The sequence below is a fragment of the Marmota marmota genome, unplaced genomic scaffold, assembly GCF_001458135.2.
Source record: "Marmota marmota marmota unplaced genomic scaffold, marMar, whole genome shotgun sequence".
NCBI classification, from domain to species: domain Eukaryota; kingdom Metazoa; phylum Chordata; class Mammalia; order Rodentia; family Sciuridae; genus Marmota; species Marmota marmota.
The window spans coordinates 45,289,416-45,361,504 of record NW_026000229.1 but is presented as its reverse complement, the minus strand read 5'-3'; the positions used below and the strand labels follow the sequence as shown (position 1 = coordinate 45,361,504).

Below are 72,089 nucleotides of genomic sequence, written 5' to 3'. Positions count from 1 at the left end.
TAAGACCAAAACAGAAGTAAGTATAATATGGCAGTGCTAATGGATTTATTTTTTCTGAATGGTTAGAAAATTTGAATGATTAATTTGTTTCTTTTATCTTTACTTTTGAAATGTTAAATTTCCCTATGTTGATATAAACTGTCTTAATTTCATACAGTTCAATAAGAACATAAAAATAATATTATCAGAGTATTATGACTGATAGAAGGATCAATGTGTTAACACCACAGGAAGAGAGGGTTAAATTTAAAAACCACATAGGGAAGCAGAAGTAACTGGAACAGGAGCACACAAGGATGGATAATAAGTAGACTGATTGACATTAAATTCATCAGCCATTACTAGTTTCATTGTTTTTGTTTAAACAATCAACAAGAAAAGAAAAAGAATCAGGGGTTGGGAGAACACAGAGGAGAAAAATAGAATTCCCAGGATGTTCAGGTTTCAAAATAAAAGGCACTCTTTCACACTGTTGAATTGCATATTGATAATATTTACAAAAATGTAACATCCGTTTCTAGACACACTAGCAAATGAACAAATATATATCTAGGTACATCTATATGACATATATTTACATGTGGATACATGTGCATATAGTAAAATATAGAAGTGTGTAAATCAATATTGAAGGTATTAAGCATGTTATAGAACATATCTGAAATAACATATTTGAAGCTATTAAAATCAGTTGCATCATTTTACACACATGAATCTGGAAATATTTCATATTTAAGTGAAAAACAAGAACTCATAATGAATTTAATACTATGGAAATGAGGGTATGTATTTGAATAAAACAATGTCCTGGAATGCACACCAAATACCACCAGTGGCAAATCCTGAGAAGTAGGATAAAATGTGGTTTTCACTTCCAAAGGTCTATATTTTTGTGTTATGTCATACAACCCTAAAAAAAACATGTATTGCTTTGGATATAAAAGTTGATTTTTTAAATACAAAATAAGAGATTAAAGACAAATTGCCCTGCAAATTCAATGTAGGGATATCATAAACATTCAAGTAGCATTTACAAATTATAACAAAGTTTTATAAATGTTTAGAAAACAACTATTTTCTGATTTCAATAAAAATAATTTTTCTTTTTTTTAATAAAAAAGAAAAATCCTCAGAGTTGCTTCCCAGAGCCTGTTCTTGGCAAAGGATTTATCACCAAGACAAAACCTCACGTTCCTGTGAAGTCTGTTGCTGGCTTCTTGTGAATATGTCTGTCATTCCAGGGAGGAGATGAAAGGCAAAGGGAGAAGAGAGTAGAGAGAGGGAACTGGACAAGGAAAGGGAAGAAATAGAGAACAGAGGCAAGAAAGAGCAGCACAAAGGTGAAAGGGAAGCAGTTGAACCAGCTTACCAGTGGAGGAACATTGCCTGCGTCTTCCCTGCCTGCTCCTTGCTTAAATTCCCTACTGACCTCTACCTTGGGAACATCCGAGTATAGTGATAAAACTCTTGGAATCTGTCTACTGCCCAGGTTCAGACAAACATATGTATACATATGAAATAAAGGGACCCCTTACATTTTTATTGTAAAAATTCTATCCCATGTGTCAATTCATCAAGGACAACTTCCCCACTTGGCCAATGTGAATGTATAAATAGGTAACAATGAATCCCAATGATAATGCACCAATACAAATATGGATAACATTTAAAAATAAATAGGTACAACAACAATAACAACAACAAAAGGTCTTCTCCCTCTCTATCCAGTCTGTATTAGGTATTCCTCCTCTTTGCTCTTGCACCATACTGGCAAATTTCCTATATTGCCTGTCCCATGGTATAATTTACACTGAGTGTTCTCCTTGTCTGCCATGCTAAATCCATGCCTTCTTGATAGCAGGGACTGTATCTTTTTCATAAATCCTCCTTCACCATAAGTACTGTCATGTTGAGAGAGAAGTGTGTGGTTAGATGGGTACAAGCATGCATGTGTATATAAATGCACGAATGATTGATGATGATAGCTCTTTGGTAAAGAAGTTTTTTGGTAAAGACTACATCCTGATCCTATTGAAAAGTGATGCCAGTCCTATTGAAAAGTGATGCTAGTGAAATTGTTAAACAATAATTCAATTATTAAACTCTAGAAATTATCATAAACCTATGGCAGTTCTGAGAAAATTCACCGTGATACCAATTTCCAGGATCTTTGCTAGTTTCTGTAGAAAAATAATATGGTCTAAACCCAGAAATTTCCTTGCAAATCAAAGCAGAATCTAGGCATATAGAGCAATGAAAACTCTAACTTCCCCTTTGTAAACACAAAATAAGTATATGCTCAATGGGTGCTTTTGAAACGAAGAATAGAATTGGAGAAAAAGTTTTAATGTTTTGGCATAGGTACCAGACATTATCTATATAAGAAAAATAACTGATAATTTTAGTAAGCTGTTAACTTTAATTACATCATCCCCACTCACCTGGCTAATGACAAAAGAAAGATGCCAGAAATCAATATTTCTGCCCTAACAGGATTTTTTTTAAAATGTTTTCTTCTCATGCTGTGTGTTTAGTGCCTCTCACAAGTGCTCCAGCTCTAACAAGGACCTAGCAGCAGCATTTGGTGACCACCTGATGGCTGGTGATCTGAGTCCCCAAGCCATTTATCATGGGAATTCTACTTTTGAATCCTCATGGTGTTAAAGAGGAAAAAACAAAACAAAACTGAAAGTTTCATTAAGAATGTAAGCAGAAGGCAAAGGAAACTTCAATAAAATATGATAGGAAAATATTTTCAAAGAAAATTAACATCTTATATTTGTCTATTAATAAATTAACTACATTGTAGACCAATATCAGTGAAAAGGGTATAGGTATTAATGAACTTACTAAAGAGACGGTTTTAGAATTCTGTTGGAGACATTTCATGGAATTTAGGGGCACATGGTTTCCCAGTTGTTCCAGCAGTGTTAGTTGAATACATGATCCTTTCTCCCCTGAACAGTCATGGCACTCTGTTCAAGAATCAATTAACATAATGCATAGATTTATTTATGGGATCCCCATTCTCCTCTGTTGGTCTTTTTGTCTATCCTGATATTAGTACTGAAGCAGATGATAGAAATGGGAACCAGAGAGAAAGAGGGTCCCACAACCCCGGATTAAAACCCTAGCCTAAAGCTTGTGTTTTGGTTTTGGCTGCCTGACTGGATGACTCCACTCACACTTGGACACCCCTACATTCTGTTGTTGCCCCAGGCTTCTTCAAATACCTATCATTAATCATCTTCAAAGGGTTGTTTTGAACCCAAGAAATTCTTTTGTTTTAATGATCAAGTACAGGACAAACTCAGGTTTAAAAACACATTAAACCATCCCATTATGGAAAATGTACAATTAGCATTGTACGTTTTCAATTGAGTCAGTAAAGGAGAACAATCAAGAGAAACTTTCCAATGAAAGTCTAGTTCCTCATCAAAACCCTATAAAACCCCTCAGACAGAAAGCTACCCATTGTACCCTCTTTGGGAGCTTTCCTTGCTTACTTGTGAATGCATCTGCTACTGAATTCTCACCCTCTGACATCTGGTACTTCATTCTTCAGGTGTGGGAAACAAGAACTGTTCAGCACTCACACCCCTTGTGTTATGCTACCACACAATTTATACGGATGTAGCTGTGTAGTAAGTTTTGAAATTAAGAAATGTGATTTCTCCAACTTTGTTCTTTGCTTTCCATTATGTGAAGTAAAAATTATTCCTGATGAATGATTTCAAAAGTGTAACAAAATGAAAATTAAAAATCTTTTATGAACCATCAAGTAATCACTGTTAAATTTTTTAAAAGTATTTTTTGTATTTATACTGTCTTTTTATTTTTATTTTTTTATTAATAGTTTATTTTTAGAAGTTTTGATTTGGATAAAAACTCAGCAGCTAGTATAAAGAGTTCACACACATAACACACACACACACACAATTTCTTCTGCTACTAATATCTTACATTAGTATGGTATATCTGTATAATTAATGAACCAATATTAACACATTATTACCAATTAGATTCCATGACTTATTTAGATTTCCTTAATTTTACCTAATGTCTACTTAGGTTTCTCTTGCATGGTAGTTTCCTAGACTTTCCTTGTTTTTCCTGACCTTTACAGCTTTGAAGAAACATGACCAATTTATTGTAGGTTTCCCCTTTATTAGGATTTATTTGATAGTTTTCTGATAGACTATTAGGCAAGCATATGAATGTAATGGAGAAAGACCACAGGTAAAGAGGAATTAATTTTTAATAATTAATTTGTGATTAATAATTAATTTGATCCACTGATTAATTAAGTCAATCATTTGTGACAGTGTGAATTTATGAATATTTATTTTATAACTTGGGTTCTTCCTGGAGCTAGTAAGTAACTAATAATCAAAGTCATTGAGTATATAATTAATTTAAAATGGATTATAAACCTAAATATCATTTTAAGACTAGGGAAAACGTACAGTTTTTCCTCATTATTAAATGTGATTTTAATATTGGTTTTTCACATGTTCTTTATCAAATATAGGAAATTCTCCTCTATCTCTAGTTTGCTGAGAAGTTTTATCATGACTGGGGGAGTGTATTTTGCCACAAAATATACAATGTCTTTTCCTGCATCGATTGATGTAATCATCTGACTTTTCTTTTTTAGTCTGTTGTGATGGTTTTACTGACTGATTTTACTGAGCCTTGCATGGCTACAATAAACATACTATGGCTATAATTTTTAATACATTATAATGTGTGATTGGTTAATATTTTGTTTAAACTTTTTTGCATTTATGTTCAGAAGAGATGTTGGTCTTTTTTTTTTTCATTTCTTGTAGTGTTTACATAAATGCTTTGACATAAGGATAATACAGCCTTCATAAAATGAATTAAAAGGTTTCTAGTCTAGCTTCTATGTGGGGACAAGTGCATAGAGTACTGCATACATGGCATACATGAAGGGCATCTGAGTGGCAGGCCACCCCTCTCATGCTAGACACGTGATTGGCAAACCATTTACCCAGTAGGCACAGCCCTGGGCGTGAGGCCAAGTGTTGCAGTCCCTGTGCTTGCTCCACTGACAGCTCCAGCTTCTCGATTTGTCGCTGCAGGGACAGTTGGCCAGAAATTGCATTGGTGGCTCCCTGTAATCTGCTTAGCTACTGCCTGAGTATATATACATGGTAAGTACACAATAAAATCAGAACTGCTTCCTTTGGTCTCCAGATGTCTTCATTAGGGACTCCATAGCCACACTCTCCTCTACCCTGTTCCGAGGACCGCCTCCCTGAATGAGAGAGAGCCCACACAATTCTATTTTTTAAAATAAATTTTAGAAAAATGGTATCATTTTTCCATAATATTTGGTAGAACTCACCAATGAAACCCATTGGACCAACTGTATTTCTTTGAAAAATTATTGTTTATATAATCTCTTTATTATTTGTAGGTCAATTCATATTATTTATTTTTTCAAATTTTGTTTTTATAATTCTCACCTTTCAAGGAATTGATCCATTTTATCTAAAGAATTAAAGATGTGATTTTAAAGTTGTCCATAATACTTCTTCATTATCCTTTAAATAATTCCATGATAATTTGTGTTTCTCTCTCTCTCTCTCTCTCTCTCTCTCTCTCTCTCTCTCTCTCTCTCTCCCTCCCTCCCTCCATTTTCTTTTATTGTTATCAAAGGTTTATTAATTTTCTTGATCTTTCAAAATAAGCTACCTTTTTTGCTGTTGTTGAGTTTTTCTGTTTTCAACTTTGTTGATTTCTATAATATTTATTTAAATATCTATTTTCCTCTGTTCTATGTTTATTTTGCTTGTCACTTTTTTAGGTTTCTAAACTGTAATGTGCCCTTCCTCCTACAATTTACTATCATACTGAGAGAAATTCAGTACATAACAACAGATTGAAGGTCACAGATTCTAAGGAGAAATGCTTAAGGAAGCCCAAGACATGAGAGAAAAATAACATAAAAATATTAGAGAAATTTGGTTTTGATACAGTCATGGAAAGAAGCCATGAATTTGAAGTTTCTCAAACACAAATGCAAAGAGAAAAAGAATGAAAAAAAGTTAGAAAAAACAGCTAGAAATTGGTGAGACAATATGAAATGATATAAGTTATACCAAAGAGAGAAGAAAAAGAGAAAAAAAAGTCTAGGAAATAACTGAAGAAAAAATGGGAGAGAAGTATCTGAATGCGATGAAAGCACCCAAAAAAAGTTCCAGTGATTCTAGAGAACACCAAGTATGTTAAATATATAATAAGAGAAACAAACAAACAAACAAAAAACTACATGTAGACACAAGACATACAAACTGGAGACATCCAAAGACAGAAAGTCTTGAAAGAAATCAGAATGAGGAAGAAGAAATACTTATAAAAGAACAGAATAAAAATTGCACTGGGTTTCTTTATAGAAAGCATGCAAGCAAGGAAAGAATAGATTGAAATATTTAATGGATTCAAACAGAAAAATTAATCAATCTAGAATTTTATATCCAGGTATATTAAAAGTGTAGATAAATCAAGGTGTAGATAAAATATTTTCCACAAACAAAAACCAGAGGAACTCCACCACCAGCAAAACCCACCCTGAAACAAATGGTAGAAGTTCTTCAGGCAGAAAGAAAATTTTATATATATATATATATATATATACATATATATATATATATAATGCATATTATATACATATATAGAGAGAGAGATGGAGGGAGGGGGAGAGAGAGAGAGAAAAAAAGAATGGTAAATCAAACCCCATGAAATAATAATGACAGAAATAATAGAATATAAGAAATAATAAAATAAGCTACAATCATACATTAGATAAAAATCATCAGAATTAAAAGTTTCTTTGAATTTCTTAAAAAAGATGATTTTGACTGATAGGTTTGTTGCTCAGTGGTAGAGCACTTGCCTAGCATGTGTGAGGCACTGGGTTAGATTCTCAGCACTGCATATAAATAAATGAAAGATCCATCAACATCTAAAAAATTATTTTTTAAAAATGGTCATTACCCTAAGTACATGTATGAAGACCCGAATGGTGTGAATATACTTTATATACAACCAGAGATACAAAAAATTTTCCTCTATATGTGTAAAATGAACTGTAATGCATTCTGCTGTCATATATAACAAATTAGAATAAACAATGTTAAAAAGATGATTTTAAATCTTAGCAAGACTGATTAAGAAAAGAAAAATGGCACACATTATTCATATAAAAAATTTAAATAGGGCTGGGGATAAGACCCTAGGTTTAATCCCCAGAACCACACACATATTACACATACACACAAAAAAAAATTAAATAAAGAAAAAATAGAATTCTGAAAATGCTGATTTAATAGAAAGTAAAAACATTAAAGACCCTATCATGTTATTTTACCAAAAAAATTGAAAGTATACATTTGATACATGAAGTGAACAAATTCCTAGAAAAATACAATTTGACATACTGAAACATGAAAAAATAGAAAAACTGCATGTATTTGAAGATTAATTTAAATTTCAATGTGATAACCAGAATAATGGTTCCCCAAAGATGTCCATAACCTAATACCTTGAACCTGTGGATATTGTCACCTTATAAGGCAAAAGACCTTGCAGAGGTGACTAGGGACCTCAAGATGGGAGATCATCTTGGATTATCCAGGCAGGTCCACTGTATTCACATAGGTCCTTAAAAGTGGAGAACCTTCCCCACTCTGTACTCAGAAGATGTGACTAGAGAAGAATGGTCAGGGAGATGCAAAGCTGCTGAGGAAGGGAACCATGAGTCAAACGCCTTTAGAAGCCAAGAAAGACAAAGAAAAGGACTTTCCAAAAAGAAACATATTGTTGCCAATACCTTGGTTTTAGCCTAGCGAGATCTGTGGGGGATTTTCAACCTACCCAATAGTCCGATAATGAAATTGGGTTGTTTTAAACCACTCTAGTTGTGGTGATTTGTTGCAGCCACCCCTGAAAACTAAAACTAATACAAATGATTAAAGAAATTGAATCCCTACTTTAAAAATCTTTCCACACAGAATCTCTAATTCCAGATTGGCTTCCCTACTAAAGTTATGCAAATTCCTCCAGAAAACAAAGAAATATGTCTCAACTCTCTTGATAAAGCCCGAACACCCTGACACCAAAGTCTGAAAAAGACATTTTAAGAACAGAAAATTATAGATCAACCTGTATCCTGAATCTATATACAGAAATCCTTAATCAAGAACACACAAGCAAAATTCAAGATACACATCAAAGGATACTACAACACAACCAACAAGACTTTGTTCCAGGAATGTAAAATTTCCAACATTAGAAAATGAATCCTTATAATGTGTTACTTTAACAGATTAAGAAAAAATGCATACAATTTTTCAATGATGCAAAGAAACTGATAATATTCAACACACATTTTCAACTAAAAACAAAGGAAATCTTAAGAAATTAGGAAGAAAAGGGAATTTCCTTAATCTGATAAAATGTTGTCCAAAGAGCATAAAGCTCACATCATTTTTTGTTTGTTTGTTTTTGTTTATTGGTACCACGGGCACTTAACCACTGAGCCACATCCTCAGCCATTTTTATTTTTATTTTTATTTTTGAGACAAGGTCTCACTAAGTTCCTTAGGGCCTTGCTAAATTCCAAAGGCTGGCTTTGAATCTGCTATCCTCCTGCCTCGCCTCCCAAGCCACTGGGATTACTGCACCACCACACCTGGCTCACATATTTAATGGGAAAATATTGAAAGTGTTTCCACTGAGATCAAGAGAGGAACAGAGATACCTGCTATGCCCACTTCCATTTGTCACTGTATTGAAATCCTAGCCCATGCAAAAATAAAAGATTTGAAAGGAAGAAACTTGTAAGCATAGTTATATATTGGGGTGGGNAAATTCTATGATTTTGTCATTTTTTAATGCAGAGTAATACTCCATTGTGTATAAATGCCACATTTTTTTTATCCATTTGTCTATTGAAGGACATCTATGTTGGTTCCACAGTCTTGCTATTGTGAATTGTGCCGCTATGAACATTGTTGTAGCAGTGTCCCTATAGCATGCTCTTTTAAGTTCTTTAGGGAATAGTCCAAGAAGGGGAATAGCTGGGTCAAATGGTGGTTCCATTCCCAGCTTTCCAAGAAATCTCCATACTGCTTTCCAAAGTGGCTGCACCAATTTGCAGTCCCACCAGCATTGTACAAGAGTACCCTTTTCCCCACATCCTCGCCAGCACTTGTTGTTTGACTTCCTAATGGCTGCCAATCTTACTGGAGTGAGATGGTATCTTAGGGTGGTTTTGATTTGCATTTCTCTGACTGCTAGAGATGGTGAGCATTTTTTCATGTACTTATGGATTGACTGTATGTCCTTCTCTGAGAAGTGTCTGTTCAGGTCCTTGGCCCATTTGTTGATTAGGTTGTTTGTTATCTTATTTTCTAATTTTTTGAGTTCTTTGTATACTCTGGATATTAGGGCTCTATCTGAAGTGTGAGGAGTAAAGATTTGTTCCCAGGATGTAGGCTCCCTATTTACCTCTCTTACTGTTTCTTTTGCTGAGGGAATGCCTTTAATTTTCAATGATGCTAGCCTGAGGCTTAGCATAGATAGCTTTTACAATATTGAGGTATGTTCCTGTTATCCCTAGTTTTTCTAGAGTTTTGAACATAAAGGTATTCTGTACTTTGTCGAATGCTTTTTCTGCATCTATCGACCACTACTTCTTAATATTCTACTATCCTAAGAATCCATTGATGGATTTGTCCATCCATTATTTTAGAGTTTTCATGATCTGATCCCTTTTCAAAATCCTACCTCTGAACATTAATGCATGGGGAAGGAACCAAGCCTTCAACACATGGACCTTTGGGGGAGCTTCTAGATTGAAACCACAACAGATATTTAGAAATATTTTAAAGTAACATTTCCATCTTAGTTTAGCAATTTGTGCATAAGAGCATACAAAAGACACTTTTTTCATTTTTTATTTATTTCTTACTTACATGACAATAGAGGAGTACATTACATTCATAATTATCCATTCACAGCACAATTTTTCGTAACTCTGTATATAAAGTATGTTCACGCCAAATTATGCCATTATACATGAGCTCTCTCTCTCTCTTTATTGCATAAAACTCTTAATACACTTTTGTACCACCATTTATTATATCTCTGTATATAATGTATGTTGACACCAAATTCACATCTTCATACATGTATTTTGTATAATGATGACCGTCTTCTTCACCATCCTAGCTATTCCCCTTCTCCCTCTTCTTTCCCTCCCACCCCTATTCCCTATCTAGAGGTAATTTTCCTCCCATGCTCTCCCTCCCTACCCCACTTTGAGTCACCCCACTTATATCAGAGAAAACATTCGCCATTTGTTTTTTTGGGAGATTGGCTAACTTCACTTAACATAATCTTCTCTAATGCCATCCATTTCCCTGCAAATGCCATAATCTTATTCTACAAAAGCCACTTTTATGACACAAATTTCAGACATCATTTTTCAGTTTGATAGGCAACAGAATTTGGAACAGGCAAAACTGTGAAGACCTCAAATCATGAATCATAGTTTTGTTCTCCATAGAGAGTAAACTTCTAAAACCAATAATTCAAAACATTTTTACTTGTCAAGTTACAAACACAAGTTAGTCAATAACCAATTAATGACTAAAAGTATACAATTGTACTGTACACTTTCACACAGAACTGGTTATCAATCACTTTGGTTGTAATCATCCTTTGGATATTTTCCATATGAAAATGCACAGCATGCATTGACTATTATGGTTAAGGTTGCTTGTGCAATATAATTCCAAGTAATTGTTTCAACCCAAAATTTTGTTTAATGATATGGAAATGGAAGAATTGGTTTATTGACTAGGTTTTCACTTCTTTCATGTTTCTTTTCTCAGTAAATTGGTGGATTATAAAACTGCTAAATAAGCTTAATTTTACAATTAAAATAATAGATATTATTTGCAATTTGTATTAAATGATAATTTTATAATTAAAATGATACTTGAATCAATGTTAAAATGTACTTTGTAGCTCAAAACTGATGGATAATGGGTACATTTTTTTTCTGATCACTATTTTACCATGTAATGTATATTCCAGATTAGATTTCAAAAGTAGAAGATATATTAATGAGTAAAAACTCTTTCCTATGAAATGCCTTTGGAAATTCTCTGTACTATGCCAGTTCTATCAGTGGTTATATATTGTTGTTTCAATTTTTTCCAATGACAGAAAACTTACTCTTTTACCATGATAATTATTTCTTCAAAGTTAATATATGTACACATTTTATCATTTGTCACAATTTACTTACTTGTTTATTTTTAGACAGATGTAAATCATTTTAAGGCACTAATTTCTATTGTAATTTTTACATTTGTTCATTAATTTTGGATAAGCAAGATTTTTAAAACTTTATATTTTCTGTCTGATGGATTTCTAAAATTAACCCCCAAAACTTCTCAACCACTTTTCAACTTATTATATTAGTCTTTATGAAAGTTTTGGCCTAATATTTTATAAACAGGAAATTAATTATCGAAATTACTTTAACAATATTCAGGGTAGAATTTTATTTCAGCTAACCAATCCATGCCTAAAAAGAACTATGATCAAGCTTTGAATGCCCATAATAAGGTATGTGGGACTAGATTTTTGTATTCATTTAGGCCTGTTTTCTGAGCAGCATTATAGGCTTTCAGCAGGTCTGGCATCAGGGCAGAATTCCAGGTTCATGTGAGTTCTAGTGACTGTCCTGATACCAACCTTAAATGAACAATGTGTTACAATTTCCCATTGTGATGAATTAGGTCAAAAGAATGTTGTTCTATTACCTCAGAGCCTTGTTAAATGACATATTCCTCATATTGATTATGAAATTTAAAAGCTACATGAACTTGTGAATACCTATTTATATGCTAAAACAATGACATAAACTGTGCTTATTTAATGTACTAATAATGGCTACTACCTACCCATTGATATTAGCTTTAAAGCTATGTAACTTATAGACATTCTAGTACTTAGGAATATAGACTCTTCCTGAAGGAATTTCTCAGTTATGATTCATTCCATGTTTTTTTTTCATTATTCTTTATTATTATCATGTATCGAACTTATAATATTCCTTCTTGCTTCAGGCCATAGGGATTCCAAGGCAGAATTCCCAAGATGAATGGACCAAGGGCTATTAGGTAACCGAGAGTCAAGTGGTCGCTGAGAGCTAGTGTTAGTGTTGTAGAGGTTTAATTTACTCTTGTTACGTCCCAATAATAAGTACTAGATATCACAAGGAAAGAATTTTTTAACCTCTACACAATATCTGAAGATAGTGCTTCTTTATAACCTTCATTTTTCTGTTCAGGTAAGTGAGTAAAATAAAATTAGAGTTGGTATTTTGCTAAAATGCCAGAATTAAAAGAATTTATCTTTCTTCCAATTCAGCAAACATTTGTTGATCAGTTCTTGAGAGCTAACTTTTCACAAGAGTAGGTTAGAACTTTTCAGTCTTCCTGGGCTATTCCATAAGTCTACAATACCCCTGATCCATGGAAATATTTTTTGTTTCTGGATCATAACATCTTATAAAAGGGACTAAAAAGATTTGGATAGTTGTTTACCAAGCCTTCCTTTAGACAGTTCTTTTAAGTTTTTCAAAGCTCATTAAGTTTAGAGCTGTTTTTTTTTTTGTTTGTTTGTTTGTTTGTTTGTTTTCCCCTTTCATTGTCCATACTGTTTGGTCAGGTGAGTTGGTCACTCATGTTTGTTTAAGGGATTTCATGAAGCACTTTAGCCTTTACTCCAGGTTTCATATATGTTGTCCATAAAACTGCAGGAAAAACTAAGCGTGACTACTGCAGAGAATCCAGGTCTCATGCTTGCTGGATGAGCAGGTATAGGAGTAGGAAAGGAATAGTATTCTATCAGCCTCATCAAATTAGCAATACTACTTTTGGAAATAAAAATGTAAAAGGGTAGAATCTCATTTGATATGAATATATTTTTTAGATGTGTTAATTATACTTCAGTGCTTCAGAAGCTTCATTATTCAATGTAGAGAAAGTCATTTGAAGTTCATGGATCAGAGGGTACAAAATTATTACAAAAATACATATGCTTTTACAGAGAAGTTGGTTTGTAGAAGGTGTACAACCTTGTCTGGTGGATCTCAAAATCTTTATAGACAAGATTAAGTATTTTAAAGAAAAATATAAGGCAACATATAAATTTATTGTCTTTTCACAGACTGATTATTTTCTTTGGGCATACATTTAAGATACTGACAAACATTTGCTTATTTCATACTTCCAACATTTCTGCAAGGGTATGAACAGTATCTTTGTGTATTACTTGGTAGATCATCAACTTCATAATGACAGGAAATGTATTTGAAAGGAGTCTTATAAGGAATTCTAAAATATACAAAATATTTGTCAGATAAAATTTCTAAGAACACATTCTATAATGTTTAATTTGGGGAAAGGGAGGAACATAAGGAGAGGATTTTTAAAAACAACACTAAAGAAACCCACAATTTTCCAAAAGACTGATTCAAATGGAAAGCTGTCATGAACACTAATTAATATAGTACGCTAAAGGTACTTTTATAAATTCAAAGGGGAGTACAGAGTTGGAAAATGTTTTTCTTTCAATAATTTCTGACTTTTTATTGAAAAATAAGTGAGCAATATTAAAGGTAGGACACATCTAAGGAACTAGAGCAAGACAAAAGTTTGTATATACCTTCATAAGCATTTTTATCATTTTGAATTATCCAAGATTAGTAGAAAAAGTTGATGAATGGTATAAAATATCTGGATACTGACAATTTTATGTATACTTTCTGTTTCATTTTGAAATTGGGAAAGCAATTTTTGCATGGAGAAACCCTCAATAATATAAATAAATTATAAGAGAAGTTCTCACTGAGATAATTGCAAGTATCAATAGGAGGACATGAAATATAAACCCATGGTTCAGGATATAGAAATGTTAAAAATTAATGAAAATAGGGGCTGGGGTTGTGGCTCAGTGGTAGAGTGCTCACCTCGCACATGTGAGACCCTGGGTTCGATCCTCAGCACCACATACAAAAATAAACAAGTGAAGTAAAGGTTTTGTGTCCAACTACAACTAAAAAATAAGTAATAAAATTTTTTTTAAATTAATGAAAATAGTTTGTTGATAATGACTGGGTGACTACTCACCCATTGTGAACCACATTCATAGCACTTCTGCTCCTGATTTAGCTTCCACTTTCATTTAATGGGATTCAAAGCTCATTGGAAGTCAAGTAGCTTTGAGCTGCAGTGAAAGATGCCTTAGGATGTGAGATCTGGGAACTTCTATGAACTGATTAAATTCAAAGATGAATGGAAAAATAGAAATAAAGGAGCAATCTGAAATATAAGGGAATCCATTTTCTAAAGAAAAATTGAGTGCATAACAATTTTGTGAAAGAAATATTTAGTCAATAAAGAATAGGAAGGATTTCACTTGAACACAGAGGTGCCTAGAGGATATGACAGCATCCGTGTTCAGACGTGCAGCCACTACTATGCATCCCAACCTTTCAATCACAGAGAACAGAGTTCCCCAAGGACAGCCTTTTCAGAAGAGTGGGTTTCTACAGAACTGCATAGACTTCCACTCTTGTCAAGTCTATCGCTACTGCATATTGTTCTGTGGAATATGATTGGTGTCAGCTGAAATCTCCCTTATTGATTTTTTTCCAATAGAAATTATTTTTTTAAAAAATAAACCTATCTGTATTTCAAATGTCAATTTTGGGTTTAGATTATCCTTTGAATGAATCTCCCTTAAATTTACTGCATTCAATTTCTTGACTTAGGACACAGTGACAAGCAGATTATAGGAAATTAATTCATCCTGCCAGATTTTTAAAACAGCTTTTTGGTTGAAATTGTACTTTGCCATTCTATGGAGACTATCCAAGCATAGAGGAAAACGTTATGTGCCAAGAAATGATTATATCTATCTGATATTATTATAAGATCAGTCATCCACTCATCCATGTGCCTGTGTACCAATGAATATTTATGGAGCACATATTATGGGTGTAATTTGTGAATAAAATGCTGTCTCTGTCCTTAGAGATGTGGCAAGACCAACAAATAGGACAAAGCAAATGCTAATCATGAAGTGTCAACACCTTAAGATGGATACTTGCACAGAGTGGCCTGAGAGCATGATGGAATAGGTATATTCAAGCTGTGAAGAGAGAGGAAACTGTCATTGCAAAGGTGATGAATGAATTTATAGATGAGAAACAGTCTGCAAAACCAAAGCATGTTGTGCAGGTGGCACACACCTGTAAATCCTAGCCACTTAGGGCTGGAGGCAGGAGGACTGCAAATTCAAGGGCAGCTTGAGCAATAGAGAGAGGCCCTAAGAAACCTAGCAGGACTTTGTCTCAAAATAAAAAAAAAATGGGTTGGGGATGTGACTCAGTGGTTAAGTTCCCCTAGTTTCAATTCTAGTACAAAAAAAAAAATGTGAGCTTCTGTGAAAGAGTAAGCCCTGGAAGAAGACTCAGCCGGATGGTAATTGATCAGGTGACTCAGAGAGACTGCCTTCTCCCATTTTCATTCCTCAAGTGCTTATGCTGCTTCTATTGACTCTTTTTCCAAAAACATTTTTTTGCCATTTCCCTCCTTTATCTTCATTTTAATCACCTCCATCATTCTTGAAAACATTTTGTTTTTTAACTGATACATAAAATTATACATATTAGCCAGACGCAGTGGTGTATGCCTGCAATCTCAGCGGTTCAGGAAGATGACATAGGAGGGTGACGAGTTCAAAGTCAGCCTCAGCAATGGTGAGGCACTAAACAACTCAAGTGAAATACTGTCTCTAAATAAAATACAAAATAGGGCTAGGGATGTGGCTCAGTGGTCAAGAACCCCTGAGTTCCATCCCCATACCCCACACACAAATTATACGTATTAATGAGTACCATGTAATGTTTTAATACATGCATATGTTGTGACATGTTTAAGTTGGACATAACTATCTCCTCATTCACGATGTTTTATGGTAAATGCATTGAAAATCTTTAATTTCCAGTTTTGAAATGTACATATGTTCTTGTCTATAGCCACCTTCCTGTGCATAGCACGGTAGGACCTCTAGCACTTTCTCTTCCCAGTACCCCTCTGACTTTTGATAACCACCATTCCATTCTATCTGTGAAAGCAACATCTTTAGATCCCATGTATAAGTGAGATAATGCAGTCCCATTGTCATTCTCTGCCTGCTTTATTTCACTAGAAAAAAATGATTTCCAGTTTTATATGTATTATTGCTAATGATGTGATTTTATACTTTTCTATGGCTCAATGGTAGGTAGGTAGTGCATTTTTTTCACATTTTCTTTATCCATTCATGAGTTGATCTTATCAGCTCCACCTTAATCCATCAAGAAATGTGTAAATCAATGTATGTATCTCCAGAAAAGATACTACTAAAATATAATGATGAGATCCCAGGTAGACTCCTCCCTGATAACTTTTGCTTTACTGCTAATATTAATTTTTAAAGAAAGAATAATTGTTCACCTCAATATGCTTTATTTAATTTTTTAAATGTCTGTGTTTTATTTCTTTATTTAACATGCTATGTAATTTGAATCTCCACTTCTGTATTTTGAAAAATCCGTGTTTTATTAACAAGTTAATTCATTTTAAAGGTCACCTAAAATACAAAATTAAGGCTTTTAGGAAATTGAAGTCATGTATTATCACTTTTTGCTACATTAGTCATTCTTACAAATTACGCATTTGTTCTTTTTAGATATTTTTATGTGTACACAATACTGAATCATGCCATTGAATCTGTGCTGCAGATTTTTTTAATTTTAATTCTGTTATGTTGATCTATAACCATAGTTTTTAATAAAAGTGCTATATTCAGTGCAAACATGAATTCTAATTTGATTTTAAAATCTAATTGATTTGTTTTGTTTCTTTATAATTATTTCTTATTACTAGTGAAATGGCAGTTCAATGAATATGTGAACATATATATCAGCCCTATGCAAGTAAGCTATGGCATTTCCTTTGCTTATGATATATCCTCCACAAGTTTAACCTTTGTTCAGTATTAGGAACATTATATATTTTTGTTATGACTTAATTTAAATATTTTAAATTCTATCAAATTTAATTCCCACTCCCACTTATTATACATAAGAATTTCAATTATAAGGACTCTTTCAAACTCACTGAATTTAATATCTCTCTGTCTGTCTCTCTCTCTCTCTCTCTGCAAATCTGTTGGGGAAAGCAAATCAAAACTTTAAAGAAGTTGTATTTTCATAACAATTGGTAGAGTTCAATATATTTAAGTAAATTCAGTTGTTCTTATATTTTTATAATTATGGGTTACTTGTGGTCTTTATTTTTTAATTTTTCTGTGTAATTAGAACTCCCCAATTTGTAGTTAATACATTTACATATATTCTGCATAAGTGACTCATATTCCTACTTGATGAAGACATTGCTTATTTTTCTCTAATTGAATTATATTGATTGATAACAATTGATATTAAATTTAAAAATTCTGAATTTTAGAAAGTAATGAAAAGTAGAAGTATGCAATAACATCATGCATTTTCCATTACTCACAAAAATATTGATAATTTCTTTTTACTGTTTTCTTTGTTTTTTAAAAAAGAATGCTTTTTAGAGCATGATGATATGAATTATACAGAATAGTTCTACTGTCCTAAATATTATCTATACACCTGTGTGCCCCTCCCTCTCTCTGAACCCTGGAAACTACTGGTCCTTTTACTATCATTGTAGTTGTTTTCTTTTCCATAATGTCATATACATGGAACATAAAATTTGCTCCTTTTAAAATTGTTCTTTCTTTCAATTAGTAATATTCACTTAAGATTCTTCCATGTTTCTTCCTGGCTTGATAGCTCAATTCTTTCTGGTTGCAGAATAATATTTCATTGTCTGGATGTACCATAGTTTATCTATTCACATACTACAGGATGCATGGATCACCTCCAAGTTATGACAGTTACAAAAGCCTGTTATAAATATTTATTGCTTATTCAGTTCATTTGGGTGCATGATTGCTATATCCTATAGTAAATATATATTTAATTTTGTAATAGCCAAATCATTTTCAAGGTGGTTGTAGCATTTTTTTCTATTCCCATAAGCAATGAATGAGAGTTTCTGTTTCTGTGTCTCCTTACCAGCATTTGGCATTATTACTGCTCTGAATTTTGCCTGTTCTATTATATGAGTACCAGTAGTGTGTCATTGTTTCAATTTGCATTTCTCTGATGATATATGATGCAAAACATCTTTTCATTAGCATATTGCCATCTTTATATCTGTACATCTTTATGTCTGTTAAGGTCTTTGGCCCCTTTTTAAATTGAGATGTTTGCAGAATATTTATTTCATCATCTTCCATGGTTCTGATGATACTAATTGTACATGTCGCTTTTTAGAATATGCATCTTTTAAAACACATACATACCATGGTCAAAAAGTAAAAGCAACTGGAGCTTTTTGCAAATTACACCTGTTGCCATTATCCTTGGTGATAATTCCATCCTCTCTCATTCATTCCTGCTCTTTTTTTAATCCAAGTATTTTCCATAAAAATTTCCACCTAGTTCCCTTGTATCAAGGCTTCCTGGCATCATACTTTTGGCTACAGTACTTGCTCCATGTTCATAACATTCAGGATGTACAGTCCTGTGTGACCTGGCTGCCCCCAAGTCATTCTTGACTCTAATGTGCTCATGGTCTCCCACCAGCTCATGCTCCCCTCTTGCTGAGAAGATGTCACAGGAAGGAATGACACCATGATATTACCAGCAGTTTGGGGCCTGGAGTAGAGCAGGTAGTGGTTAGACAAAGGAGAACCCAGAATATTCAGTTTAGGTGTGGAATAGGGATTCACGATTCTCCACTTCTTAGAAATTAGAAACTCATTAAAGCTAGAATGGAACCAAATAGAGTCTTTTACTTTAAGCAGAATGAGTACAAGAAAAATTTGAATTCCCTTGTAGTGATTCAACCTATATAATACTGTACCCACTGTTAGGCACCCCCATGGAGCACACCCATGTTGAAACACTTGGTCTTCCAGCAGCAATATCCTATACTTTCATTGACGGTAAATCTAAAGTCAAGTGCAAAAATGGACCTGGACATTGCCTTTTGAATATATAAACTTGTTAAATAACCAGTGTGTTCATTATTTCTAGACAACTCAGCTTTTAATCAGCTATGGTACTTAGGCATTCTATCTATCATCACACAAAAAGTACATGGAAAATATTGTTTTTTGTATATCTGTTTACATATTTTATTTTCTATTTGTTATCAAGTGATTTCTTCAGCAGTATCATAAAAACCAATAGATAGTCCTGTGTCCACTTTGCTGAGAAAAGGGGAGAGTGACTTTTACTTTTTACTTTTAAAAGGGAAAGTAACTTAGAATACTCAGAAACAAATCTTATAAGCAAATGTTGCAAGAGAAAACCAAATCAATAATTTAAATGGAACCCTTGGAAACTGATATTTGGAAATATAGATATATTTTTTTCACAATTTCATATAGTTCAAACTAATTAATATAACTCCAGATATGGTTGCTTATGATTTTTTCAATGTCCTAGAGTTAATTTTTAAATGTTTTTATTCTCTTGTGTAAGTTGATTATTTTTAAAAATTGGAACACATTATTTTTATCCATCATATTCTACATCATAGAGTTCAGTGTTTTCTTTCTAACCAGTCCCCAGTGCTTCATCTTTTCCTCCCTGCCTTGCTCCTCCTGTTCCCCCTTCTTTACTGGTCTTTCTTTTATTTTTATTTGTGCTTTACAGATATACATAAAGATGGAACTCACTGTGGTGTATTCATATACATACATAGCACAATTTGGTCAATTTCATTCTACTGTTCTTCTCCTCCTTCCTGTCCCTCCTCCCTCCCCATCAATCCCCTTCATTTGTTCCACTGATTCCTTTCATTTTATGGGATTTCCCCCCACACACATTTTTTTTAATATGAAAGTGTCACTTTTTTCTCTATAAATTATGTGAGTCTATGCTTAGAAAGATCTTTCCTGACACAATTTTCTCATACAAATATCTTAAAATCTATATATTCTTATGTTTTTAAAAAATTGATTGAAATATCATTCAAACACATTTCAGTTATTCTTTTAAAGTAAGTCATGTTTTTTGTCTTCCAAGTGTGGTAAGTTCCATCAGCAACACTTACTGACAAATCATCCTTTCTAGACCTATTTAATGTGGTTCATTAATAGGATTCTACTTCTATCAGATCCTTACTAGTTATTATTTATTCCAAATTGTTCTGTTTCTTTAGGCTTCACAGTATTTCCCATGTTATTTTCCCTGGATAGATCATCTTTTTTCCTCTCCCTCTCTTATTTAACCCTACCAATCCTTAGATCTTAGTACAAACACTTCCAAAGCAGATGCCACTGCTATGAGCTTTAAAAGTTCTCTAACCCTGACTTATTTTCTCCAAATAATATATAGCATTAAATGTACCCAAGTACTTTGTTACTTATTTAATGCCTTGCTTCACAACTAGACCAAACATTATAAAAAGTCAGGGTCTGGTTTATTTCAGAATGTGATGTAGAGCCTGATATATACCCTGGAATGTATAGTTTTTCATAGAAGAGCTATTTTCTTTGTTCTTTTCAGATAACATAAAGGAAACCAATGAATAAAACAAATTATTCTCCAGTGTCTGAATTTATATTCCTGGGACTTTCTAACTACAGACCAGTACAGCATTTCTTCCTCACCTTCTCTACAGTGTTGTATCTCACCATTGTTCTGGGAAACACCCTCGTTGTGATTACAGTGACCTGTGATACTCATTTACATTCCCCCATGTACTTCCTTTTAGGAAACCTCTCATTTATTGATTTATGTCTTTCTACCTTAACGGTTCCCAAAATGATTTTTGACCTCTACTCTGGACACAATACCATATCATTCCAGGGGTGTGTCATCCAGATTTTTGTCCTTCATATCCTGGGTGGATCTGAGATGGTGCTCCTGGTAGCCATGGCCTTGGACAGATATGTGGCCATCTGCAAGCCCCTCCACTACCTGACCATCATGAGTCCACGGATGTGCTGTTTGCTTCTGTCTGGTGCTTGGCTTATTGGTATAATTCACTCAGTGGCTCAGTTAGCCTTTGTTGTCCATTTGCCTTTCTGTGGTCCTAATGAGATAGATAGTTTTTACTGTGATCTTCCCTGGTTTATCAAACTGGCCTGCTCAGACACCTACAGAATGGAGTTCATGGTGACTGCCAACAGTGGGTTCATTTCCACAGGCACCTTCTTCTTGCTGATTATCTCCTATATCCTCATCCTGTTCACTGTATGGAAACGCCCTTCAGGTGGTTTGTCCAAGGCCCTCTCTACCCTTTCAGCTCACATCTCTGTGGTGGTTTTGTTTTTCGGACCATGTATCTTTGTTTATATGTGGCCATTTCCCACAGTGCCAGTGGATAAGTTTCTTGCCATTTTGGACTTTCTAATCACACCCATCCTGAATCCTGCCATTTACACAATGAGGAACAAAGACATGAAGCAGGCAATGAAGAGACTGATTAGTCAGCTCCGGGATATGAGGAAAATCTCCTAAAAAACTCATGTGAACACAAGTTACTATATCTTCAAACCACTGTAATATGAACACTTATGCAGTTATACATAATTTGAGGATATCTAACAGATATTCAGAGTGTTATACATACCTACATACCATCCTACTAGGCTAAATATGTCAATTATTCTAAATTCAGAAGTCAGAAAATCTTGGATTGTTTTTTCCAAAGTAAATAGTGATTTGTGTGATAAAATATTTAATTTCTCATTTGTGGAGTAGTTTTTTAATAATTTAAGATTTTCTAATATACACAGTCCACATTTTTGGGTGCCTTTCTGTTTCTAGTAGTCCATAAAAGAACTTGAAAACTTTACAAAACTCAGACCAGAGTATTCTAGTTGTAGAATCACAATAGATATTGATGTAGTCTTCTATTTATAGATTGAAAGACTTTATTATAAAAAGATACATTACATTTATTTTTTAAAACACTCCATGTTTAATTTTCTGTTCATTACCTTATGGTTTTTACTGAAAAATTCTTCATATCCTTCATGGCAAAAGACGTATTTTTTAGAATTAAATATTTTCCTAAGTTTGCTACTTTAGAATATTCAGAATAGATTGTTGATTATGAGGTTTCGTTGATGTAGCTCATCAAATCTCCATTTAACATGTTATTTGAAACTAAGTTATATTCCTAAGATTCTTTTATAGAAAACTGATGAAAAAAAGTCTATGAAAAATTGCAGACTATAGCCTTAGAATCTGCTGAAAATATGGCCTCAAAAATCAGTCTACCTACACTCTAATTTATTAACTTAGAGGTAATGGACTCTGATGGTTGAAGAAATTATGAAATATACAACTCTACTTTGATTTAAACCCAGGATATGAATTATTAAGTTTAAACGTTGAAAGTCAAAAAATACATGAAATGTAAGTGTTTAAAACTTGGAGGGGTAAAGAACAGTGTGGATCAGGTAAAAAAGGAAATGAGGGATGGGGTGTGTACTAGGGGGAACTGACAGATGAAGGAGAAGTGAGAGGGAGAGCTCACAGACCCAGTGTTTCATGGATTAGGCCTATGGCCTCTCCTCTCATTCTTGCTTCTTTCATTTAGAATTAACTCAAGTCTCCTGCTCTTGGCCTATGCTAGTGAAATTTACTTGTAAGTCACTTATAATTTTCAAAATTGTGACTTAATATCTATGAATCAATCAACAAATAGTCTTTAAATATCACATGGATGTTGATCCAATGATTTTTGTGCCAGTAAATAAAATATTACTTTTATTTTATATTTTCAACCTTCAAGTTTTATTTAATTTGAATTTTTAACATAGCTTTTGCAGTTTTAAGAATTTTTATATTCTTTTTTAATTTATATTTTTAATATTAATTTGTTATATATATCAGCAGAATGTATTACAATTCATATTACACATATAGAGCACAATTTGTCATATCTCTGGTTTTACACAAAGTAGAGTCGCACCATTCATGTCTTCATACATGTACTTAGGGTAATGATGTCCATCTCATTCCACATTCTTTCCTACCTTCCTGTCCCCCCTTCCCCTCCATCTCCTTTGCCCTATCTAAAGTTCATCTAATCCTCCCATGACCCACACCCAACTCCATTATGAATCAGCATCCTTAAATCAGAGAAAACATTTACATTTGGTTTTTTCAGATTGGCTAACTTCACTTACCATTATATTCTAAAGCTCCATCCTTTTACCTGCAAATGCCATGATTTTATTCTCATTTTTTGCTGAATCATATTTCATATGATTTTATTTCATATATATATATATATATATATATATATATATATATATATATGANAAGAGATTTCATTGTTCTTCTTTATTCAAACTCTCACTTCCATCTGATTCTATTGTTTATTTCTTTTACTCTTTAGTTTTATTTAATTCACTGTCTTTTTAAGATTTGTTATATATTTCACTTGTAAAAATTTTTTTCTCTTTTTTACATATTGCCTTAAACTTTTTAAAATTGTTTTTCTAACTTCTAGTTTATTTTGCTTCTTTATTAATTTAATTTATTCATTTATTTAAATTTTGACCAAAGGGTACAAATTCTCAATTATGATATGAACAAGTACTTGAAACCTAATGTACACTCTGATGACTGCAGTTAATAATAATGTATTATACACTTAAATTTGCTAGAGTGTAGAAACCAAGTATTAACACACATGCACACAAATTAGCTACACTAGCTAATGGAATATGTTAGCTCAAGTGTGATAATTCCACAGTGTACACCTATATCAACATATCACATTTACCACTTAATAAATATAATTTTTATTCATAAATCATACTTCAGTAGAGCTAGAAAAAGTTAGCTTTTATATTTCAATATGCCACACAACTTTTTTTCTTTTTTGTCAAAATTAATATGGATGTTTTACTCAGATCTTTAAATTGCTTTTACTTAATACAAATGTTCTTTCACTAGTGATGAGACTACATCCTAATAAACCTATTGTATATTTAAAACATATTGAGTAAAAATTGTATTTTATATATCTAATTTGCTGAACGTCATGATTTAGCACTGTAATACCTGTACAGTACCCTTTGTTTACCCTCATGATTGCTTGGTTTACTGGAAGTCAAGTATGCTGTCACTGGGAGAGTATCATATTGCATATTGCTAGCCTAGGAAAAGATAAAAATTCAAATTTCAAAGTATAGTGACATTGAAAAAAAATCAAAATCCCTAATGCCATAATTGAGTAGTCATTAAATTAAACCTTCTTAAGTTGGGGAATTCTCTGTATGTGTATTCCAACATGGATACTTCAAAATGTAACTGAGAACTCTGTTCTCCTTTCTATGTTACAGTGCAAAGACTGGGTTTTATGAGTTGCATGTCCACTTCTTAACCCCTAGTATTTAAGAATGTGACTACCTTCAGCCTTAAGCCTTTAAAGAAGTTATCAAGTTTAAATAAGGTCAAAAGGGTGGGCCTAGGCCTGGGTTTGTGGCTCAGTGGTGGAGTGTTCACCTAGCATGTGTGAGACACGAGATTCTATCCTCAATACCACATATAAATAGATAAAATAAAGGTATTGTGTCCATCTACAACTAATATGTGTGTGAGTGTGTGTGTGTGTGTGTGTGTTTAGGGTGGGACCTAGCCCACTATCCCTATAAGATCACTAATCATATTGGATTATTCATATTGGATTAATCATATTGGATTATTAATTATTGGATATATATAAAGGGTGGGACTTAATCCAATATGATTAGTGATCTTATAGGAATAGTGGGTAGGATACAAGCGTACACACAAGGAAGACAATGTGATGGGCAAAGACAAGACTGGCCAAGGAGAGGGACTCCAGAAGAAACACTACTAACACCTTGAACTTGGATTTCTAGCATCCAAAATTGAGAAAAAAACATTTATTTTTTGGTTAAGCTACCAGTCTATGGTATTTCATTCTAGCATTTCCAGGAAAGAAATACAAATGTTTTCTACCTCTTCTTTTGAGATTATTGAATATACTGTGTATTGTTAACCCAACCATACTGGTTGTGTTATCTTCCCATGAATGTGTACAGTCTTGTGATTTACAAATTTACCTCAATTCACCAAGAAAAAAGAAAAAGTGTCTTTTTTCTGGCTCTGTTAAAATGCTCATATCCTGTCATAGAAACATCTGGTACCAAATATTTTTTAAAATCTTTCTGGCCTGCCAACTTTTCCATTTTTGTGTGCTTATGCTCATTTATTTCAAAACCGTTTGTTTTTAATTTTCAGAGATTTGTGATTAAATATTTTTGCCTAATGTGGTTCTTTTCAGAGTGAGTGTGAAGCTAGCCAAGAATTTTCTATTTTTTTTTTATAATTTTAAATTGAAATGAGTTCATTACTTTTTTTGGTACTTTTAAAGTTTTCTTTGATTTAATTATTACATATTGTATTATTATCCTCATTTTAAATAGTAGAAGCAGAGAACATACAGTAAGATTTAAATACAAATAAATTGCGCATGCCATGCACAGTAAAATTTCATTATACCACTATCTTTACATAAAATTATTATTTTTGCTAAATTTAATAGCAAATATTGGTTAATGTACCTTTTTACTAATATCTTATGAAAAGCATATTTTGAAACATCTGCTTTTTCAAATATCTCCAAAGAGAGTGAACTCATTTTTCTTTTCCTCTCCAGTAAACAGAGATGTTCAAAATCATTTGTCTGACCTTAGAATTACACTTACACTAGTAGATTTAATAAATGTTTTTCTCTTGTCAGTACTGATGACAATGTTTCTCCCAGTCAAAATCATTTTTTACAGTAAGGGCTGACCCAAGATCTTTCTCCTTTTGCTCCTTCTACCTTCACAACTTATTCAAAGTTACAGGCACCATTTCTCACTTGCAGACCAGAGCAGCTCTGTGAGGGAAGAGTATATCCTGTTCAGTTTATTTCAGTCATTGTATTTTTAGGTTTCCTGCTCTCCAAGTGTTTGCAATTTAACCAAAATGGTATGTCAATCTGGGTGTGAGATTAGCACAGAGTCTTTATAAAAAGAATCATCAACTACATTCACAGGCTCAACCAATAAAAGGGCAATATCCTTATTACACATGCAGCTTCAGATGGTGTTCAGATGTTGGAGAAACACTCTTGGAATTCCTGAGTTACATGAAAGCAGTGAGTTGGCCTTTTTTGTGTGAGTAGATGTTGTCCTCTTTATTATTATTTAAAGACATAGTATTTAGAAACATTTTGGTCAATAAAGCAAGTCTAGAATAGCTGAGAAAAATTGTCCACACTTTTAATATATATATATATATATATATATATATATATATATATATATATATATGAAATGTATATATATATATATTTTATCGATCCATTCATCTACTGAAAGACATCTAGGTTGCTTCCACAGTTTAGCTATTGTGAATTGTGCTGCTATAAACATTGATATGGCTGTGTCCCTGTAGTATGCTGTTTTTTTAAGTCTTTGGGTACTGACCAAGATATAGCAGGGTCAAATGGTGGTTCCATTCCCACTTTTCCAAGGATTCTCCATACTGCTTTCCAGATTGGCTACACCAATTTTTGCACCAGAAATGTATGAGTGCGTCTTTTCCCCAACATCCTCACCAAACACTTATTGTTGTTTGTATTCTTAATAGCTGCCATTCTAGATGGAGTGAAATGAAATATTAGAGTATTTTGATTTGCATTTCTCTAATTGCTAGAAATGATAAACTTTTTTTTCATATATTTGTTAGTCAATTGTAAATCCTATTCTGAGAAGTATCTGTTCAGTTCCTTGGCCCATTTATTGACTGGGTTATTTGTTTCTTTAGTGTTAAGATTTTTGAGTTATTTATATCCTAGAGATTAGTGCTGTATCTGATGTGCATGTGCTAAAAATTTGCTCCCAAAATGTAGGCTCTCTTTTCACCTCACTGATTGTTTCTTCTGCTGAGAAGAAGCTTTTCAGTTTGAACCCATCCCATTTATTGATTTTTTAATTTTTATTTCTTGTGTTATTGGAGTCTTATTAAGGAAACCAGGGCCTAATCTGACATAGTAGAGATTTGGGCCTACTTTTTCTTCAATTAGGCACAGGATCTCTGGTTTAATTCCTAGGTCCTTGATCCACTTTGAGTTGTCTTTTGTGCATTGTGAGAGATAGGGGTTTTATTTCATTTTGTTGCATGTGAACTTCCAGTTTTCCCAGCACCATTTGTTGAAGAAGCTATATTTTCTCCAGTGTATGTTTTTGGCACCTTTGTCTAATATAAGATAACGATAGTTGTGTGGATTTTTCTCTGTGTCCTCTATTCTGTACCATTGGTCTATCAGTCTATTTTATTGCCAATACTATGCTGTTTTTGTTACTATTTCTCTGTAGTATATTTTAAGATCTGATATAGTAATACCATCTGCTTCACTCTTCTTTCTAAGGATTGCTTTAGCTAGTCTGGGTGTCATTTTTTCCAGATGAATTTCATGGCTGCTTTTTCTATTCCTATGAGGAATATCATTGGGATTTTGATTGGAATTGCATTAAACCTGTATAGTGCTTTTGGTAGTATGGTCATTTTGATAATATTAGTTTTGCCTATCGAAGAGCAAAGTAGATCTTTCCATCTTTTAAGGTCTTCTTTAATGTCTTTCTTTAGTGTTCTATAGTTTTCGTTGTAGAGGTCTCTCACCTCTTTCATTAAGTTGATTCCCAAGTATTTTATTTTTGTTTTTTTGTTGCTACTGTAAATGAGATAGTTTTCCTTATTTCCCTTTCAGAGGATTTGTCACTGATATACAGAAATGTCTTTGATTTGTGGGTGTTGATTTTATATTCTGCTTCTTTGCTACATTCACTTACTAGTTCTAGAAGTTTTCTGGTGAAATTTTTGGGAATCTAGGTATAGAATCCTATCATCAGCAAATAGTGCTAATTTGATTTCTACTTCTCCTATCCCTATCCCTTTAATTTCTTTTTTTTTTTTTTAAGCAGAAACGAACTTTATTTTTAGAACACACACACTGGCACCACAGGAGCTCTTCAGGAATTCCCTCAGAGCCCAACTGCCTCCACCATCTTCTGGCGAGCTTCTCAACCCCCAATCCTCCCGCTTTTGAGCCTGATTGGCTGGGTCGTGTGGGCGGAGCCAAAAGAGTCCCCCAATGAGCAGCTCCTTGGTCTGAAAGGGCAGAGAAACAGCCCAATGAGCATCACCACAAAGGAGCCAATCAGCTGGCAGCTGGAAGTTTGCTGGGGCCATGGTGAGCCAATCAGCTGGAAGTTTGTTGGGGCTGCTGTGAGCCAATCAGTTGGAAGTTTGCTGGGGCCCCTTCGGCTGTGGCTCTCAACAGAAATGAATCCTTTTCTCAAACAGTTCCATGAAAAATGGAACTCATTTCATAAGAGAGGAAAACGATGAAGCTACCCTGGCTTGAGTTTTCTTATTCTTTTTGTTTTCTTTCCTTATGAGTCCTGTCCAAGAGAGGTTGTTATAGACAATCCAAAGAGAGCAACATAGGTATTACATCTATTAGTATTTCGTATGGGGTGTTTTAGAGGCCAATTAAAAGTCATTTAATTGGACTTTTTTTTNAGACATCCTACATGGATGCAATTTTAATTTCTTTCATCTGTCTAATTGCTCTGGCCAGTGTTTCAAGAACTGTTAAATAGATGTGGTGAATACAGGCATCCCTGTCTTGTTCCAGTTTTTAGAGGGAATGCCTTCAATATTTCTCCATTTAGAATGATGTTGGCCTGGGGCTTAGCATAGATATCTTTTATGAATTTGCAATATGTTCCTGTTATCCCTACTTTTCCTAGTGTTTTGAACATGAAGTAGTGCTGTATTTTGTAGAATGCTTTTTCTTCATCTATTGAGATGATCATATGATTCTTATCTTTAAGTCTATTGATGTGATGAATTACATTTATTGTAAATTAAACCTACCTTGCATCCCTGGGATGAACCCTACTTGATTGTGGGACACTATCTTTTTTGATAACTTTTTGTATTTGATTTGAACTTTTAAGCATCTATGTTCCTTAGAGATATTGGTCTGAAGTTTTCTTTTCTTTATGTGACTTTGCCTGGTTTTGAAATCAGGGTGATATTGGCCCTTAAAATGAATTTGGAAGTGCTCCTTCTTTTTCTATTTCCTGAAATAAATTGAAGATTATTGGTATTAGTTCTTCTTTAAAGGTCTTGTAGAACTTGGCTGTGTATCCATCTGGCCCTGGGCTTTTCTTGGTTGGTAGGCTTCTGATGGTGTCTTCTATTTCATTGCTCAAAATGGATCTGTTTAAATTGTGTATATCATCCTGATTCAATTTGGGCAAATTATATGACTCTAGAAATTTGTTGATGCCTTCAATATTTTTTATTTTATTGGAGTACAAGTTTTCAAAATAATTTCTAATTATCTTCTGTATTTCTGTAGTGTCTGTCATGATATTTCCTTTTTTATCATATATGTGAGTAATTTGAGTTTTCTTGCTCCTTCTCTTCATTAGCATGGCTAAGGGTTTATCAATTGTTATTATTTTTTAAAAGAACCAACCCTTTGTTTTGTCAATTTTTTCAAATTTTTTTGTTGTTTCAATTGCATTAATTTCAGCTCTGACTTTAATTATTTTCTGTCTTCTATTGCTGTTGGTGTTGATTTGCTCTTTTTCTAGGGCTTTGAGTTGTAATGTTAGGTCATTTATTTGTTGACTTTTTCTTCTTTTAAGGAATGAACTCCATGCAAGAAGCTTTCCTCTTAGAACTACCTTCATAGTGTCCCAGATATTTTGATACATTGTATCAGTATTGTTATTTACCTCTAAGAATTTTTTAATCTCCTCCTTGATGTCTTTTGCAACCCATTTTTTCATTCAGTGGCATATTATTTTGTCTCCAAGTGTTGGAAGAGCTTTTATTTTTTATTTTATCAATGATTTCTAATTTCATTCCATTATGATCTGATAGAATGCAGGGTAGTATCTCTACATTTTTATATTTGCTAATTTTTGAGGAATACTCATAGTGCTTTCTGTAGGGACTGTACCAATTTACATTCCTACCCACAGCTTAGAAGCATTTCATTTTCCTTGAGGTAACAACCAAGAGTTTTATCTCAATTGTGTGCTGATATTTTGCTATGGCTTTTATTTACATATCACTGGTGATTAATGTACTGAGCACCTTTTAATATAGCTATTAGCAATCTTTATGTCTTCTTTGGAAAAATATCCATTCTATTCTTTCATTCATTGTGTAATTAGGCTGTTTTTGGCCATTGATTTATGTGAGTTCACTGTACATCTTGGATACTAATTTCTTATCAGACAATGATTTTAAAATATTTTTTTCTATTCTGTAGGTTTTCCTTTCTTTTTTTCTTAGTTGAGGAAAAGCTTTTTAATTTGGTATACTCCTACCTACTTTTGCTTTTGTTGCCTGTGCTTTGAGTGCCATATTAAAAAAATTCCTTCATTCTGACCAATATCAAGAAAAATTTTCCCAGTCTTTTTCTAGCAGTTTTTTTTTTTTGTATACAAAAAATTAATCAACAAGAGTGAGTTGCATTTTTATACACTAATATGATGTATCTGAAAAATAAATCAAGAAAGCAACCCCAAATGAAATAGCATCAAAAATAATTATTTTGGGATAAATTAAACCAAGGAAGTAAAAAACAAAATGTATATTGAAAACTATTTAAAATGGATGCAAGAAATTGAAGGCAATATGAGTAAACAGAAAGATAGTCTATGTTCATAGTTTGTAAGAATTAATACTGTAAAAATGTTCATATACCTAAAGCATCTACAGATTCAATGACATCTCAAACAAAACCCCATTGGCATTTTTCAAGACAAAGAAAAAAAACAATTCTAAAATATGCATGGAAGCACAAAAGACTCCTGAAAAACCTAAAAAGAGATATTATGCATTCCAATTTCAAATTATAAAGCAGTAGTAATAAAAAACATGTGGTACTGGCATGAAATCACACATGGACTAGTGGAAAATATTGAGAGATCATAAATAAACCCAAGCATGTATGGTCAACTAATATTTGACAAAGAAAACAGATGGGGAAGGACAATCTCTTCAATGAATGAATATCTAGATGGGAAAAATTGAAATCGGTCACTCACATACAAAAATTAACTCAGAAAATATCATGTCTGGTATTATTACTTAACAACTACTTTGTCCAAATTCTAATCAACAAGAGTGAGTTGAATTTTTATACACTGACATCATGTATCACTAACTCTTCACTTGCTCAAGACAAGGGTTCATGTGAATACTTGGAATATGTGTTATCCTTGAAATGTATTAAATTTATTTTTATTTTGTTTTATGACTAGAAAACTGAGTCAAATTCACTTCTAAACTTTTTGAGAATTCTAAGTTGTGGATATCCCTGATCCAAAATTATTTCGGATGAATTTGCCCTGTTTGCAGAGCTGTGGAGAAAGAAAGCTAACGTTCTAAGAGAAATATTTCTAAAGAGCCAAACTGATTCCTATGAAATCATCATGTGGACACAATAGATAACCATCAGAGTCTTAATCAAAGCCTGAAAGGAACATATCTAAGAAGCAGATATAAACCAGAAGTGTCCTGAGTCTCATGAAATCCCAACACAGACTCAAATCTATTTAGTGTTGCACAGATCAAAAGAATCAGATCTAAGCCTTCTATGGCTCTTACTAAAACAGAAGTTTCTGTTGTGTACAGCAACTGAGATCTATTCTATAATTCTCTTTTACAAAGTGTCTAAGTTACATAAAATAACTGTGAGTATGGGAAGAAGCAGAGATTTGTTGCTCTAAAATTAAGAGGAAGCTAGTGAACAGAAGCCCAGTGATGGCTCAGTTGTTAAAGTTAACAGAGTCAAAATTTGAAGTAAATTTTACACATTTTAAGGGAACATTAAAAAGCTGAAAAAACCCAGGCACGGTGGTGCATGCCTGTAATCCAAGTGGCTGGAGAGGCTCAGGCAGGAGGATCACATGTTCAAAGCCAGCCTCAGCAACTTCGTGAGGCCCTAAACAACCTAGAGAGACTCCAGCTCAAAATAAAATATATAAAAAGGGTTGGTGTGGGGGCACCCCTGAGCTATTTGAATAACCTCTACTGAGCCTTGGAGCCAAGGAGATTTTGGTCTGGCATTGCAAGTCATTTTGTGGCTTCTCACACTTAATGGATTATGCAAAGCATAAGTCTCCCCTTGGTTAGAGAGGCTGCTCTGTAACTCTGGACTTGGGTGTTACCCATTGGGCGTGGACAGCCCATCTCCTACCTTATTTGGCAAAAGAACATTCCATTGAAATCTTTTGAAGCCCCCTTGTATAAATAAAGCAAACATGGGCTCTTCTCTTTCTCTCTCCCTCCAGGGTGGAGGCAGGACCCCTAAGATCGCAGAGTCGTCCTGCCCTCGCATTTTGAAAATTACTTTCTGTACCCTATGATTTTTCACCATATTTCTCAGCCAGCTCACTTCACACAGAGGGAAACTCAAAAATTACAGACAGTGCAGGACACAGGCCAGAGTTGAGGATGTGGCTCAATGGTTAAGAGCCCCTGTGTTCAATCCCTGGTACAAAAAAAAAAAAAATCTGAAAAACATAAAAAGATGACAAAGTTCAATAGAAGATATCTACATAACAACTAAATGATATTTTTAGAACAGAAAAATGTGAATTATGAATATTTAAGCCTGTGAGAATAGGAAAAAAATCAGTGGACCAAAAGACTGATCAAAAGAAATTATACAAACAATAGTACAGAAATAGTAAAGAATAAAAATATCAGAACAAAATAAGAGTTGATTGGAATAACATGAAAAGCTCTAAGGTGTATAAATAAATGCAAGAATGAAACAAAGAGAATAGGAAGCAATGTTTGAAGAACTGATAAAAGGCACAACTCAGATTCAGGTAAAACAGTGAACAACAAGAGAGGTAATTATGATTTTGTGAGGTGGTAGCAGCGGCACTGGAGCCTTTGTTGGATTTCAGGGTCTGATACTGGAACCAGTCAGTGCTGACAGTGAATCAAGGGAGCAAGGCATGAAGTGCAGCATCTCATACACAGTCTTCTGAGCTCTCCAGAGTGAAGCTCACCATGGATAGGATTCCATCTGTGAGGGGCCATGGAGAAGTATATTGCAAATAGCAGTAGTTCAACAGAGCAGATTGTTGTACAGGCTGGACAGATATAGCCACAGGTCCAGGGCCAAATATTAAGAGTCAGTGGAGGCCAGTTAATCATATCAACTACCCAGCCTATCATGGTCCAGGCTCTTCCCAGTGGACAAGGACAAACCATCATTCAAGTACCTATGTCTGGGACACAGGGTTTGAAACAGATAGAGTTGGTTCCACCTGGACAGATCCAGAGCCAGGGTGGGCAGACTGTGCAGGTCCAGGGCCACCAGGGCCAGACCCAGCACATCATTATTCAGCAGTCCCAAACAGACGTCATTGCGGGCCAGACTCAGATACAGCAGCAGATTTCTTTCCAGGGGAAGCAAGTGGCACAGACTGTGGAAGGGCAAACCATGGTCTATCAGTCAGTTAATGTAGATGGAACGATTCTCCAGAAAGCCATAATAACCATCCCAGAAGCCAGCTTGGCAGAAACACAGATTTTCAGTTAGGAGCCAAAAGCAACACAACCAGCAGTGGACAAGGGACTGCCACTATTATACTACCTGTACCAGGCAATGTGGTCAATTCAGGAGGAATGGTCATGATGGTACCTGGAGCTGGCTCTGTGTCTGCTACCCAGAGAATCCTACCTACAGCAGAGATGCTTGAAGAAGATCCCCTGTGTGTGAATTCCAAACAGTACCACCGTATTCTCAAAAGAAAGCAAGTTCAGGCAAAACTAGAGATAGAAGGAAAAATTCCAAAGGAAAAAAGGAAATACCTGCCTGAGTCCCAGCACCCTCAGTCCATAGTTTGGAAACATAATTAAAGTGGATGATTTTTCTCTCCCAAAGAAAAGGATAGTCCCCATACACAGTATCCAAACTAAGCTGACAAAGAAGCAATGACATAGATAATTCAAGTGTCCTAACCCCAGGTCATATGATAAAGCTAATGAAGGACATATTCTAGCTGATGTTTCCAACTGTTCCAGGAAACTGATCTACTCTTCCAATGGGGAACTGACGATCAAATTCTGCCCTTTTCTACAGGACAGAAACCACTTAGCTTTTAATAAGTGACTCAGTATTATAATTGCACCAATGTCTGGCAAATTCAAGCTGCAAGCCTTTGTCTCACCCTTTCAGTGAGGGCCTATTTCAGACTGTTGATAACATTGACATTCATGAAGTCACTTGTCAGCTCAGCAGTACACAAGCACTTGGGTTGACTGGTGAAGTCAGCCAGCCATCTCAGCAGAGAAGAACATCCTTCTCAATCTGAACTGCAATCAGTGAAACTGTAGCTCACTCCTTCCCATGGAATCTAGATAGCATCCATCCCTCTGGGGGGGGGGGGCTCTCACTGGTCAACTGAATAAATACTTTGTATTCAGATGACCTCTGAGCAAGAAAGTTCCATAATGTGATATGGAAACAAATTATCTGAGATACAGCCATCTCATCTGTGGTAATAATAAGAATCTCTGTATGCCCAGATGCTGGGTTCATATTTTGGGACTTTATCCAAGAAAAGTCCAAAAAGATATTTTGGACTCTGGGGATAAAATAATAAAATTTTCAAGAACCTAAACATACATTGTCAAATCTCTTTTTAGCTTTCACAAGTTGTGGTCTGCTTATCTCTGTTGACAGGTCATCAGGATCATAGTTCTTGCTGGGGTTGCTATTCAGACAATATAGAGGACCCTGGAACTTGAAACTGCCTTTCCTACGTAGAAAACAAACTCTTCAAACAATAGACATTATTAATGCTGTGTGTATTTATGCGACTGCATGACCAATATGATTCTGCAAGCTGTACACTCAGAAAAATGAGAAATTATATCCCATCTGATTCAAATGTATGATATGTCAAGATCATTGTACTGTCATGTGTAACTAATTAAAACAAATAAAAAATTATTAAAAAAACTTCTGTGCTGAAACACTGAAAACATTTGTAGTAATTCCTAAACAAAGAAGCAAGCTAGAGATTTTCAATCCTACACTTCTTGACAACATCTGGGGAAAGAAAGGGTGTTTCGTCTAGGATGAAAAAGAAAACGTAGTCTACCTACCCAGATGTTGGTATAGAGCATGATTCTCCTCCAGTGGATGAATACTTGGAATGGGTCATTAAGATAAAGAGACTAATTCACATTTATACTAGAACCTTTTAACATGCACTGAAAGGGAGAATTCTGAGATTAAGTTCTTGACAAAGGACTCAAAAAGCACTGTTCAAAGCACACTGTCCTGGACATAATCCAGGTTACCTGCCAGAGCTTGATGTGGATGTTGGCTTCACTCCAGGAGTGTTTCATGCTGGAACCAGAGAGCAAACATCTTCGTTCTTCCCTTGGCAGCTGATTCTTTGGTGCTACTGTCCATTTGTTTTTCCCTTTTTCCATAGGACTTGTGCAGAAAGGTTTTTATACTGCACCCATATTATAGGAAAATACTACAGTCAGGAAGAAAGTAGAGATGCCAGCAGAGTCAGGAACTGGGTCACAGTTGCCTGAATGAATTTGACCTCAGAAATCTATTTTCCAGATGTTGAACTCTGGGCGACAGAACCAAGATGATATTTCAGAAGAGCTGGCTGCCTTCTCTGGAGACAAAGAAGAAAAATCCAATAATTCTGAAGAACGTTTGAGGTTGGCTTAAATACCAATAGTAAAGATTGCTTCTTTGACATCACTGCAACTGAGTTAGGACAGAAAAGAAAGTAAATATTTTGAAGAGAAAATCAAAAAGGACGGACCATGATAATTATAGAAATAGAGGAATAGAACTATACAAAGGAAACTGGGAGTGAAATTTCTTCCTAGAACGGGAAACCTAGTGCTTTTTCCTGCTCTCCAGGTGTCAAAAGGGCTGATTCTTTGGGAAGCTCCCTAGAAACTTCTAGCTCTTTTATGTTTCATATGTTAAACCACCCCAGTTTTTTTCAGATAATATTAAAAATAATGAGGAATTCTATCTTGGGGTTAGTTTAGGAGTCTAAGATGGAGAGTTTAGAAAGAAAGTCCTCAGACCTAATTTCTAATGCTTAAGCCAACAGTGTTTCTATAACCACTATTTATTTGGGTTATTTGTTTGTACATAGTAATACCAATCTCATTGTTGTGGAACATTTCATTGGCGGGGGCAAGTTTGAATTTTGTTTTGTTTGAAATGAAATGCATCAATTGTTATTCTGTCAATTTTTTCAAATAGCTCATAACCCTTTTGTTATGGTTATTTTAGCAAGCCATAATAGCCCTCAAAGTAGGAACAGGGAAATTGACCTTTGGATTTTTTTTCTTTATTACTAGTTCTTTTACTTATTTGTCCTTGTGACTGTAGTGATAACTTCAAAGATGTAGAGTGAAGGATGAATGAATAACTGGTTTGATGCATAATTGTGTCACTTCTTGAGTCCTTATTTTTGCAGGATAATTGTAAATGTATATATTTTAAATGCACTGATACACTGAACATGTCAGTGTCTATGCTGCTGGAACAATGGCATTTTCTGGCTACAGGGTGGCCTGATAATAATGTCTTGATTTTCCTTTGGGGCTCAACTATATAGGTTTTTCCGCCAAGCAGTAGGGGGAGTACAGTGATCAATCATTGATGCCATTGAAATTGTTATTCCTTAAAAATGAATTTATAAAAATATTAATTACAAAGAAAACAATAATAGGCATATTCATCATTTGGAAGAAGATCAAAGATAAAAAGAACACATTTAATGCAGTCAGAAAACAAGCAACAATACCTTCAAAGGAATAGAAAGATACTGATGACTATTCGCCAGACACATAATCGCCACATTAGAAAAACATTTTAAAATATCAAAATGATCTTTCAGCCCATAATTCTATAGTTTGTGAAATCTTTCAAATATGAAAAAAACATAAAGATACTTTCAGTTAAACCATAATAATAAATCTTACAAGAGGAAATCCAGGGAGAGTTCTTCCTGCTAGAAATGTTTTCCTCAGATGGCAATAGAAAGAGAATCACCAGAAAGGAAAGATGTTATAGAAAATTGAGGATTAAAACCACAATTACAACAGAGACAAAAAAGCAATGTTTTCTGATGTTAGAATATTTATAGAAATGGTTTAATAAGCTTATTAAACTTTTTAAAAAATTTGCTGTATATGGTGGCAAGGAGTATTTTGATAATCTACTACAATTTGATGCTTATGCCTTACTTTGTGCTAAAACTCACATATTCATCAGTGCTTTGGCACCAAAACCAAAATAGTACTTCTCCTATCCCATTACATATGTCTGTAAGGCAAAAAAAAGCCATATAGTACAATACATTCAATGCAGAAGCAGATAAAAGAATTCAGCTTCTATTAAACCACATGCTAAATAAATTTGCAAATATGTAAAAGAAATCCAATTTTCTTACTGAATTCTTTATTAAACTTTGGAAAATATTGTTATTTTTTATAAAATACATTATTTATGTTAATATTTCTTGTTTATCAGATTATTTTAAATGTGCTAAATATATATTTAATTAATTCGTTTAATTTCTAGAATGATAACTACTAATAAATGTAATCTACATAAAGAGAAATTCTTTGGTGTCCTCAATCATTTTTAATATCAAAATGGGTCATGACAGCAAACATTTTGGGAACCAGTGATGTAGAGTTCCTCTGAATCGCTGACTTCATATCTTGAGATTTACATTAATTATGATGGGTGTGAGGATGATGAGCAGATTACCTGAAAATTTTTGCTTAGGTTTTTCAAGCAAACTTTGGAGACTCCATACTTATTTATTCACTTTTGGAAGAATATCTTACTAATACCGTAAAGATAATAACTGATGTTTTTGGTAGGGCAAATATATGGATCCTCACTCATGAAAGTAACAGAGAAATTCAGATACTACAGAGATGTAGCAGTGAAGCTTTATTTAACACTTTATTTAATGTGGCTCAGAGAACAGGCAGTGCAGGTCACTTCACATCTCAAGACCTACACAAGGCTGAGAACCTTCCTGTTCCCCATTGTGGCAGGCCAAGTGCCAACTGCCTCCTCAAATGAAATACTTCTTCCCATGGTACCATACCTTGTTTTATCCAGTATTATGTGTTTTCACATTTCTGAAATTCAAGCAGCTCTGACAATTTTAAGTGCTTTTGTTTTTTGAAGCCTATATCATAACACAGTCTAACCTGGCCTAACTCATTAATATTCTGGCCTTCACTGATGCAAAACTATTTTATTTGTAGTCTTTGTTGCATCCAAGAATACACACACACACACACACACATACACACACAATATGAGGAGCTAATAACTCTGACACTATTGGAAATGTTTAAAAGTATCTATGTTATTATTGAAAAACAATTACAAAACTTGAAGTATATTTCACGCCATAGATTTCAGATAAGGGAATGTAAATTTGTATGTCTTTTTGAAGCATGAGTAGAAAGAATTCCTAAGAAGGAAGAATTCTAAAGAATGGTTTGTAAGGACAGGGGAAGTGCTGGAAGTGACACTGACCAAATTATATTTTTTATATGGTACATTCATTATGTGCATGTATGAATATGAAACAACAAATCCCATCAGTGTGTACAACTATAATGTACCAGTAAAATTTGTGGGAAAAAAAGAATGTTTTGTGAAATGCAATAATGAACAATTTACGAACTTTGTACATAATTTAATTGCTTGCTGACCATCTGAACATTGCAGTAAATTGAGTCATTTCACCTAAAATTAGACATTTTAACTTTACTTTCATGAGATGTTCCTCTACTTTTATCTGGTATAGAAAATTAACTTCTTTAACCCATTCACTATTGGGTTACCTTTGGTAATCACACCATCCTACATGAATCGGGAAATGTTTCCCAGTCCAGAGTAAAAGGACAGAAGTGGCTAATTTAGGAACTTTACAGTGAACATTCATAATGTAAAACCCTGAAATATACGCTGAAATGCGTATGCTAACATCGCAGTCTCTTCATGGCATTTTTAATCTCTTTGTTTCTTAAGGTGTAAATGGCTGGATTCAGCAGAGGTGTGATGACTGCATAAAACACAGCAAGAAACTTGTCCACCCAGGTGATGCTGACTGGCCACAGATAGATGAAGATGCAGGGCCCAAAGAAGAGCACCACCACCGTGACATGGGCAGTACAAGTGGATAGAGCCTTCGATGCCCCATCTGTAGAGTGAAGGCAGACAGTAAACAGAATATGCGAGTAAGAGATCAGCAACAGAATGAAGCAGATGGTTGCCAGCACCCCACTGTCAGCATTTATCAAGATTTCTAGAATAGAGGTGTCCATGCAGGCTAGCTTGATCACCAATGGAATATCACAGAAAAAACTATCCAGTTCTCTGGGTCCACAGAAGGGCAGCTTTATAATCAGAGCTAGCTGGCTCATTGAATGTAAAAAGCCTATGATCCATGAAGTCATCACTAACCCAATGCACATATGCCGGTCCAAGATGCTGGAGTAATGGAGGGGCTTGCAGATGGCCACATAACGATCATAGGCCATTGACACAAGCAGTACCATCTCACCCCCACCAAAGAAGTGTCCAAAGAAAATCTGGCACATACACCCTCCGAAGGAGATGGTCTTGTTTTCCTTTAGAAAGTCTGTGATCATTTTAGGGGTTGTGACTGAAGAAAGGCAGAAATCAATGAAGGAGAGATTGGCTAACAAGAAGTACATAGGGGAGTGAAGGTGGAGATCAGTAATAATTATGACCACAATGAAGAGGTTGCCTAAAACAGTGATCAAATAAAGGGAAGAAAATGTCACCAGGAAGAAGGCCTGGAGTTCCCATGAATCACAAAGCCCAAGAATAATGAATTCAGACACCACAGACTGATTTGCTTCTTCCATTTAGTTTAGTTCTAAAAGCATCTGAAGAAAAAGACAAAGCATTACTTTTTCTGTATAAACAGTGTGTGAATAAAGAAGATGTCTTATATATTACCTTTGGATGTGGATTCTAGTATAATCATTTTGGAAGAAAGTTTGGCCTTATCTTGTAACAGTCACACCTTTGCACATTTTATGGCCTAGCAATTAAACCCTTATTTACAACCCAAAATTTATTCTCACATTTGTATCCAAGGATTAATTTATAATAATGCCCACTGACATTGGAGCCTATGTTTTGAGCCATGGCAAATGAAGCAAAGATGATACAGAAGTATCTTTGTAAACTATAATAATTTTTAAAAAGTGTTCAAATGTGATTTATTTGTCATAGTTTTTGCAGGGTAGATAGGAATAGAAAAAAACTGTGTGTATGGATTTGATAAACCTATATGTGAAATAAAAAAAAAACATGTACAATATAAGTAACTTCAAGTGAAAGGAGGCCGAGGTAGGCATGAAACTGATCACAGGAGCATATAAAAGCATTATAAATTGTTAAGTTATTGCATTGTCATATTTTCTTAGGTGTAATTTGATTATTGAATCATTAATTATTATTGAATTAATATATATGGAGTTGTCACTGAAAATTGATGAGAGGATAATATGAATCAATAATTATGATCAATACTATGGGCCTGAGATAAAATACCATTTTTAAAGGGCTTTTCATTGTTTAGGGTCTATGTATAGAAAAATAGTTCTTGTATATAACTTTGAAATGTTTGGAAGAAAAGTTAGCATGTTATTAAAGGTCAATAATTATTTCAAAAATGATTGAGTAAGTGAATGAATCGATCAGTAAAAAACAGAAGTATTAATACTAGCCTTCACAAAATTATTTTCACCAATGAATGTAATTAAGCATAAGAGTAGATAAACCAGTCAAGGAGAAAGTGGTTAGCCACTCTGTGACAAAATAAACATTCCAGACATAAATACAGGATAGCTCATGAGCAGTAGGAAGACATATTCTCTGATTATGAGTCTCGGAGCTCATGGAACCTGTAAGAAGATACTCAGAACAGAGATATACCTCAGTGGATCCTGAGGTTCAGTGTTGAGAATAGAACTGTAAAACATGTTTGAAAACCCATGTTGCCAGACATGATTTAGGGCCACAGAACACAACATCTGGCATTTAATTTGCCTTCAAATAAGAAAGCTTCTGAGAAATTGAAATCTGGAAATCTCTGCATGGACTAAAATGAATTCTGGGACTAAAGTGATGACTGGGACAGTGACGGTGCATCCACTTATGGGAGTTAAAAATGGGAAGACCTTTGTGACCTGAGACTTAGGCTGAATATTTTCAGAGTCTGATAATTCTCTCCATTTCTAACATCTCCATAGTCACTTTTCTAGTCACTCTCATCTGACATAGACCAAGAAGCCAACATTTTTAAAATACCTTATGTTGCCCTCAAATGCTACAGGCAGAAGACTTTTCCCTGAACCATTATAGGCAGAAGACACAGAGCCAGCTCCTGGAAGGGATATGTTTTAGAGTATTTAATTTGGTTGAGAAGGAATATGATTTCTATGAATCATGAAAAAATAATAAAATTCTACCTAAGAATACTTGTCATATGAAAAATGACCTAAGAAAAACTGAAATTGGCCATATAGTTATGTAAAAATATTCTACACATCTGTCATGGTTCTGTGATTATTGCTTTTGGCACTAATTGCTCTAGGTTTCTGCCCAGACAGTTGGTGCTTATCCTCACTGTTATGTATAATTGAAGTTGTTGATGTTGTTTGATTTAAGCATTGTTGTCAGATACCAGGGATAACAAAGAGGACAGAATTATAAAGTACCAGATGTGGAAAGGGCTTCCATATTTTCTAGTCAAGTCAACAAGAAATTATCAAACATTTTCTTAGTGTATTAAACTTTTTAAGAAACTTCACATGAAAAAGAAATAGACTGTAAGTTATATCCAAATGCTGTAAGTTATACCAAAAAAGTACAATCCTATCTCTGCTTTTTCACTTTCCTTTAACATTTTTTAGTATTAGCTTAATTACAAAAGACAAAGTATTAATACTAATAATTCATATTAGTAGCAATATTACTAATACCCTTACAACTTAGCTCGTGAGCATTCCCAGGTGGTTGAAGTAAATCTTCAGATTCCAAAAAACATTTATAAAGCCAAAAGGATAAAGCAGAACTCACCAAAGACAATGAAATTTAGGAAAATGAAAACAAAGAAAAGAAAATGAGACCAATTCCATTTTTCTTTTTATAGGTGCTCGTTTCAGAGTTATGTGAAAACTAACTCCACGTCTCCCATCTGCCTCTCTGGACACCTTCCATATGCCAGAAACTTTCATCCTCTTGTCTAACTTAATCTTCACAATAACTCCATGAAGTGGGTCTTATTCTGGGTTGGACTCGGGGTAGCCTGTCAGAAGTCTGAGAGCTGAAGAGTCAGACAAGTTACAGACCCCATGTTTCCTGACTCTAGCATTTCTGTGGAATTATACTCTTTCATCTCCTTCAGTTAGTACTAAAAGCATAATTCCATTTCCAAGTAAACACTCACTGTCACAGTTTTTGAGAGATTACTCTCCATATACTGCAAGGCATTTTCCTGATCTAAATTATAAACAATATTTTCCCCATAGGGAAATTTCTGTTAATTACAGTCGCTTATCCATGCCTGGAAATGTCCCACAATCCAGGAAGATTGTGGACCCTGATGGTTCTCAGTCTATGAGAACAACTTTTAGTCAGCCAAGACATCTAAGAAGCCATAAGACCTTAAAGAAAGCATTCACTTTGTTGCTTTAGGGAATTCAAAACTCCCAAGATCTCACTGGAAAAGAACCCTTGATATTTCTGAAAGCTCTGTAGCACTTCCAAACCACCTCAATTAGTATGTGGTAAAATGACCTAAAAACACTGGGAAATTGTGCTAGAGGAAAGGAATTGAAGAATAAGTTGAGAACTGTATAGACTGCATCTTACCAGAGAAACAATGAATCTAACAAGATTTTCTCATGAATAATGCATTGCCTGTATTCTATTTTGCTACAACGATATTGTAGCAAAACAATCTATCTTCTGCTGTGGCCAGTGTTCGTGGGAGACGTCAAGGCATGTATTTATTACAGAAAGTAGCCTCTGGGGTAGGGAATTTTCAATTTACCTATGTTCTGTTCCTTTGAGACCTCACAGTTTCTTAGTTTTTTTGAACTGAGAGTGTCACTTCATGGTGTGTCTGATGTTCAGGTCAAAGATAGAAAGACTTGGTGAATATTAAAATACATCTTCTGATGATGAGGATTGAGCACAATTTTAAAACTTTTATTTCTTTAATTTTAAAAAATAAAATAAAAACATTACTTATTTTGGAGTTGGGCTGCCATTCTCTTCTCAGATGACTTTCAATTGCATAGCCTGCATTGAACTGCTATGGAGATTCAGTGGAGAACAGGGAAATGTGAAGGTCCCCAGATTTTTTTGTCCTAACTTGATGGAAGTTCTAGGTTTAGCATATTAAATAAAAAAATGTGTTACTAATCTACTCCACATATCAAATCAATAATGAAAGCCTACTTTTTATTTTCATTTAAAAATTATTCAATTTAATTGTTACAGATTCCAATACTTTAGAGCTGGAGAAACAAATATAATGATCCTTTTAGTTTTTCTCCTTTAGTTTTTCACCAGAAATAATATTTGTCCACATTTTGACATTTCCTTTCCATTTAATTGTATAACTATATGTACACATATCAACCTACATATTTGGAGGACTCCTCTTTCTTTTGTAATGTACAAGAAGTGGGAAGATAACTGAATATCCAAGTTACTTAAAGCCAGTTTATGCTTAAATATCTTTCATTCAAGGTTATGGCTTCTTTAACAGAAATTGAGGAACTGAGGGGATTTTATTTAAAACACATCTCTTTTCTGTTTAAAAATAAGGACTATTTTTAAAGTGTTCTTATAACAATCTAGATCTGGATACACTGGATTTGAGAAGACTAGGGAAAGAGCACAGTTGCATACCTTGACCTCAACTCCATGTAAGTTCATCAAGGAAAGTTGCCAGTAAATATCATATATATGAGAATGACTTCCTATTGTCCCATTGTTTGTTTCTCTCTCTTCTAATTACTAGAGAACATTTTCTTTTTCTAAACAAACAATTTCACTAGTCCTGAGTGTTGTACACATTCGGCAGTTTCCAAGCATTTACCTAAACTTCATGGTCATTGTCCTATCTTGAATAATGTACGCATATATTCCAGGGAGTAAGTAAATCTTGTGTTTCAACTTGACCAAGTAAAGAGAGACAAAAGATCCATCTATTTGATTATGGTGAGTATTAGTACTGTTACTCTTTAAAAGGGAGAAGGGGATAGATACCTCAATTGATCTTGCTCAATTCTGCTCAAGTTAAAGATGGAAGAATGGAAAGCCTCATAAAACCTGACCTAGGTAAATAAGCATTTATATAAACCATCTGGGTTTACAATTTGTCTAGAGTGGATCCAATCAAGTAGTTGAAAGTTATATGGTAATAGGTAGACCTCTTAGGAATAGAACTGAATCTTTTCCCAGACTAATGATGTGAATAGGCTAAATTACACACACACACACACACACACACACACACACACGCAGATGGGAGGGAGAGAAAGAAAGAGTGGGAGAAATATCAATAGGCCAATGGTACATAAGGTCCCTTGTTCATTAGATGGCTTATCACTCATAGCTTATTTTGACCACCTAACTGTAGATGGCCCTCCATAAGGTAATAGGAAGGTGATTAGTAACCATGTTCTTTACTTTTCTTTATTGTTTATCCTTTGAAGAAAACTAGAAGTTATTAATCAAGGCAATTTAATCTAGATATGGGCTGTTTTTCCCAATAATATTTGAGAATAGACCATATTTTGTTCTGCATGGCTTTGGCTCTTGACTAATTCATATGTCCCTCTAAATTAAGAATCTCAATGACTTTAAAATTGTATTTATATGTCACACAGCACCTAAGCAATGAAATTCCCACACAATTATAATGAGAAGGAAATATATAACTCCTCAACCTGGCTAACATAATTCTAAATAAGGCCAAAACACCTATAACTTGAATATTGTTGTGCAAGGTAATAAGATGTAAGGATTAAGCAGTGTGTCAATGGATGGTCTCTTAACTCCATAATTTTAACAATGATATTTTTTAAACTTTTAAGAGATGACAATTCCCATGTTGCCAAAAATAATTTTCTCCCTAACTTTGACTTTTGCTTGACCATCTATGGAACCTTGGGATGCATACAATTGTAATTTCTTATACCCACTGTTTCCAAGATTCTTTGATGGAGTACCATCTGTTGGTGTCCATCATCTTTCTCTGGCAGTCTACCTAGGGAAGAGACTCTGTATTAGGAAGACTGCTAGGTATATATAGATAGAACTTGGATGCTTTCTATAGGAACTATTCAGTTAATACATCAACATTGAACAGCATAAGGTAATATACTATTAAGAGCTATAAAATTTATAGGATAAAAAGAGCAAACTGTATCTCATTCTAGACAAAGGTTACCAAAACATTCACTGGAAAAAAGATAGCTTATTTAACAAATGTTGCTGTGAAAACTGGAAAATCACATGTATCAAAATGATATTAAACCTCTATCTCTCACTCTGCACAAAACTCACCCCAAAATGGTTCAAAGACTTAGGCACTAGGATAGAGACCCTGTGCCTACTAGAAGAAAAAAAATAGACCCAAATCTTCACCATGTTGGCCTAGGATCTGACTTCCATAACAAGACTCCTAAAGCGCAAGAAGTAAAACCAAGAATCAATAAAAAGGATAAATTCAAACTAAAATCTTCTTCTCAGCAAAATAAAGAAGCAATAACATGAAGAGAAAGTGTACAGATTAGGAGAAAATCTTTACCACATGCACCTTTGATAAAGCATTAATTTCTAGGATATATGAAGAACTCAAAAACTTAACACCAGAAAAACAAATAACCCAATCAGTAAATGGGCTAAGGAGCTGAACAGACACATCACAGAAGAAGAAGTGCCATTGATCAACAAATATATGAAAAAATGTTCAACATCTCTAGTAGTTAGAGAAATGCAAACCAAAACTACTCTAAGATTTCATATCACTCCATTCAGAATGGCAATCATCAAGAAAATTGGCAATAATAAGTGTTGGTGAGGAGGTGGGGGAAAAGGTACACTAATACATTGCTGATGGGACTGCAAATTGGTGCAACCACTATGGAAGACAGTATGGAGATTCCTCAGAAAACTCGGAATGGAACCATCATTTGTCCCAGCTATCCCACTCCTTGATCTATACTCAGAGAACTTAAAATCAGCATACAACAATGATGCAGCGACATCATTGTTTATTGCAGCTCAATTCACAATAGCTAAACTATGGAACCAAACCAGGTGTCCTTCAATAGATTAATGTATAAAGAAAATGTAGTATGTTTTTTTAATATTTATTTTTCAGTTTTAGGTGGACACAATATCTTTATTTATTTTTATGTGGTGCTGAGGATCAAACCCAGTGCCTCGCGCATGCCAGGCAAGCACGCTACCACTTGAGCCACATCCCCAGCCCAGAAAATGTGGTATGTATATATTAAATGGAATATTACTCAGCTTTATAAAAGAATGAAATTATAGCATTTGCCGGTAAATGGACGGAGCTGGGAATGTAATGCTAAGTGAAATAAGCCAATCCCATATCTCTGATATGCAATGCTAATTCACAATAAGGGGAGAGGCACTAGGGAATAATAGAGTTACCTTAGATTAGGGAAAGAGGAGTAAAGAAAGGGGAGGGGAGAGTGCATGGTGATAGGAAGGATAATAGAATAAAACAGGCATTATTACCTGATGTACATATATGACTACATGACTGATATGATTCTATTACATGTACAATCAGAAAAATGAGAAAATATATCCCACTTATTTATGATAAATCAAAGTGTGTAAATGCATTCCACTGTCCTGTATAACTAATTAAAACAAATAAAAAAATAAAAAGAGTGAAAATGTTATGGAGCATACCAGAACTGATTGAATGATAAGATCACTCTACAAAAACATGTGTGGAAAAGAAAGTAATTTCTGGCATGGTAACCCTATTCTCATTAAAGAAGATAATTAGTGTTATAAACTATAGAACCTGTCTTTAAAGTTTGGGAGATAAAGTCTGATGTTAAAAGAATAATAAGGAATTATTGTGATCAATTTTAAACTCATAAATTTCACGATAGACAATAACTATCCTAAGTCATATAATGTACAAAGAGATAATTTCAGTAGATACTTCTAATAAAGAAATTAAATCAATAATTAACCATTTCTGAAAGAAATGAAACTTTACTGGGTTTTAGTAGTGAATTCTACCAAATATTTATGGGAGAGATGATACTAATTGTCTAAAATTTCTTCCAGAAACAGAACTAGTAGAAACATAATTTGTCTTATAAAGCCAGTATTATTCTCATACAAAAAGCAGAAGTAGACACTTCAAAAAAAAGGAATACTATAGACCAATACTTTTTATGGAACTAGATACAAAAATACTTAACAAGGTATTTGCTAATCAAATCCAATAATGTACAAAAAAACACAAACTATACTCTGTTTCAAAGAGTATATTCATTCTAGTAATATAAGGCTAACTCAGCATTTGAAAATAAATGCAATTAACAACATCAACAAGCTAAAGAGGGAAAATAATGTGATTTTATCAGTTGCTGCATCAAAAATGTTGTGCCTGACAAAATCAATACCCGTTTATGATTTAAAAAATTCAGCAAATTAGAAATAGGGAGGAAATTCCCTCAACATGCAAAAAAGAATATATATGAAAAAACACCAACAAACATCACATGAAAATAAAAAGAAATGGGATGCTTTCCTTAGTTTTGTATTTAGTTTTATGTTACATTTTCCATTAACCTATGACCTTACTATAGTTGTTTATTAGTTCAAAGAAGAACTTCTATTATAAAGTAAATAAATTAAGTATAGAATAATTATAACTAAACTTAATAAAAGCTGTATATGATAAGCTCATAGCCAACATCATAGGGAATAGGGGAAAACTGAAAGCAATTTCTCTAAAATCAGCAACAAGACAAGGTGTCCATTATTACCACTCTTATTCACTCTTATTGCTCTTACTGATAAATTTAGCAAGAGCAATCAGACAAGAGAAGAAAATTAAAGAGATACAAATAGAAATGGAGTATAATTTTATATAATATGATTTTCATATAATATGACTCTATACCTAGAAACTTCTAAAGAGTACACCAAAGTTCTCTTAGAACTGATGAACACATTCAGCAAAGTAGTAAGATACAAAATCAGCATTAAAAACTTAATAGCTTTCCCATATACCAATAATGAATTTGCTGAGAAAGAAAACAGCAAAATAATTCCATTTACAATAACCTCAAAAAAGTATCTAAGTCTAACCAAGGAGGTAAAAAGACCTCTATAGTGAAAATTATAAAACCCTAATTAAAGAAATTGAAGAAAACACCAGAAGATGGAAAGATCTCAAGCGTGGGATCCCATGGATTGGGAGAATTAATGTTGTTGAAATGACTACACTACCAAGAGCTATTCACAGATTCAGATATCAGTGACATTCTTTACAAAACTAGGGGGGGAAACAATCCTAAAACTTATATTGAAGAACAGAAGCCTGCAGAATAACCAAAGCACATGTAAGTAATAAGAACAAGACTGGAGACATCACAATACCTAATTTCAAATTGTACTACAGAGCTATAGTAACAAAAAATAAACTGTATTGGCATTAAATCAGAAATTAAGATCAATGAAATGAAAGACATAGAGACGAACCAGTACAGATACAGTAATCTGAACATTGACAAAGGTGCTATAAACATTGGAGAAAAGACAGCCTGTTAAACAAATGGTGCTGGAGAAACTGAACAGCCACATGTAGAAGAATAAAACCAGACCCCTATCTCTCACCCTGCACAAAAGTCAAAGAAGTGGGTGAAAGGCCTAGGAATTAAACCATAAACTTTGCAAATCCTAAATGAAAGCATAGCGTCAACACTCTAACATATGGACACAAGCACCAGTTTCATTAATAAGGCTACAAAAGCTCAAGAAATAAAACCAAAAATCAGTCAGTGGGATGGTATCAAATTAAACACTTTCTGCACAGCAAAGGAAACAATAATGTAAAAAGAAAGTACACAGAATGGGAAAAAATATTTGCTAGCTACTCTTCTGACAGAGAATTAATAACAAGAATATATAAAGAATTTTAAAAACTTTATACCCCCCAAATTTTAAAAACCCACTAAATAAATGGGCAAATGACTAAACAGACATTTCTAAAAAGAATAAATAAAAATAGCCAACAAATAAACAAAAAATGCTCAATATCCTTAGCAATCAGGGAAACACAAATCAAAAACACACTAAGATTTTGCCTAACCCCAGTGAAAATGGCAAGAATCAATAACATAAATAATAATACATGCTAGCAAAGATATGAAGGAAAAGGCACCCTTTCATTCTGTTAGACTGAAAATTAGTACTATTATGGAAACCAATATATAGTTTCTTCAAAAGATTAGAAATGGAGCAATCATATGACCTAGATATCCCACTCCTTGGTATTTATACAAAAGAACTAAAATCAGCATACTATAGTGAAATATGCATTTCAAAGTTTATAGCACAACAATTTGCATAGCCAAGCTATGAAACTAGCCTAGGTGTCCACCAACAGATGAATGGATAAAGAAAACGTGGTATTACACACAATGGAGTTCTACTTGGGAATAAAGAAGAATGATATTATGCCATTTACTGGTAAATGAATGGAATTGGAGAATATCTTTCTAAGTGAACTAAACAGACTCAGAACATTCAAGGGCCAGATGTTTTATTTCACATGCAGATACTAAAGAGAAAGGAGAATCTCACAAAATTAGAAGGAAGAACAAAAGGGTATAGAAAGGAGACAGAGGAAAGAGGAGAAAAGGAAGATACTAGGAAATGAAATCAATCAAATTATGCTATGTGTTGTATTAATATAGCACAATAAACTCTAATAGTATGTATATTATAATGCCTAATAATAACACTTAAAATAGGACTCTAATACTCAGGAAACAAATTCAAAATTTGGTAAAAGGATTACATCAAATAGAGCCTACAGAATGGGAAAAAAAATCATGACTAGTTATTCAACTGACAGAGGATTACTATCCAGAATATAGAAAACACTCAAAGAATTTAACACACTTGAAATAACACATGAGACAGGGGTGGTCCCACTTGCTTGCGGCACAGCTGGCGCAGATGAGGGGTGGTGCAGAATGCAGTGGACTTGCTTGTGGATCACCAGACCAAGCTCTGAACACAGCACAAGAAATGGCAAAATAGAGCCTGGGAACCCACCACAGACGGTGGAGTTGAGCACCACGGCATAGAGATGCAGGCTTACATATCCTTTAAGATTAGAGAGCACCAGGCTGCAACCCACATCACTGAAGGGCACCGGACTGGGTTAAAAAAAGGAGATCCAACAATATGCTGCCTACAGTAGACTCATCTAATAGAAAAAGGCATACACAGACTGAAGGTGAAAGGTTGGGAAAAATCATACCACTCACATGGACCTCGGAAGCAATCAGGGGTGTCCATACTCATATGAAATAAAATAGACTTCAAGACAAAGTTAATCAAAAGGGATAAAGAAGGACACTATATACTGCTCAAGGGAATCATACACCAACAAGACATGCAATCATGAATATATATGCCCCAAACAATGGTGCAGTTATGTTCATCAAACAAACTCTTCTCAAGTTCAAGAGACAAATAGACCACAACACAATAATCATGGGTGACTTTAACACACCTCTCTCACCACTGGACAGATCTTCCAAACAAAAGTTGAATAAAGAAACTATAGATCTCAATAACACAGTTAATAACTTAAACTTAACTGACATATATAGAATATATTAACAAACATCAAGCAGATACACTTTTTCTCAGCAACACATGGATCCTTCTCAAAAATAGACCATATATTATGCCATAGGGCAACTCTTGGCAAATATAAAGGAGTAGAGATACTACCATGTATTTTATCTGATCATAATGGAATGAAATTGGAAATCAACAATAAAATAAGGAAGAAAAATTCCTACATCACATGGAGAATGAACAATATGCTACTGAATGAATAATGGGTTACAGAATACATCAAGGAGGAAATGAAAAAATTCTTAGAGATAAATGAAATCACAGATACAACATATAAAAATCTATGGGACAATATGAAAGCAGTACTAAGAGGAAAATTCATTGCATGGAATTCGTTCCTCAAAAAAAGAAAGAGCCAGCAAATAAATGATCTCACACTACATCTCAAAGCCCTCGAAAAAGAAGAGCAAATCAGCAGCAAATGCAGTAGAAGGCAAGAAATAATTAAAATCAGAGCTGAAATCAATGAAATCGAAATAAAAGAAACAATTAAAAAATGACAAAACTAAAAGTTGGTTCTTTGAAAAAATAAATAAGATTTACAGACCCTTAGCCATGCTAAGGAAGAGAGAGAACCTAAATTACTAGCATACGGGATGAAAAAGGCAATATCACTACAGACACTACAGAAATACAGAAGATAATTAGAAATTACTTTGAAACCTTATACTCCAATAATATAGAAGATAGGAAGGCATTGATAAATTTCTTAAGTCATATGATCTGCCCAGATTGAATCAGGTGGATATACACAACTTAAACAGACCAATATCAAGTGAGAAAATTAAAGAAGTCATCAAAAGATTACCAACCAAGAAAAGCCCAGGACCTGATGGATATACAGCAGAATTTTACAAGACCTTTAAAGAAGAACTAATACCAATACTCTTCAATCTATTTCAGGAAATATAAAATGAGGGAGAACTTCCAAATTCATTCTACAAGGCCAACATCATCCTGATTCCAAAACCAGACAAAGACACTTCAAAGAAAGAAAACTTCAGACCAATATCTCTAATGAATATAGATGCAAAAATCCTCAATAAAATTCTGGCAAATTGGATACGAAAACATATCAAAAAGATCGTGCACCATGATCAGGTGGGATTCATCCCCGGGATGCAAGGCTGGTTCAATATATGGAAATCAATAAATGTAATTCACCACATCAATAGACTTAAAGATAAGAACCATATGATCATCTCGATAGATGCAGAAAAATAATTCGACAAAATGTAGCATCTCTTTATGTTCAAAACACTAGAAAAACTAGGGATAACAGGAACTTACCTCAACATTGTAAAAGCTATCTACGCTAAGTCTCAGGCCAGCATCATTCTAAATGGAGAAAAATTGAAGGCATTCCCTCTAAAGTCTGGAACAAGACAGGAATGCCCTCTCTCACCACTTCTCTTCAACATAGTTCTGGAAGCACTAGCCAGAGCAATTAGATGAAAGAAATTAAAGGTATAACTATAGGAAAAGAAGAACTTAAACTAGCACTATTTGCTGATGTTATGATCCTATACCTAGCAGACCCAAAAGGTTCTACCAAGAAGCTTCTAGAACTAGTAAATTAATTCAGCAAAGTGGCAGGATTTAAATCAACACCCATAAATCAAAGGCATTCCTGTATATCAGTGACAAATCTTCTGAAATGGAAATGAGAAAAACTACCCCATTCATGATATCCTAAAAAAATAAAATACTTGGGAATCAACTTAACAAAAGAGGTGAAAGATATACACAATGAAAACTACAGATCCCTAAAGAGAGAAATAGAAGAAGATCTTAGAAGATGGAAAGATATACCTTGCTCATGGACAGGCAGAATTAATATTATGAAAATGGCCATATTACCAAAAGCACTTTACAGATTCAATGTGATTCTGATCAAAATCCCAATGGCATTCCTTGCATAAATAGAAAAAGCAATTATGAAATTCATCTGGAAAAATAAAAAAACCCAGAATAGATAAAGCAACTCTAAGCAGGAACAGTGAAACAAGTGGTATCACTATACCAGATCTTAAACTATACTACAGAGCAATAGTAACAAAAACAGCATGGTACTGGCACCAGAACAGGCTGGTAGACGAATGGTACAGAATAGAGGACAGAGAGACCAACCCACAAAATTACAACTATCTTATGTTAGACAAAGGTGCTAAAAGCATGCAATGGAGAAAGGATAGCGTCTTTAACAAATGGTGCTGGGAGAACTGGAAATCCATATGCAACAAAATTAAATTGAATCCCTTTCTCTCACCATGCACAAAAGTTAACTCAAAATGTATCAAGGATCTAGGAATCAAACCAGAGACTCTGCGTCTAATATAAGAAAAAGTTGGCCCTAATCTCCATCACGTGGGGTCAGGCCCCAAATTCCTAAATAAGATACCTGTAGCACAAGTGTTAAAACCAAGAATCAACAAATGGGACGAATTCAAACTAAAAAGTTTTTTTCTCAGCAAGAGAAATAATATGTGAGGTGAATAGGGAGCCTACATCCTGGGAACAAATTTTTATCTCTCACACATCAGATAGAGCTCTAAGCTCTAGCATACATAAAGAACTCAAAAAGTTAAACAACAACAACAACAACAAAAAAAAAATAACCCAATAAACAAATAGGCCAAGGACCTGAACAGACACTTCTCAGAAGAAGATATACAATCAATCAACAAATACGCAAAAAAATGCTCACCATCTCTAGCTATCAGAGAAATGCAAATTAAAACCACTCTAAGTAAGAATGGCAGCCATATGAAGTCAAACAACAACAAGTGCTGGCGAGGATGAGGGGAAAAATGTACACTCATACATTGCTGATGGGACTGCAAATTGGTGCAGCCCATTTGGAAGGCAGTATGGAGATTCCTTGGAAAGTTGGGAATGGAACCACCATTTGACCCAGCTATTCCTCTTCTCAGACTATACCCAAAAGACCTAAAAGCAGCATACTACAGGGACACAGCCACTTCAATGTTTATAGCAGCACAATTCACAATAGCTAGACTGTGTAGCCAACCTAGATGCCCTTCAATGGATGAATGGATAAAAAATTGTGGCATATATACATAATGGAATATTACTCAGCACTAAAAAACAACAAGATCATGGCATTTGCATGGAAATGGATGGCATTAGAGCAGATTATGCTAAGTGAAGTTAACCAATCCCTAAAAACCAAAAGCCAAATGTCTTCTCTGATATAAGGGGGGTGACTCAAAATGGAGTAGGGAGGAGAGCATGAGAAGAAGTTTACCACTAAATAGGGAAGAGAGGTGGGAGAGAACAGGAGGGAGAAGGGGAATTTCATGGAAGATGGAAGGAGACCCTCATCATTATACAGAATACATGTATGACGATGTGAGGAAAAAAAAAGTGTGACACATTATATTGGGTAGAGAAAAGGGAGGGGAGGGTAGGCGAAGGTGGGAAAGGAAGGACAGCAGAATAAAATAGACATTATTATTGGGTAGAGATGGGGGGAGGGAAAGGTGGGAAAGGAAGGGCAGCAGAATAAAATAGACATTATTATTGCTGTAAGTATATACACAACTGCATGACCAATGTGATTCTGCAAACTGTACACTCAGAAAAATGAGAAATTATACCGCATCTGATTCAAATGTATGATATGTCAAGATCATTGTACTGTCATGTGTAACTAATTAAAACAAATAAAAAAAGAAAGAAAGAACACATAATCTGCTCAATAAATCACCTGAGTAAATCATCTCAATATACTTTTCTCAAAAGAAAGAGTACAATGGCCAAAAATACATGAAAATTGCTCAATACATTTAGTCATCAGAGCAATGCAAATCAAAACTAAATTAAGATTCCATCTCATTTCAGGCAGATGGCTTTTATAAAGAAAACAAAAAAAAAAATAATAAATACTGATGAGCATGTGGACAAAATAGAACCCTGTACACGGTTGGTTAGAATGTAAATTATCACATTTGCTATGCAAAAGCGTATGGAGATTCCTCAAAAAAACTAAAAATACAATCATCACATAATCCAACTTACCACTCCTGGTTATACACCCAAAAGAAATGAAGTCAGTAGACAAAATAGATACCTGCATGCCCATATTTATCATGGCACTATGCACAATAGCCAACTTAGGAACTGCCCTAGTACTCAACAACAAATGAATGGATAAGGAAAATATTGTATATCCATAATGAAGTATTATTCCACCATAAAGAAGAATGAAATCATGTCATTTGCAGGAAAATGGATGGAACTGGAGTACAGTGTGTTAAGTGAAATAAGCCAGATTCAGAAACATAAGTATTGCATGTTTTCTCTCATATGTGGATGGGAGAAAAATACAACATGAAAATAGTAGGGGGAAATTTGAGAAGGGGAAAGAGACTGAGACTGAAGGGGCAAGACAGAGTAAGAGGGTGGATGTGATCAAATTACATTATATGTCTATATGGAAATTTCACAAGGAAATCCATTATTTTGTATAATTGATATATTCTAATTGTTATTATAAAAAAGAAAATATTTTAAAGAGCACATTTAATAGTAGTTACTTGGGGCAGGTAGCTGAGATAAGGGTTATAAATTTTACTTGTATTTTGTATGTATTAAAATTATTTTATCATGAATAATTTTACCTTTGAACAGAACAAAACAAAGAAGAGCAAAGTTGGAGAAATCACATGTCACCATTTCAAAACTTATTATACATCTACAACAATATAAGCATTGTGGCACTGGCATAAAGTATATACATATACAACCCAGTTTGTAAATCTAAAAATAAACCCATTCATGGATGGTAGTTGATTCTTGACAAGAGTGCATAGACTGTTCAAGGGAGAAAGGATAGCCTCTTCAACTAATGCTGCTGGGACTATTATATATCCATAAGTAAAATTAAAAAATGAATCTCATAAAAATATGTAAATATTAAATTAAAGAATCAAATATCTAAATGTAAGAGCTAAAACTACAAAAGTATTAAATAAAATGGAGATAAATCTTTGTGAACATTTAGGAATGAATTACATTTGACTTCTAAAAGCACAACAAAAATAAAATATAAATTGGATTTCATCAAAATAAAAATTTCATCAAAGGATTCTAAAAAGAAAGGTAAATGCCCACAGAATAGGAGAAAATATTGCAATCAAACATCTGATAAGGGTCTTGTAATCAGAAAATTTAAAGAATTCTTACAACTTAAGGTAAAACTACAAAAAATTCAATTAAAAGTGGATAAAATACTTGAATAGAGATTTTTTCAAAGATACATAAATGGTCAATAATCATATGAAAATATGCTCAACATTAGTCATTAGGAAAATGAAATAAAAATAATGAAATATAACTTCAAATCCATCAATAAGCCTGCTGTAAGAAAACAAAGAAACAAAATAAATTCTGACAAGGATGAGAAGAAAGTAGAACAGTTTTACATTGCTCTTGGGAATATAAAATGTTATAGCCATTGTAGAAATCTGTATGACAATTCCTATGTATGTTAAACAGGTATTCAAACCAAATTTTGTATGTATGTTCATAGTAGTAATAGTCATAATAGTCAAAGGTAGAAAGAATCCAGATGTTCACCACTCAATGAATGGATAAATGAATATGGTACATCCATTCAATGGAATATTATTTAGTCACACAAAAAGAATGATGAGCTGATATGTGCTTAAATATACATGAACATTGTAAACATTATGCTGAATACAGAAGCCAGACACTAAATAGCAATACTGTTTTGATTTTATTCACATGAAATGTTTAGGACAAAGAAATCCTTAGAGGCAGAAAACAGATTGGTAGTTTGCACGTGTCTTGGGAAAGAGGACACTTAAGAGTGATTGCTCAATGGATATGAGATTTCTGTTTAAGGTGACAAAACCATTTTAGAATTTTGTGGAGGTGATGATCGTAAAAATTGTGAATGTGCTAAATACAACTTAATTTTATTCTTAACGTAATTAATTTCATGTTATGTGAATTTTAGCTCAACAAAGAGAAATAAAATTAAAAGCTGAAAAAGGATAAACCAAGAAATACGATTTAAAATTCTGAGATAATATTTTTGTCACTCAATTTGATTTACCACAGTTCTTTCAAAATCATACTTAGGTTCAACTTTCCTTTTGCTTGATATTAAGTAAAAATACATTTGTGGTTTAAAATAATCTGTTATTATTAACACACTAAACATCTCATTATAAAACCTCCAGATTTGGTATTGCATAAACCATAAACTAAAATATAGTAAAATGGTGATAATTAACAGTAATTTAATTGACAAAAATCAAGTTTGTTAAAACAATGTGTTGAAATGGAGTTCTGATAATCGACAATATCAAATGACTAAGGGTGTGTGGCATTTGGTGTTGTACCTGTGCGTATCATTTTTGGATCCACATTTCAGGCATTCACTCAGTAGGCCTGGCACCAGCCTGAGTAAAAACACCACAGTACTGAATTCACAAATGGGAGCAAGAATTCTAGCTCCCTTTCTGCCTTGAACAGCAGAGACACAACCTCATTTGTTAAAGAGAAATATTGCCTTTTCATCTCACAGTCTTGTTAGAAAGAATAAATAAAAATATGTGTAAAAAAGCTAAGAAAAGGAAAATATAAATAGGTCTGTGAATTCCTACTTATATGTAATAACAACAATTTTAAAAAGGAAACAATATGTTCTACTGGTTATAACCATTGACTTTGAAATCAAAAAGCAATTGGGTTTGTATATCAGATGACACCAGTGTGGTGATCTTTGCCAATATATTTAATCATCATTTTAGTTAATATTGGTATATATAAATAGGGATGTTTCTTGCATAAATGGGATAAAAAGCTGATATAGTTGTTTCAGAGAATACTGCATGAATATGCTTCCAAAAGAATTTTAAATGATGTTTATTTAATGAGTTTGTTAATAGCTATTCTTTTTTTACTATTATTGTTCTAAATGATATTTAATGTGTTAATAGACAATAAAATGTCAAATTTTAATTTTTCTTTAAAGATATTTTGCTCTCATATTTTATTAGATAGAGTTTCCTTTGTTTTCTATCTGCATTCCTAATGGAATGGCTAATAATATTTTTTTTTCCTTTAAGGCCATAAACATTCAAAAGTAGAATTCCCATGATAAATGACTTGGGGACTCAGATCACCAGTCATCAGGTGGTCAACAAATGCTGTTGTTAGGTGGTTGTTAGAGCTGGAGCAGTTGTGAGAGGCACTAAACACACAGCACCAAACAGAGAAATATTTCTTGAAAGATCCAGTAATAGTGCAAACATTATTTTCCAGAATCATTTTTTCTTTGTTTTGAGCAAGGTAAGTTGAAACAATACCATGAAAGTTAATAACCTATAAAAATTGTCAGTTATTTTCTTTGTTTAGTTTGTACTTAGTGTGCCTATGCCAAAACATTGAAACTCTTTCTCATCTCCATTTCTGTTTTTCAATTTAAAAGCACCTATTGAACAGCTACTTACACTGTCCTTCCAAAGAGAAATTAGAATTTTTATTGCTTCATGTGCCAGGATTATGTCTTGGTTTGTGGGGAAATTCCTGAGTCTAGATTATATTTCCATAGGGACTATTGAAGACCTTAGAAATTTGTTTTACAGTGAATTCTCTCAGACCAGCTATATATGCATGATAATTTCAGGAGTAAAAATTATTTTTTAATAATTCCACTGTCATCACTTTTTACAAGGATCAAGATGCAGGGTGAACATTCTTTACCTAGAAACTATGATCAATTTACCCTAACATTTGTATACATATGTCTGCTTGTACCCACCTAACCATGCATCTCTCAAACTCACAGCATTGTGGGCCAGGATTTATGAATAAGATACAGTTCCTGCTCTCAGGAAGCTCATGGACCTCATATGGGAGACAAGGAGACCACTCATGGCCAATTACACTGTGAAACAAATAATATAGGAGGTTTGCCAATACAATGTGAAAGCAAAGAGGAGGAATGTCTAATCCAGGCTGGGTAGAAAGGGATGAATTGACACATGGATGGAGATCTGATCAGCTAAATAAAGAATGCTTTAAAAAATATGTGTGAACTTGAGAAATCATGAAAGAACAAAAACTGATCATGTCATGCATCAGGTTTGTGAGGGGGACAGGCTGGATGAGAAGCAGGGCAGATGTGCAGCAGACAGATTCCAGAACCTTTATCACCACACTAGGATGTTCCCAAGGCAGAGGTCAGTAGGGAATTTAAGCAGGGAGCAGGCGGGAAGGTGCAGGAAATGCTGCCTTGGTAAGCTGGCTCAACTGCTTCCCTTTCACCTTTGTGCTGTTCCTTCTTGCCTCTGTTCTCTGTTTCTTCTCTTTCCTTGTCCAGGTCCCTCTCTACTCTCTTCTCCCTTTGCCTTTCATCTCCTGCCTGGAATGACAGACACATTTACAAGAAGCCAGCAATAATAGGAAGGTGAGGTTTAATGTTGGTGATGCATCCCTTGCTGAGAACAGGCTCTGTGAACAATTTGTAATTTTTTTAATTAAAAAAAAAGATGTTCTTATATTTGTTTTTACAAAACTTTGTCATAATTTATAAGTGCTTATTTGAATGATTCTAACACCCCTACATTAAATTTGCAGGGTTCTTTGCCTTTAACCTCTTAGTTTGTACTTAAACTATTAAAGCAAAAGCAACAACAGGTTGTTGTAAATAAATGTAGACATAGGAAGTGAAAGTCTCATGCACCTCTTTTTTTCAAGATTTATCATTGGAAATGTTTGGTGTATTTCTAGAGAAACTTGTTATTCAAAGTATATGATTAATTTTATTTTAGGCATTCTCTTGGTTTGTGGTTAAATGGAAATCTGTCTAGATTTATATAAGTGAAACTATTTGGGTGATTTTAATAGCATCATATTACTCCATTGTAGAGATATACTACAATGTGATTAATACCTTCACTGTGGATTCACGTTTCATTCACATTCTATTATGTATGTGTACATACATGTATTCACATATATATGACATTTGCTTTTGTGCTGGTATGTCTGGAAATTGATGTGTATATTTTAAAATCTAACAAATAGTGTCAGTTTATAATACCTTAACAAATAAGACTGGCTTTTATATTGAAGCCTTGAAAATAATGTGAATTCTTTTTCTTTCTCTCAACTCTCTCTTCCCTCTATATCTCTACTTCTTCTTTTCTTCTTCCCTATTGATTAGTAATACAAAACCAATGAAGCCCTTACTGTCTTCTGAGGCTGAGCACCAAGAAATATGTTTATTGGCTAATCATATTTGTTGCTCCTTTTGTAAGTTTCCTGTGCCTAACTTCCCCATTTCTCCAAATTAAACCTTCCCTTTATGGAGTTAATATATTGACCTTTTATAAATCATAATATTTTGATTAATCAGTGACAACATTTTCCCTTCCTATGAAGATAGTTTTATTAATAAGGAATTTTAAACATTTGGAAAATAAAAAATAGAAAAAAAAGAAATAAATCTGCCATTTTTTTACCACCCAGAAAAAAAAATCTATTGGCACTGCCTTTTTTGAAACTGAATTTTTTATATTTATAAAAATAATTTTACTCATTTTGCAGAATTGGAAATATACTGAATGCATGTGTATGTATATATGTATGTATATACATACACATAGAATGTGTATATATACACACATATTTTCTATTTTAGAACATGCTATATATGTATATGTGTATATATATATATATATATATATATATATATATATATATATATATATATGTATTCCAGAATATGCATATTTTAAATACATACATTGCATTGTTAAAAACTGTAGACACAGATTTGACTTCAGGTTGTGAGTCACACCTATTGCCGTCACCTCAGTAATTGTCCCATTCCTATTGTTCAGTCCTGCTATATTTTATCCCAGCTATTTTCTACAAAATTTTCTACCTACCTCCCTTGGGGCAGAGCCTCCTGACATCACTCTTTTGTGATGCCAGCCAAAGTACCTGATTTGTGTCCATAAGGCTTAGGGTGTACATTCCTGTGTGGCCTGCCTGTGCTCAAGTCGTTCTTGACTCTACTGTGTACATGGTCTCCCACCAGCTCATGATGCTAATTTAACACTAATTTAATTCTTATGCCTAAGTTGTAAGTCATAAGTTAAGGAAATTTTAATGCCTACTTTGCGCCTTCTAGAGAAAATGTATCAGTGTGCAGTCTCATTATCACTGTAGGACAGTGTCTGTATCTTCATAGCTTCATGCATAAGACATCAATGTTTAAAAACTGATAATTTATTATGTACAACATAGCACCTCATGATATACTATTTATCCTTCAAGTATGAATTGAACTTTTAATGATTGTTGGCTATCTGGATTTCACGTTTTAACAATAGTCTTTATGTCTACTTACATTAAAATTATTTATTTTATTACTTTTCTTTATCAATATGGAAGAAATAATTTTATATTAAATACGTTAGTAATTGGTCTGATATTTTGTAACTGTTTTCTATAATTTGTTTGTACTTAAACCATACACCTTTTTTTATAAGTCTGAACTATCCTACTTACCTTACCCATCAGTAGTAACAATCCTGTTCAGCAGTCATAGCGAGCACCACTATGATGAATACTATTGTTCTCATAGTACTATTCTTTTCCTTATAATGTATTTTCTGAATATATTACAGTTTGACTATTTGTTTAGCTTCATTTGAAACCAGGATCTATGTCCTACCTTGGAACTTGACATAGTTCCTGAGATATAGTAGATGATGATAAGTATTAGTCCAGTGGATGAATGATGGCAGAAGTTTTCAAAACACATTGTAGATATGTGAAATGATTTTTCTTTAATTAAGATTTTGAAGCAATTAAATCTGCTGTTTTCAATATTTCTGAAAAATTGTTTAATAATTATTTTGTTTTGGGTCTTTTAGGTAATACCAGACAAAGTCAATGTATGAAACAAATTATACTGCGGTATGTGAATTTGTGTTTCTAGGACTTTCTACATATGGACCGATTCAGCATTTCTTCCTCACCTGCTCTACAGTGTTGTACCTCACCATTGTGCTGGGAAACACCCTCGTTGTGATTACAGTGACCTTTGATGCTCATTTACATTCCCCCATGTACTTCTTTTTAGGAAACCTCTCATTTATTGATTTATGTCTTTCTACCTTAACGGTTCCCAAAATGATTTTTGACCTCTACTCTGGACACAATACCATATCATTCCAGGGGTGTGTCATCCAGATTTTTGTCCTTCATGTCCTGGGTGGATCTGAGATGGTGCTCCTGGTAGCCATGGCCTTGGACAGATATGTGGCCATCTGCAAGCCCCTCCACTACCTGACCATCATGAGCCCACGGATGTGCAGTTTGCTTCTGTCTGGTGCTTGGCTTATTGGTATCATTCACTCAGTGGCCCAGTTAGCCTTTGTTGTCCATTTGCCTTTCTGTGGTCCTAATGAGATAGATAGTTTTTACTGTGATCTTCCTCAATTTATCAAACTGGCCTGCTCAGACACCTATAGAATGGAGTTCATGGTGACTGCCAACAGTGGGTTCATTTCCACAGGCACCTTCTTCTTGCTGATTATCTCCTATATCCTCATCCTGTTCACTGTATGGAAACACCCTTCAGGTGGTTTGTCCAAGGCCCTCTCCACCCTTTCAGCTCACATCTCTGTGGTGGTTTTGTTTTTTGGACCATGCATCTTTGTTTATATGTGGCCATTTCCCACAGTGTCGGTGGATAAATTTCTTGCCATTTTGGACTTTCTGATCACACCCATCCTGAATCCTGCCATTTACACAATGAGGAACAGAGACATGAAGCTGGCAATGAGGAAACTGATTAGTCAGCTCCTGGGTCTGAGGAAAATCTCCAAATAGCTTATAAGTGCTCAAGTGGAAACTTCTATAAGCTCTACTGTAAACATAAGTGTTCAAAGGCTGCTATCTTGAGACAATTTATTTTCCTTTACTCAGCAGTTAAAGTACTTTGAATAGTTTATTTCAAGTGAATAAGCAATAATAATATCATATTTAATGGTTGTCTACGAGCAATTTTACATAGCTTAAGAATTTAAAATACATTTTGGTGTGGATGATATTTTTATTATTCCATAGAAAACCAATTTTTTACATAAATTCTAATTCACAGTTTATATTTGCAAAGCTACTGGTTTAAGTTGACATTTTCCTCTCTCATTTGGTTGAATAATACTCTCATCTAAAATAGTAGCTATTTCTCATCATATTATTTTTTAGCAAACAAGTAAGGTTCACATTCTATATTGACCATTTTATTATTCCTTATTTTCCTTCCCTTATTCTTTTACTTATACTAACAAATGCACTGTTACTTAAATAATTTTTGAAATAAATTTAACTTCCTTAATAAAACAAATATTGTTTAATATTTACATATGCAAAAAGAAAAAAAAACCAATAAAGTCAGTAAAGTTGACAAAGAAACAGTCAGTAGGGCCTTGAGTGTCATTTTAGTATCTGGTCACTAAGAGGACAACGTTAGTTATCTTCTCCTATCCATGCCCTTTAAAAGTATGCTGGCATAAAAAGCTATGAATTTAGAAGTAACACTCAACCAATGAGCAAACACTATTTGGGGATTGAAAAACCACTACAGTCAGGGGTCTCCGATATAATCTTGTTTAACAAGGATCCAGTACAGGAATGAATACCACTTCAGATTTTGTTACCATGAAGTCTGTGCTTTTAGACTCCTAGGCCTGGAAACTGACCAGTACACAGAATAACACAGTCCCTTTTGTTAAGCTTTTGTAGTTGACATTGTATTCTTATATTGAGATAGAATTTGCTCCCCTATAACTTCATATTATATGCCTCATTTTATAATCTGAAATTGTGCATGATAAAATATCTTCCATAGTGCCTCCTTCTTTTCATATTTGAAAATGATCCTGCTAAGGTTAAATATTCATCTTAGGCTGATCTTTTAGGCAAAATGCCCAATTTTGAAATGTTCATCATAAGACTTTTTTATTATGAGACTACATGGAATATCAGCTTAATATCAAACATCCAATAAATTCTTCAGAAACTATTTCATAATATTATTAATTTTTTTCAGAAGTAACAAGAAGAGTACCTATAAATTAGAGCATTTTCTCACTCATGTATCCTTGAAATCAGACAGCCTACATTTAAATTGATTAAGTGGAAGCTTATAAGCAGGACAGTTTGAAAACATGCTAGACTATACTATAATTTGTTGAGATTATTCAATATATTCTCCAAGAGTGTCCCAGGGATTTCATCAGGGTGGTTATAAATATCTTCAAGAAGCACTCCAGCTGGCATAGTGGCACATGCCTATAACCCCAGCGGCTCAGGAGGCTGAGACAAGAGGATTGTGAGTTCAAAGCCAGCCTCAGCAACTGCAAGGTGCTAAGCAATTCAGTGAGACCCTGTCTCTAAATAAAATATAAAATAGGGCAGGGGAGGTGGCTCAGTTGTTAAGTGACCCTGAGTTCAATATCCATTACCCAAAAAGAAAGAAAGAAAGAAAGAAAGAAAGAAAGAAAGAAAGAAAGAAAGAAAGAAAGAAAGAAAGAAAGAAAGAAAGAAAGAAAGAAAGAAAGAAAGAAAGAAAGAAAGAAAGAAAGAAAGAAAGAAAGAAAGAAAGAAAGAAAGAAAGAAAAAACAAGCAGCACACTAATGGCTGTCACAGTCATCAGGAGTCACAGTCATCAGAAATTTAGCTATAGCACTTGGTTTTTCTAGTGTTAAAGGATTAATAAAAATTCTGGAATAGCAAACAGATGAAAACACTTTACCATCAAATTCAAGGTGGTAATATTTGCTTTAATAGTTAGTGTTATGGGTTAATTTTGTCCCTCAGAAATTCATATGTTGTAGACCCAACTCCAGTATCTCTGAAGGGAACTCCTCTGGGAGATAAGATCTTTTAATGGGTGATTAAGTTAAAATGGCCTGAAAGAACATTACTGGTGTTCTTAAAAGAAGAGAAAGAAGTATCAGAGATGCTCATGCATGGAGAAAAGACCAGGTGAGGACATAGCAGGAAGGCAGCCATCTGCAAGTCAGGGAGAGAGACCTCAGGAGAAAGGAACCTGCCAATGTCTTGATCTTGAAGTTCCAACCTTTAGAACAGTGAGTTGTTCTGTCACCACTCTATAGTACTGTGTCATATCAAACCTAGTAAATTAGCAATTGTAGCAACATGGTCCATTTTGTGCCGCTACAAAGACTGAAGGACTGTAATTTATCTCCCACAGTCTGGGGGCTGGGAAGTACACGATCAGGGAGCCAGTTTCTTAAGTCGGGTAAGAGTGTGTGCACAGGGCTAGTCAAATATTGAAAGGAATATCTTTGATGAATGCCCTAATCACCTCTTAAAGGTGCTACTGATGGGAATGGAAAATGGTGCCAGCCACTGTGGAAAAGAGATTGACAGGAAGAACATGGATGTATTTTTGTTGTTATTGTTTTAGACTTTTTTTTTTTTTTAGTACCGGGGATTGAACCCAGCGGGGCTTAACCACAGAGCCACATCCTCATCCCATTTATATTTTATTTAGAGACAGGGTTTTCCTAAATTGCTTTTAGGGTCTCACTAAGTTGCTGAGACTGGCTTTGAACTCGAGATTCACCTGCTTCAGCCTCGCAATCTGCTGGGATTACAGGTTTACCTCAGTGTGCCTGGCTGTTTTATACTTTCTAGTGGAGAGATTTTCTACCTCATTGGTTAAATCTATTCCTACATATTTTATTATTTGTATCTGGTATACATGGGCTAATTTTCTTGATTTCTTTTACAAATAGTTGCTTATCATATATAGACATGCTACTGATTTTTCTATCTTGATTTGATATCCTACAACTTTACTGAATTTGTTTATTAGTTTTAATACTTTTGGTTGGAGTCTGTAGGAGTTTCTGCATATTCAAGTGGCTCACCTACCAAAAAAAGAGTATTTTTACTTCTTTCTTTTCAACTTTGGTGTTTTTATTTCTTTCTCTTGTCTAATTTCACTGGTGAAGACTTCCAGTACTATGTAGAATACAAGTAGTGAAAGTGGGCAACCCTGTCTTATTCCAGTTTCTCTGTTCAGTATGTTAGCTGTGTTTGCTTTTGTGGTATCCAATAGGTTTTGGATTATTATGTTTCCATTTTTATTCATCTTGAGAAAAAAATTTTCATTGCTTTTTAAATTTTATCCTTCATGCATTCATTATTTAGGAGCATATTTTTAAGTTTCCACTTTTTTTCTGTTGTAATCCTATTATAGATTTCTAGTTTCATGCCATTGTGATCAGAAAGATGCTTGATAAAATGCTAGTCTTAAATTTGTTGAGAATTGTTTTGGAGCCCAGTATATAGTCAGTTCTAGAATTCTGCCTATGTTTGGGAAGAATTGTGTGTTCTGTTGCTCTTGGATGGAATGTTCTATGTATGTTGGTTACATACAATTTGTCTAAATTATTAATTTTCTGTATGGATATACTGTAGAAAGTGGAATATTAAAGCTATTTGTTTCTTTTTTCAATTCTGTTAGTATTTGCATTATACATTTAGGTTTTCCAATGTTGGGTACATAAATATTTTATAGAATTGGCCACACTCATATTATATGATGACCTTTTTTTCTCCTGTAACCATTTTTTTTGCCTGAAGTCTATTTGGTCTCCTACATCTTTTTACATCTCTATTTTTAGCTTACAGATGTCCTTAATGATAAAGCTGATCACTTTCAAGTGTAAAATTATTGGATATTGTATTTTTACCTATTCAGTCTCAGCATATCTTCTGATTAGAAAATTTAACCTACATGTTTACATTTATTTCTGATGATGAAGAACTTATTATTGCCATTTTTAAAATGGTTTTATAATTGATTTTGTGTGTGTGTGTTTCCTGGTTTAGTTTACATATTACTGATTATTTTTGTGGTAATACACTTTGATTCATTTATCTTAATCTTTTCTGTATTCAACTATTTTTAGTGTGATTAACATCAGACTGCTCTCTCTTTGCTTGCAAGATTTCTGCAGAGAATCCTTTTACAGTATTTTTTTAAGTCGCCTTGTATATGTTGCTTTTATCCTGCTACTTTCAAAATTCTTTATCTTTTGACAATGTAATTTTAACATTTCTTTTGGACATTTTTGGATTTGGCTTATTTGAATTCCTATATGCATGTGATCTGAATGTCCATATTTCTCCAAATTGGGGGAATTTTCAGTCGTTATTTGTTTAAATAGACATTCCATCCTTTTCTCTCTTTTCCCCTGGATTTTCAATTATGTGCATGTCCTGTATGGTTATGGTACCTCCTAAGTTCCATAGTTTTTTTCACTCTTTTTATCCTTTTTTTTTCCTCCAACTACATATTCAAATTCACCTATCCTTTTTTCAAATTCACCTATCCTTTCTTTGGCTTTATTAACTTTGCCATTAAAACTTGCTATTAAATTTTCAGTGAAGCTACTGTTTTCTTCAACCATAGAACTTCTAGTGTCTTTTTTTAATGGTTTCTTACTTTTTTGAATGTCTCATTTTGTGCAATTTTTTCCAAATATTTAGTTATCAATATGTGTCATCTTTTCATTCAATTAAACTCTGTTTTTGTTTTTGTTTTTTGATATCAGGGATTGAACCTTGAGGCACTTAACATGTAGCCACATCCCCAGCCCCACCTAAACTTTTTAATTTTTCTTTTATTTTGAGAGAGGATCTCACTAAGTTGCTTAAGGCCTCTCCAAGTTGCTGAGACTGGTGTTGAACTTGAGATCCTCCTGCCTCAGCCTCCCAAGTTGCTGGGATTATAAGCATGTGCCACTGAGCCCAACTTTGATTAAATTCTTAAGAGAATCATTCTAAGTTTTTAGTCAGGCAGTTCATAAATTTCCTCTTCTTTAGAGTCTGTTATTAGAGCTTTATTATTTTTCTTTGAAAGAGTGATGTTTTTCTGAGTCTTTGGGATCCTGTATCCTTGTGTTGATAAAGCACATACCTTCACTTTAGTAGGTGAACAGTGTCACCAGTTGTTCCAGCCCAAGGATTCTAGACAGGGCACTGCTAGTGTCCTTGAAGAATAAGGAGTTTGCTGTTTGGGGACTAGCCTACTGCATGTGCTCTGAGCTTGGGTGGGACCACTGCTGGCATTACATTCAGGTGTAGCTTCTGGTTGGTTCTGTTGCCTTCTTGGGGTAGGTTTTTGGCTTGGCATCAAGGTCAGGGCAGGTCAGGGGGTTGGTCTTTTGTTTTCTCTTGTCCTGGTGGTGCCCCAGGCAGCAGTAGTAGTGGGTACTTCTACTAGCTGGACTCCATGTTCAGGCAGGGCCTGATTTTGTAGGCAAGATTTTGTAGGCATTAAACAACATGAGTAACTATTTTCAACTTACATATGTTTAAAACAAAACCATACTTGGGCATTATCTCCAGAATGTATGTAGATTTGTAAGAATACCCAAAACATTTACCAAAATAGACACTATTGTAATCTTAGTGAAGGAGTGGACCCATACGGTGTACATTCCTAGAGCATATTGAATTACTTTGAAAGTCATAGCATAGTTATGCTAAATTAATAGATTTGGGGATATATACTCCATCTAGAAAATAAAAACTCCAATGGTTAAGGAAGAAATCATAAAATAAATAATAAAATATTGCCCACTGGGAGTAAAAATTATGAAAAAAATCCTGGAACATAAGATATATAACAAGGTTGCAGGAAACAAGGTTCATTTATGCAAAAGTCTATTGTTTAGATATCCAGATACATCTAATGTCTTATTGTATTCTCATTAAATTATACTATTCTTATACTTTTCTTTAATATCAAAACACATTAGAAAATATACTTCCATTATCTCTCCATCACTTAGAGAAATGCCAAAATGTGGTTTTCTGAACTCTACCAAAAGAAGAACTGAAAACAATGAGACTCAAATGCTCCTCTGGTCATAGAAGGCGAGCAAGTGGGCACCTGAGTCATTTGCACAATGACAACATGACAATGCTGAGCTGACCACATTGCCCACCTACATAACTTCAGCCAGGACTGGACCTCCCACATTGGTTCAATTGCATGACACGATAGATACAGAACAAATGGAAGAGCTTTATATCCTCCTCTAAGCAAACAAAAAATAAATAAGTAAAAACATACTTTGAGCATCATGTTGTTATTTTTAATAACATCTTTTATTGTCATTTATTAGACTAACTTGAATATAGCTTTACTAAAGGTTTATTATCACTTAAGAATATCATTTCATCTGAAGATCATTCAGAGAAAGTAGGTGGCTAAGGGATCCCCCAGAGAATGAGAGGGAGAGACTTTCCAATCTTGGCTCTCATTAAAACACATACAGCTCTAGGTTTTCCACCTAGAGCCCCTTCACACAGAGTGCCACAAAGAGAAGGACACATTCTTACTGAAATTCTCATGGCAGAAAACAAACTGGACTTCATTTCAGACATAAGGAAGAATCTAAAGTAACATCATCAGTCAAGAAAGGCCTGTTTCAAGAGGTGGTTTCTGTAGGTAAGTACAACACAAATTATCTGATTTGGAACCTTCTTCTTTTCATCCCATCCATTAATTTAAGAATATTTTTCTGTAGCATCCTTGTGTGACTACTAGAATTCTTAATGGCTTATCTAGTTTGTGTTTTACCAAAAATAATATAGGTTTTCTCTTCTAATGAATCACTGAGACTTCTGGACTCCACACAGCAGTTTTATACACTAACGAAAAGCAATGCCCTAGCCGGACATGGTGACACGCGCCTGTAATCCCAGCAGCTCCTAAGACTGAGACAGGAGGATCAAGATTTCAAAGCCAGCCTCAGCAAAAGCAAGGCGCTAAGCAACTCAGTGAGACTTTGTCTCTAAATAAAATATGATATAGAGCTGGGGATGTGGCTTAGTGGTCAAGAGCCCCTGAGTTCAATCCCAAATATCAGGAAAAAAATGCAACATCCTATAAACTTGCAAATTCACAGACCCTGCTTTGGAGAACAATGGTTCTCATGGGTTATTTTACTTACCCTGACATTTTACAATTTTTTAAAGATTTTTCCTGATCTACCATCTTATTGATATTAATAGAGTGAAGTGCACTCCAATCCAATGACAAAGAGGACATTGAAATCACTAATAATAGACTGAACTTCTATCCAAGCATTTTTGGTCATTTACATTTTTTGTCTGGATTCTCTATGTAGGATGAAGTGTCTTGTTCTAGAAACCTTGTCTTTTTGTCTTTTTTTCCTCAACAAAATTTCTTCCAGAAGCCATCTCTAGAATGGAGTTATACTGAAGAATTTGGAGTTGGACAGACCTCATTTTTTATTATAGGTCTTGCACTTCCTATTTGTATGACTAGGAAAATAAATTATTCACAGCTGCCAAATAAAAATAAGCATTGTGATTATTAAAATATGTCTGCAAAGTGCCTCCCTGAAACGTAATATGTGCTAGCTAGTGAAACCATGTTGTAGTTTCTTAACTGAAAAAAGGTAAGGAAAAAATAGGGGCATGGGATAAAAAAAAATACAATGGAAGAAAGAAAAGAAGAAATTGTAAAAAAAAGAAGAAGGAGGGAAAGGATAGAAAAAAAGATAGGAAAGGGATAAACAAAAAAAATTAAAGAATGAATAATTTGTAAACAGCCTGTACAGGTAAGTAAAATTCCCACACTTTTTCAAGATCTGCTTCCAAAATTACCCTTCCCCCTTATTTTTGCTCCCCAGAGCATATTTTCCCTTCTGTCTCACTTTTTTCTTTGTGACTGTTTTTCATGAGTTCTAGTCATGCCAACATCATCAAAGTTTTATTCTCATAGCTGAAATTACAGTATGATATGAACATAAAATGTTCTTCCTAATGCTATTCTTTTTGTTAAAATACCATGTGAAGGACCTTGAATCTTCCAACCCCTTGCTTTCTGAAGATGAGGATCATGAAGTCAAAGCTAATGTCCATGTCTTGATCCCACTATGCCTGATGACACATGAGAACATGCTATCTATACTGATGCTGGAGGACTTCATCAATGTTTATAGTCTGAAAAATTCTAGCTCTCTTTCCACATGATCATCAAAGCTATCATATTAGACAGGACTTCTTTACTAATTACCAGAGGCCAGATCATTTTCTGCTGTTTGTCTTGTGTCAACTCCTTTTATCCTTGAAACATATGAAGTCGTGACCCTTTAGTATCTGTCTTTGTAGAAGAAACTGTGGCACCAGGCATTTCTGTAACTCACCCTAGAACACACAGCTAATAAACAGAGGACCCAGGGAGGCAAGCAATTTGGCCTGTATAGTGCATACTTCAGGCATTTTATCAGTCTCCTATTCTTGAATGGGGAGTATATTTCCAATTAGTTCATATTATCAGAAAGACAAAGTACAGCAAAAGAATGCTATAAATACATTTTGTCTGTTGACTACTACTTTTCAAAAGAATTCAAAGAGAGCACTGGTGTTATAGCAGAAAGAACTTTCCTGTCTGACTCTCGTCACCTCTGGAGTGAGTACACACTTCGCATTCCCCTCAACTGGGACTCAGAACTCTGTCCCCAGTTCTCAGCAACCACAGGTGTGGTCATTCTGCTCAGGCAATGATTAAAAATTGAGATTCAGCTTCTCAATTTGGAGTGAATCTAGAAAAAACT

At 34.1% G+C, this 72,089-nt stretch overlaps 3 protein-coding genes and 1 pseudogene across 3 annotated transcripts; 3 read left to right on the top strand and 1 right to left on the bottom strand.

The window, feature by feature from the left end:
* The first annotated feature begins 20,788 nt into the window (after positions 1-20,788).
* Positions 20,789-21,727, top strand: LOC107137839 (olfactory receptor 4F15-like). Its single transcript, XM_015480276.1, has one exon. It carries the CDS (start codon positions 20,789-20,791, stop codon positions 21,725-21,727), a length of 939 nt encoding a protein of 312 aa, XP_015335762.1.
* Positions 21,728-33,386: 11,659 nt separating this feature from the next.
* LOC107137838 lies at positions 33,387-34,315 on the top strand (annotated as a pseudogene).
* Positions 34,316-39,361: 5,046 nt separating this feature from the next.
* Positions 39,362-40,276, bottom strand: LOC107137836 (olfactory receptor 4K3-like). The gene has a single exon (XM_015480275.1). It carries the CDS (start codon positions 40,271-40,273, stop codon positions 39,362-39,364), a length of 912 nt encoding a protein of 303 aa, XP_015335761.1. The 5' UTR covers positions 40,274-40,276.
* Positions 40,277-62,342: 22,066 nt separating this feature from the next.
* LOC107137679 (olfactory receptor 4F15-like) lies at positions 62,343-63,284 on the top strand. The gene has a single exon (XM_015480140.1). The coding sequence runs from the start codon at positions 62,343-62,345 to the stop codon at positions 63,282-63,284; it is 942 nt and encodes a 313-aa protein (XP_015335626.1).
* Positions 63,285-72,089: the final 8,805 nt, after the last annotated feature.

Excerpts from the sequence above, each read along its gene's own strand:
- LOC107137679 (XM_015480140.1), top strand. The coding sequence starts at position 62,343 with ATGTATGAAACAAATTATACTGCGGTATGTGAATTTGTGTTTCTAGGA.
- LOC107137839 (XM_015480276.1), top strand. The coding sequence starts at position 20,789 with ATGAATAAAACAAATTATTCTCCAGTGTCTGAATTTATATTCCTGGGA.
- LOC107137836 (XM_015480275.1), bottom strand. The coding sequence starts at position 40,273 with ATGGAAGAAGCAAATCAGTCTGTGGTGTCTGAATTCATTATTCTTGGG.